This window comes from Micromys minutus (genome assembly GCF_963924665.1).
Source record: "Micromys minutus genome assembly, chromosome: X".
Classification (NCBI taxonomy): domain Eukaryota; kingdom Metazoa; phylum Chordata; class Mammalia; order Rodentia; family Muridae; genus Micromys; species Micromys minutus.
Window position 1 is genome coordinate 19,368,823 of NC_137970.1, and position 72,089 is coordinate 19,440,911.

Here is a 72,089-nt window from a genome sequence, read left to right on the forward strand (position 1 = left end):
TCAGTCTCTGCCCCTCAGCTTGGTTCACAGTTGTGAAGGTTAATACTAACAACATGGTCTGGTAAGATGGTTCTGTGGGTAAAGTTCAGGCCTGACAACCTAGTTGGATACATGGTGGAAGGAAGTTATCTTTTCACCTCTATAGTCATATATGCATGCATGGTGGTCCCACATGCCCCTCCCAAATAAAAAAAAGATACATAAATAAAATATTGTCGGCTTGACAGCATCCAGAATCGTTTAGGAGATAAACCTCTGGGCATGTCTGTTTTAAGTGGGAAAACCTGCCCTAACTGGGCAGTACCATACATACCATAGACTAGTGTCCGAGACTAAATAAAAGCCAGAAAGTGAGCTGAACTCTGCTTGCTAACTGGGTGCAAACTGACCAGCCACCTCCTGCTATTTTACTCCAATAATGGACTATATGTTCAAACTGAGCCAAACAAACCTTCCCTTTTTTTGTGTGTGTTTGTCAGGTATTTTATCATAGTAATAAGAAAAGCAACTAATATAACAATGTCACATTTAGCCTTGCAGAAATACCCTAGGTTTATGTAGTATCAAATTTTCTTTACACCTTCTTATGGCTCCACATTGTTTCTCAAGAACAATGTCAAAGAGCTGACCAGAGGAGAGCCAGCTGTCACCCCATCATCTCTGTCTCTTTGAAATCCTGCCTCTCTTCCTAAGCCCTGTTCAGGCACATGAAGTTGGTTCCACAGCTCCTGCCTTTCCAGTCCCAGGGCATGCTTGAGTCCAGAAGGGTTAAAATGCACTGCTACATTCCTCTCTAGGCACAAGGGGCAAATAATCCCAGTCTTGTAAAGTCACCATTACCCACTCACCCCCATGACTCGGTTCCGCACATTGAAGAATCGGTATTGTCGTTCCTTTTCACGATTTCTTCTAGCCTCAATGGCTGCTAGCTCCTTGGGATCTGGTGAAAGGTCTAACTTATACATCTGGAACAACGAGAGGTAGAGTGGCCTATTAATGCTGACTGAACTATACCTTGACTGAACTATACCTTCATTACTTTCTCACTATCACTATCCTAGTTTTTACTTTCTGATGTTTTGTATCTTGATTTTACTTTATGATGTTTCACTATCTGTGCCTTCAATCTCTACTGTCATCACACTAAGTCAGGCTTCAGTCTAATATCAAGACAATATTCCCAGAATCCTTGATGGCCTGTTAATCCATTTTACAATTCTCTCTGCCCTGGCTACTCTGGGGATCTTTCTAAAAGCAAGTGAAAATTGCACTTCTTAAGTTAAAATGTGTGTAAGCAGCCCAGATGCAGAGAATAATAGACTGCAGACTGCTCACCCCTAATGGGACCTCTACATTATATCCACTCTTCGAGTCTTAGTAATCATTGCAGAAGAGGTGGAAAGACTCAGGGGTGGTGGATGAATACAAGAAAGTAGTGTCCTCGGCACATAGCTGGGGCAGCTGCATGTATGAACTCAGATTTTGTCAGCATGCATAAATCTTGTATAAGCTCGAGCCAGACCATATCCCAGCATGCAAAGAGGAAGGGGGTATGACCCTACCCCTAGTGAAAGAGCTGTTGGCAATGGACAGCTGCTGGAAGGGGAGAGTCCCCTCTTTTTGTTTGATTTTTAAAGACAAGGGTTCTCTGTGTAGTCCTTCTGCCCTGGAACTTGTTCTGTAGACCAGGCAGACTGGTCTTGAATTCAGAGACTGCCCGCCTCTGCCTCCTTTGCTGGGATTAAAGGTGTGTACCACACTCTACAAGCCCACTCTTGAGTTGACCATATTCCAGTAGAAGGCCACAAATCAAATAATATATTGTCAGCACAAATTAGACTTGATAGGTGAAAAAAATTAAGAGCACATAAAGTTGGTTGAGCAGGGAAAGGGAGCTGGGTCTGAGAAGAGTTGGAAACAGGGTGACTGTGATCAAAACATACTGTGCAAAATTCCCAAAGAACTAATAAAACCAGTATCAAATTCTTTGTAAGCAGCTTTAAAGTAAATGTCTTCCAAGTGTTTAAAAAAACAGAAAAATGTTATTCGTGAATTCTTATGTATAGATAAATATTACAGAGAGAACAATAATAGATCTTGCATTGCGCAGTGTAGTTTGAAAAGAGACAAGACACTTCAGTGGGACCGATAATTTCTATACATTGAGGTTTTTGTTCTAACAGGATTTCACTGTGTCACCGAGGTTTGTTTGAAGTTGTAATACTTTACCAGTCTGTAAGTACTAAGATGACAACTACACCTATCTTAACTTGGGGAGTTGGTTAGTTTATCTCTATCTTATCAGGCTTCCAAACTTAGATATGGGCTAGATATTTTTCCTTGTTTATGTCAACCATTTCAGTTATAAAATGACTATTGGAAATTATAGCTATAGAAAGAAGTGGAGTATGTGAAGGCCAGTATGCCTGGAGTACTAAACCAAGAGATAGCAGCATGAGACAAATTGAAAAGGTATGTAGGGACTGGCTCTCAAAAGCCTATAGTAATGGGTCCGGAATGTGGCAAAGTGCTTGTCTAGCACACACGAAGCCCTGAGTGTAATCCACAGTACCATGTAACCTTGGACTGAGTAGTGCATGCCTATAATCTCAGCACTTGGGGGAGGTGAAGACAGGAAGATCAGAAGTTCAAGTACTCTTCAACTACAGAGTAAGAACCAGTGTCAAGAAAATTGTATCAAGGGCCAGTGAAATGGGTCAGTGGGTAAAGATACTTGTTAAACATCCTGATGATCTGAGTTTGATCACATGGTAGAAAGAGAACCAATTCCTATCAAGTTGTCCTCTGACCACCATATGTGCATACCCATGTTCCCCTCGCCCCACCCCCAGTAAATAAAATAAAATGTAATAAAAAGTTTGCCTTTAAACCATTTCCAAAAAAGAGTTTGGATTTCAATGTAATGAGAGGTTAGTGGAGGATTTCAAGGAGGTAAGATGAGAGAAATATAAGATTTATGTTTGTGACCTGTCCCTCTACTCACATGTTAAAACTGGGCTTCCCAAAATATGGATACTGGCAGATTGTCCTACTAGAGAATAATGAAATAAAGGGGAAATGGCATTTCAGATAAGAAAGCTACTTGTTTGTGTGATAAACGGGCAACAGGAAACAATATGGAGGAAGCTAGAAGGCCAATGTGGAGACTAAATTAACCAAAAAGATAAGGATAGTGTCTTTGAGTAGGGCTCTTTTAAGAAGAGAGAGGGCTGGAGAATTGGCTCATCATTAAAGGTTAGACTCATGCCAAAAGAAAAAAAAAAAAAATGAGTTAAAGGCCAGGTTAAAGTGTGTCCAGAACTGGGAGTGATGGTTTGTTATGTAAGCATGAGTTCAGATCCCAGTGAGACCCATTTTTGGTCTTCTGCTTTCCATAACTGCATGAAAGTAAATTTTTATTATTTTATTAAGCTTGGGAGCATTTATTATAGCACTAATATAAAACTCATATAGCTTCTCAGCCAGTGTTTATTGGAAGATGGACTTAGCTTATTTATAGCCACCAGCCCTCTGTAACTATTGAATATTCAAGTGAAATACAATAGGGTGAAATAAAATACAACACTAAAATCACAAAGGGGCCAGGGAGATGGCTCAACGGGGAAAGGTGCTTGCCACCAGGTGAGTTCCATCCCTTGGATGCACATGATGGAGAGAACCTTTGCTCCACATGGTGAAAGAGAACACACCCTTGTAAGTTGTTCTATGACTTCTACACACACTCTCTCTCACATAGTAAAAAAAACAAAAAAAAAAAAACCAGTAGTGGTTACCTGTGTGTGTGTGCATGTGCACCTATACCACAGTGTACTTGTGGAAGTTTTAGGACAACTTTCAGGAGTCACTATCTTCTTCCACCACGTGGAATCCAGAGAGCAAACTCAGGTCAGGCTTGGCTGAAAAATGCCTTTATCTGATAAGCCATCTTACCAGTCTGTAACTACTGACTTTAATAGAATTTTTCTTTATTGTTAATAAGGTCTCACACCTTTTCATGTGCTCAACCATTTTGTTTATTGCTTTGTGTAGTGTTCACTCATCTTGTGTTCATTTTAGGGATGTTTTGCATTCAGAATGTTTACTTTTCAGATATATTTTAAAAAATTATACATATTTGTTGGGTACTTTGTTTCAATACATACATATTTTATGTACATATTAGGGTAAATCTATGTCCTTAAACTTTTTTTTCCAAAACAGAGTTTCTGTCTGTAGTCTAGAACCCTCTCTTTCTCTGTAAACCCAGATGGCCTTAAACTCAGAGATTTGTCTGCCTCTGCCTCCAGTGCTGGGATTAAATGTGTACTCCACCATAAGTGTTCCTATCCACTGAGCACTTTTCTAGCCCTCATTTCATATCCTAATGGTGAATTTTGGTAAACTTAAATTTAGTCACATTTGCCCATTTTTTTTCTTTGAAAGAAGCATTTCTAGTCATTGAAGAAATTTCTTATAAGTTATGATGGCTCAAACACATAATCCCAGCAGTTGGGAGGCTGAGGTAGGAATGTTAAAAATTGGAGGCAAATTTGAACTAAATAGTAAGTTAGAGGCCATCATGGACTATGGGGGCCATTTTTTTTAAATGGGTGTTCCCAGAAAAAAATGAGTTATTAAATAAAAATCTCAATGCCAAGTTATTGGTTAGAGAAGTTCTCAGAGGCACCTACGACATAGGCAACTGCTATGTTTTCTCTCAGTTGTTCATTGTAACTAGATGGTAAGAGCATAAGTGCAAAAGACATCACAGACTTAGCTGCAGGGAATAGTGAAATCTGGAACTGCCAAGGCAATTTCCTTCATGGTGACTAGCTTTCAAAATCCCAGAAGGTGCTACCCAAGTCACTAGGGTAGAAAAGACTTCTTACCAGCAGTAGATCCTGCATGCTATAATGTCAACCTTCTAGGTAAGATGTACCCTCTGGTGTAATAATGGCACGACTATTATAAGATGTAACTAACCACTCTCTGATTAGATTTGAGACCTGGTCCACAAAAGGGAATTCATGCCTGGTACTGTAAATCTGGTCAAAAGTACGTCTGGGGAGGTTATAGGCCCTAGGGGAGGACCTATTAGTACTGTTTTTCTAAATGGTCATTTTTGTCAAACTGCCTTCTAAGTATCTGTATTTATTATAATCAGTTTAGTAGAACTCTCAACTGTGGTCCAATGAGCTTCTTTTTGCCATGGGCAAGTTTATGCAGAACCCCATAACTGCTCAAAACTGTTGAGAATAAGTAATTATTGAGCGTTAGCCTTAAGTGAGATGTGTATCACCACTACTCCAAAGTTCAGGAGCCGTTGTGTTAGGAGAAAGGGACGGAATGAAGAGCTGGAGGACGGAGATGGGTACCATGGGTACCAAAAATGCTTCCTTTTAGGCATGGCAGCCATGCACTCATGAATTCACAGCAGCTTGTGGTTACCTGCAAGAGACCTGTAAAAGAGCAAGCCAGTGAAGCTTCCAGCATGGATGGGTGAGGAACTCATGAGGCTCCATCCCAGTTGAAGAGCTATTAGAAGTTGATACCTGCTGAGGAAGAGCCAATTTTTTTTGCAGGTGCATACTATGCACATGTGGGTAGTACTAATTGGACTCTGAATCACAAAAATAGTGTGGGATAGGATGGGGGTTTAGAGGACAAAGATGTTGGTATGAGGGTGGATGTGATCCATATTTGTTGGTGCATATATGAAAGTACAGAAGAATTATAAAGAAACAGGCCAGGTGTGGTGGCACACACCTTTAATCCCAGCACTCAGGTGGCAGAGGCAGATGAATCTGAGTTCAAGACCAGTCTGGTCTACTTAGTGAGTTTCAGAGCAGTTAGAACAATGTAGAGACCCTGTTTCCCCCTCAAAACAAGAAAATATTAAAACCCAACCAACCAAACTACAACAAAAAAATCTCTCCATATTCTAAGATACTCTCCTATATACTCTACAATTCCTAAAGTTTTGCCTTTATCGTTTGTTTTGAATCCATTTGAAACTGGATTTTTGTCTATATTTGAGATAGGGCTCCAGTTTAATTTTCTCCCAAGCTCCATCTAATCTTTGAAAATTAAATAGTAATTTAAAACAATTATATGGGACTTTGGTTATTTTATTCCCTTATGTTGACTGTGACTGTTTCCCAAAAAGAGTTTCATTCTGGCTTCCATATCAGATTCTATCAACTGAGTTTTCTCACTTTCCCAGATTCTTTAGGATTCTTCTCAGCTTTTAGACTTTATTTGAAAATAGTTACAGGAATAGGATTAGAGAGATGGCATAGTGGTTTAAGAATACTTCCAGTTCTTTCAGAGTACCAGAGTTCTCTCAGTACTCATGTTAGGTGGTTCTACCTGTAACTCCAGCTCCAAGGGATCTGATGCCTTGTGTCTCTGGCATGTGTGCACATTTGATCAGGTGCGTGCTCACACAAGCCAGTTACAAAGCCAGGCAGTGGTGGTGCATACTTTTGATCCAAGCTTTTTGGGAGGCGGAGGCATGTGGCCTCCCAACTTCAAGGCCAGCCTGGTCTACAGAGTTCCAGGACAGTCAGAACTCTTTGGGGGGAAAAAGATAGTTACAGGAATAGCTGTGGAAACCATCAGATTCCTTCTGTATTTAACTCTGAAAATGGCATTAACCCAGGTCTATAAAGACAATCTGTTGTTACAATGTACGGTTGCCCTGGGCTGCTAGGATCATGACTTATTAATAAGGTGATAGAAGGGGCAGAATGGAAGAACGAAGAAAAGGGGCTGAAAAAGAAACGGAGAAGGGCAAGGTATAAAGGTGAGAGATAGAGAGGGAAATGAGGGAGGTAAACAAAGGAAAAGAGTCAAGAGGAAGATGGGGGATAATGGGGAAGGTGTCATAGAGGTAAGAAGCAGTGGGAATAGGAATTGGGGAGAAAGTGAAGTAGTAAGGAGGGAAAAGGACCCGGGCCCCTGTTGTTCACACAAGTATGATACCTTTCTCAGTACAGGATTCCAATTTTGAAGCTCTTAAGTGGATTGGGCTCAAGTTGGCTCTTGGATTTACAATGGCAGTCTTATTCTGCTTGGAGAAAGAAGAGAGAAGCAGACGATAGGGGCCGTATTTCAAAACACGGCTTTTCCCAACTCCTATCTCTGTTGTCTAGGGGTACCCTCATAAGTCCTTCACACTCCAATCTCACCTCACCTAAGCCCTCCCTTTGATCCCTCTTCCAGTCCAAATTGCCCATCCTTCCGAGGGCGCCTTCCCATTCCTGATGGAATCCTTGGCTGGCGTTTCCTCCCCTCCCCTCCCCTGGCTAGACTACAAACCACAGCCGAGCGTCTGTCTCCCACTCGCTCTGGCGGAACCTTGTAGTGACTTCTGCCTTTTTTCAGCAAGCGTGGGCTCAGGCCCCGTCTGCTTTCTCTAATTTCCCCCAAAATGATCAGTGTCCTAAGAACTAACGCTTTCCCCAACGTAGTTGGCGGCCGCCTCAACAGTTGTGGCGTAACTACAAAGGGGGGCGGGGCCTAAATGCCCAGCACGTGCTCCAGCTAGGCAACAAATCAACAAAAGCTGTATTTCAGGCGGAAGTGACCGCTTTTGGCCCCGGAAACAGGAAATCATGATTGGCTTGGACTTATTATCGCGAGGCTTACTGTACACCCGGCTTGCACTGCGCTATTTCCCGCGCGGGCTAACCTCGGTTGCCTGGAGTAAGGCGCGACCTCTTCTACGCTAGCGCCGCTGCCATGGGGTTTCTGAAACTGATTGAGATCGAGAACTTTAAATCGTACAAGGGTCGACAGATTATCGGACCATTTCAGAGATTCACCGCCATCATTGGACCCAATGGTTCTGGTGAGATTAAAACCGGCTGTGACTCCTACGTGCGTCCCGGTCCGGTCCCCCGGTACCCCTGTCGGTCCCCAGAATAGAACAACCTACCCCCCATGCAACCTGAGACATTGTGAACCCTAAAATGTTCCTTTATCCTCTTGGTGGGGCTTCGAGTCGAACTTGCTTTCCCTTTTGGCATACACTTAACTCGAGTCTCTTCCCAAATGTCAGTTGGCCGAGTTACGTGCAGGCCCCCGTCTGGCTGAATGGTATGTGCCAAACTGCGTTGCCCCGCCCATTACCCCTCCCGCCAAAAGAGGCGTTCCTGGAACTTGCTGCCAGTTGTTTGGCCCGCGGCTTTCTTCCGGTCTGTATTGTTCCACCTTCCTAATCTTGTTTGACACATTGGGGAGAATTTGGGAACCGTAACTCTGCATAGGTGTCTGGTCCCAAGTAGTATAAGTATACTGTGCGCTTTTCTCAGCCCTCCCCGCCCCCGCGCCTCGCATTGGAATGCTCCGATCCCCCCCCCCCTTCGGCTGGGGCACTTTTGAATTTTAGACCCAGCGTTCTGTTCAACAGCGTGGAATTGCGATACCCCCCTCCCGCATGGCCCCTACACGCTTAAAAGAGTGTTGCCTTGATTTGCCTTTTCCTACCAGGAAACCGTAAATAACCCCGAACTTGTTCGCTTGCCAAATTGGTGGAATGTTTTGGGTTGTATCCGTTAAATTTGTGCGGGAGGGGTTGCGGGGGGAGCAAATCCGAGATCGCGGGAAACTTCCTCTAGAGAAGGAAGATAACGTATAAAATAAGACAGTACTTAGGCCGTTATAAATGTTTTGCAGAAAAGGGGTTAGGTTGGTACGTTAGATTGACCGTGGTAGTAAGACTACTTTTTCATACTTAATATTTCATATCGTGATTTTGCCGTATAGCTCATGAGTTCCTCTCACCGATATCTAAAAATGTTTATTATGAACCTTTGCTGTGTTCCTCCACTCCAGATATTCTAGTTTACTCATTTTCTAGTCTGCTAGGCCACCTTGAAGTAGCTCAATAGTGAAGGCCTTCACCGGACTCTTGCTTGCATTTTGTTCTCTGCCTAGAGCATTGTTTCCTAACACTGGCGCATCAACCACACACTTTTCCTGTGGGGTTGGTTCTGTGCATTGTAGAATGTTTAGCTGTATTCTTGGCTTCTACCCACTAAATGACAGAACCTCTGCTCTCCAGAAATGCCCATCAAAAGTGTGTTAAGTGCCAGAGTCCTTGAATGCGGGTTCGGGTGGTAATGACAGGTTACTTCCTTTCCCAAATGGTTTATAAGAACCACTGTCCTAGAAGGTTGATGCTTTGAGTTCCACTAAATTTCTTAGGATTTTGGTGGTGTGACTCTTGTAGAAAATGCTTGGTTGTACCACCTGTTGAAATTCAGTCCCCTCAGCATTGTTAGAATTAAAATCCAGCTGTTTAGAAAAGGTCCTTAGCCTGGATTCTTAGCCTCTCTATTCTTTTGTTTGGTTTGGCTTTTCCAGACAGGGTTTCTCTGTCTTGACTGTCCTGGAACTTCCTCTGTAGACCAAGGTGGCCTTGATCCCACAAAGATCCACTTGCCTCTGCCTCCCTAGTACTGGGATTAAAGGTCTGTGCCACCACAGTACCACCTTTTGTTTTTTGTTTTTGAGACAATATTTTATGGCCTCAATCTCTTAATCCTTTTGCCTTTACCTCCCAAGTGCTGGATTTACAACTGTGTTCTACCATACCTGCCTTCCGCCTGTGCATGCCCTTCAAAGCTTGGCGCTATGAAGCATTTCTTGACCTCTGATTCCCACTTTGTAAATTTATTTTCAGTCACACATTTATGGTGCATTTTTTCCATCTTCATCACTAGTGCATGAGTGTTCTCAAGATGCCATTCCTTGAGATGTTTTATTGGTACATAGTTCACACTTACATTTTCACATTGGATGATTGTTTTCAACACTGAATGACTGTATAAAAAGAGGCTTGCAGTTGTGAGGTATGATCCTTGAAAATCAAGGGAGAAGTCCCAAGGTTGGAAATTGGTGCTTGCAAGGATTTACTAGTTCTGCAGCAACTGGAGAGACAGTTAACTCTAGATTGAATAATGATGGATATGTCATTTATTGAGCACCAAGTAGATCTTGGTTTTTGTTGTTGTTCATTTGTTTGTTTTTAAGAGAGAATTTCATATCCCAGACTAGTTTCAAACTCTAGTTCAAGGATGACCTCCTGGTCTTCCTGCCACCATCTTCAGGGTGCTGGAATTACAATGTGTACTTTCGTACCTGGTTTACTTGAGAGTTCTTGTTTGAGCTAAAGGCCTGTGCGTGCCAGGCAAGCATACTCTCAGCTGGGTCAAGTCCCCAGCCCCACAAGGTTGTAGAAGAGTGAAGGACAGTGGGCAAGGATCTTGAAACCTGATGATACAGGGAGACTGTTTTGTTATTCTGTCAGTTGAAGTAAAGAACACGCTGACAAATTTAACTTAAGGAATGACTAGGTTTCTTCCTCTTTAAAGCAGAGGAAATACCTATTTCCTAAGGCTTTTAGATAAGCTAAATTGGGTAATTAATGTGAACTTGACTCACAAACTTGGCATGAATCATCTGAGGCAGTATTCTTAAGAAGGTAGCTGATTATGCATTGGTAATTTAGCAAGTATTAAAAAGTCCAGGGTGCTGTCAGACAAAAGACAAGGCTGAGGATATGGCTTTGTTTGTAAGGTGCGTTGCCACATGAGCATGAAGACCTGAGTTCGGATTCTTAGAACCCATTAGAAAAGCTGGGTGTGGTAGTATATACCCATAACCCAGCACTGGGGAGGTAGAGACAGGAGGATGCCTGGGACTTGCTGATTAGTCAATATAGCAGTTGGTGAGCTTCTAGGCCAACAGATCCTATCTCAAAAAATAAAGTGGGCAGTTATTTAAAAAGGTATTCAGCATCAACCTCTGGCCTGCACATACACACAAATTGGATATTTGAAAGACGCTGCATATGTTTAGTGTACCAATGGTATAATTTTGGTAACAGATTTTAAAAGTTGGAGAACCTGTACTTGCTAGTAGTGATGGCATACACCTATAATCTCAGTACTTGTGTGGCTGATGGAAGATTGCTGAGTTCCAGGCCAACCTGGACAGCATAGTGAGGAGCAAGGCTGCACAGCAGAACGCTCTATCACAAACTCAAAAACTTTAGTACTGCTTTTGTTATTCAAGTTTGTTTGCTTGGTAAATTTCTTTTCCTTTCATGTTTAATCAAGAGACTGGACAGTGTAACTTCAAAAAGTACAAAAAAGTTTTCCAAGAATGTGACTATACCAAATTTCCACTTTTTAATTATTTTAAAAATGACTCTGTCTGTGTGTGTCTGTATCAGAAGTTGGTGTTAGGTGTCTTTTTCTTTTTAAATAACTTTACCTTATTTGTTTATTTTGAGACAGTGTTTTTCTGTGTAGCCCTGGTTGTCTTAGAACTTACTCTGTAGACCAAGCTGGCCTCGAACTCAGAGTTCTGCCTGCCTCAGCCTCTTACGTGCTGGGACCAAAGGTGTGCACCATCAGTTTGGCAGTTCCAGTTTATTTTTTGAGACCAGCAATCCCAGGTGTACTCCTGTCTCCACTTCCCCAATGAACCACCACACCTCGATTTAAGTGGGTACTAGAGTCCAAACTCAGGTCCTCAAACTTGGTGCATGTATTGAGGTCAGAGAACAACTTTGCAGGAGCAAGTTCTCTCCCTCTTCTATGTGGATCCTAGGGATCAAACTTAGGTTATCAGGCTTGGTAGCAAGTGCCTTAATCTGCAGAGCTGTCTTACCAGTCTGTTCATAGGTTTTCTTATTCTTTTGTTTCTCCCCAAGTTTTTGTATTATCTGAGCTCTAGTATAGCCAGAACTATGTAGACTGTCTCTCTGTCTGTATGCCTCTCTTTTTCTTTCTCTCTCCTGTGTGTGTGTGTTTAACCATTTGAAAATAAATCAAAAACAACATTTTACTTTTAAGTGCTTCAGCATTCATATAAAATTATCTTTCTGTCTTACCACTATTAATTTTCTCTTGTCATCATTTAGCTAGTTTTTTTCAAGTGTCTATGCTTGCTCAGTTTATCTAATATATATTCAAGTTTCCTTAATTGCTTTGCAAAATATTCATGTTTTCTTGGGGAGGGGCATGGACCAGAGTCTAATCAGTTATGTTTTCAAGTTGCATGGGGTGCCATACACTTGTAATCTAGCAGTTGGAAGCAAGATGCTTGTGAATATGAAGCCAGTATGGGCTTTGTAGATATTTTTTCCTCCAAAAATAAATAACCTATAATAATATTTATGCTCTATTTGCATATATCTCTGTAATGTTTTATATTCATTTTAAACATTGCCTTTATTTAGCAATGGTATTGGAACCTAGGGTCTTGTGTGTGCTACTGAAGTTCTGCCTCTTAGCTAAACTCCTGGTACAGATAGTGAGGGTTTGTTTGTTTGTTTGTTTGTTTGTTTGTTTGTTTGTTTGTTTAAAGAGTAGGCCATTGGTATTGTAGAACATTTCGTAGTCTTGTTTTTAGCACATTGTAAAGCTCATTGTTAAGGGCAGCCTTGAGCTCTTTAAAGAAAAATTTAATGTGTTTGTGTCTTTTGCCTGCATGTATGTATGTCTGTGCACCATGTGCTTGCCTGGTAGTGATGGAGGCCTGAAGAGGATATCTTATACCTTGGAGTTTCAGACAGGTGTCTGTTACCATGTAGGTGCTAAGAACCCAACCTGGTACTCTGGAAGAGCAGCCAGTACTCTTACCCAGTTCCAATCTTGAACTCTTAATCCTTAATCCTCCTGTTTAGTCCCCGAGTGCAGGGTTAAGGTTAGGAGCATGCTGTCACACCGGTTTCCATAAAGTCTTTCCAGTCTTTTGAAGGGTTTTACCACTACACTCAGTCTCACAGTTTATTTTAAATCTTATATTGTATTGTTTACCAGGTTGGTTTATTTGCTGTATTTCCTGGGTTCTAATGGCTTACTTAGATTCAGGCTAAATATTTTTTGCAAGATAATTTCATAGTCAATTCTGTATGCTTCGTATTGTATTATAAGGAACATGCCCTTTTTTAAAAATGCATTGTGTTTACCAACTTAACTGTTTTAAGTGTACAGTTTTAATAGTGTTAAAGATATTCACATTTTTATGCAACAAATTTTTAGGCTCTTCTGTCTTGGAACACTGAAATTTTACAGTTACTTAAAAAGCAACGAATTTCCTTCTCTGTCTAGCTTGTTTTTTTTTTTTTTTTTTTTTTTTTTGAGTTTACAGAGTAAAACTATTTGTCAGTGTTGTAGAATAATCCATTCTATGAATACCTGTTTCTTTATATGGGGTTTTAGTTTCTGGCTACTATAAGGAATAACTGCAAAGAAACTATTTTTCTTAAGTCATTCACCCAGTTTTCTGACAATAGAGATTTTTTATTTTCTCTCTTCTGTTAGTCTGAGCTCTAAGTGATTGGAACTCTCCATATGTGTTCTTTATTTCTTTTCCCCTTCCCTTCTTCCTAATGTTCTCTCTTCTACTTTGTCTCCTTCTCCCTTAGGTAAGTCAAATCTCATGGATGCCATCAGCTTTGTGCTTGGTGAAAAAACCAGCAACCTGAGGGTAAAGACCCTTCGGGACCTGATACATGGAGCTCCTGTGGGCAAGCCAGCTGCCAACCGAGCCTTTGTCAGCATGGTCTACTCCGAGGAGGGTGCTGAGGACCGCACCTTTGCCCGAGTCATTGTAGGTGGGTGAGGCTGATCAGAAGGCTTCTTGGGTCCAAGGAAGCAGATAAACTAGATGTCAGGATAGGAGGAATACCTGTTTCTTGTTGACTCATTCATTGTCTTGTAGGGGGCTCTTCTGAGTACAAGATCAACAACAAAGTTGTCCAGCTACATGAATACAGTGAAGAGTTAGAGAAGTTGGGCATTCTCATCAAAGCTCGTAACTTCCTCGTCTTCCAGGTGAGATTATATTTATTCTTGCTCTGTAGTCCCTGGCTGCTCTGGAATTCACTATGTAGCTTAGGCTAGCCTTGAAGTCAGAAAAATCTGCCTGCCCCTGCTTCCTAAGTGATGGGGTTAAAGGTGTGCATTATCATCATGTTCAAATTACTTTTCTTTTTTCTTTTTAGAAAATTTAAAGGTTTTATTTACTGTTTGCATCATTTCCACAGTCCCTCTCCCCACTTCAAGTCCTGTATCTCCCTAACCACCTCCTCAGGAATTCATGACCTCTTCTCTCTATATTTTTTAAGATTTTTATTTTATATATCTGAGTTTTTTGCTTCTATGTATGTAATGGGCACCACATGAGTACCTGATACCAGGCCAGAAGGCAGTGTCAGACCCCCCAGAACTGGAGTTACAGATGGTTGTCAGCCACCATTTAAGTGATGGGAACTAAGTCAGAGACCTCTGAAAGCAGCCAGTGTTCTTAACCATTGAGCCATCTCTCCAGGCCCCATATTTGTTTTGTTTATTTACACGCACACCTCTGTTGAGTCTGGTTTAGAATTTGTCCTTATTATTTGTATGTGTTTAGGGCTGAGGTCTTTATGAGGGGTGGGGAGCAAATAGTTCAACCTCTCTTAGTAATCATCAGGGACCTTTTGAAAGTTTTCTCCATTCATATTGGTGTGTCCATTGGTGTAATCTTTACAAGTCTTGTGCTGGCAGCCATATTATTGAGAATTCTTGGGAACACCATCTTTGTACAGGCCAGAAGAAACTATTCTACAGCAGTTATCCTGGGCCTCGGGCTCCAATAATCTTTCTGTCCCTTCTCCTGAGAATATTCACTGAATATATTCACTGAATCATAGAAGTAGGGCTGTGTTACAGATGATGCATTTGGGGCTGGGCATTCTCATGTATCTTCCCTATTTTGACCAGTTGTGGATCTTTCTGCTGGAAAACAAAAAGAAGCTTCTTTGATGAGATATGAAACTTGTATTTATCTGTGGGTATGTGGAGGAATATTTAGAAGGGCGTTGGAAACTATGTTACTTCAGTAATATGATAGTAGTAGGTTATCTTCTGTGGACTTTTTTTTAAAGATAGGATATCATTGTGTAGCCCTGGCTGGCCAAATGTTCCTGATTCTGCCTCCTGAGTCCAGGAATTAAAGGCATGTGCCACCATGCCCAGACTGTGGGCATTTTGAAAATTGATTTTATGGGTATGAGTGTTTTAATTGTTTGTATGTATGTATGTATGTATGGGTACCAGTGCATGCAATATCCACTGAAGCCAGAAAAGGGTATAACATTCTCTAGGACTAGAGTTATGAGCTACCATGTAGGTGGTGGGAATTGAACCTTGATCCTCTGGAAAGAAGAGCTGCTAGTGCTCTTAACTGTTGAGGCCACCTATTTACCCCCCTTTGGGTGTTTGAAAATCATTATTGGCTATTTGCTGTTTGTTGCCTTTGCCTGTCCCAACTAGAACTGCTTTATCTCCAAGTTCGTGTGTCTCCTTAGACTAATGTTGCATATCCTTTAGTGGGCTTCCTAATTCCATTCTGGTCCCTTCCCATTTCTCCCCTTAGCTGGGTTAGTCTAATAGAGACACAAGTCTTTTTTTCCCTGTCTTTCCATAAAGCAGTTCAGTGATTCCTTCTTGTCTAAGGATGATTGTCCTTAAATTGTCAATCCTAGACCAGCAGTATTAACACCATTTGGGGATATGTTGCAAATGTGCATTCTTAGACCCCATTCCAGATTATGAGCTGAGGAGAGACTGAGGTGTGGAACAGTTTGTGTTATAATAAGCTCTTAACGCTATTGTGATGCTACTTGAGGTATTGTGATGCTACTTGAGGTTTGAAAACAGTTGACTTAGAATGAACAAGCAAATTTGCAAGCCTATTGTTCATAAAACACCGTCCAATTCAGTTCTTTCCTGCGTAGTAGCTTTGTCTGCTAGTAGTCTTTTTCTCAGTTTTGTACTCTAGCCCAATTAAACTGTGTGTAGTTCTCTTTGGCATGCAGGACTTTGCTTTTTAATTCCCTATATGTGGAATAACCTTTTCTGTCATTCTCTCTCTCTCTCTCTCTCTCTCTCTCTCTCTCTCTCTCTCTCACACACACACACACACACACACACACACACACACACTCTCTTACTCACTCACTCTTGAGGTGGTAAGGATTGAACCCAGTGTCTCTCATATGCTGTCCCCAGTCTGTTGTCCTCTTTTCTTGGTTAGTTTTTCCATATATCCCAAAATCAGCTGTTAACTGTGTAAAGCCTTTCTAAATAGAACTCCCTACCTAAGTTTCTTGCATCTCAAGCTTGAATTTTCTGGGCTGTTTTAGTGATTGCACACAATATGCCATTGTTACCTTTGTGTTTGTCTCTTTGTGCTCAGAGGCAGAGAATGTGCCATTAAAGCCCAGTATGGCTGACCTGATAGCAGAGGCCCATATTCCAACTAAAGCAAGAAGATTTTAAGTTCAAAATTTCCTTGGGCTACAGAGGAAGTTCAAGCCCGCATAGACAACTTAGTGAGATTCTCTCAAAATAAAAAAGCATGCCAAGGGGAGAGAATATAGCTCAGTGGCAGAGTACATACTGACTTTCAAGCCTCAGTATTTTGTCCCCACCCATAAAAAAGCCTTGAAGTGAGGGAAGGAGGATGTGTAAACTTTTGATGTGGGCAGGGTGAATTCAGCTAGTAGAAGTCTAAATGAGACAGTGTTTTGACCTTTATCAGGGTGCAGTGGAGTCTATTGCCATGAAGAACCCCAAGGAGAGGACCGCTCTATTTGAAGAAATTAGTCGTTCTGGGGAACTTGCACAGGAGTATGACAAGCGAAAGAAAGAAATGGTGAAGGCTGAAGAAGACACACAGTTTAATTATCATCGCAAGAAAAATATTGCAGCTGAACGCAAGGAGGCCAAACAAGAAAAGGAAGAGGTTGGTGGCCTGGCTGCCTCTTAGATCTGAGGGACGGAGATAAAGTCAGTGCCTTAATGATGTACCCTGTCCTGCTCTTGTTTGCTTAGGCGGACCGCTACCAGCGCCTGAAGGATGAGGTAGTGCGAGCACAAGTCCAGTTGCAGCTCTTTAAGCTCTACCACAATGAAGTGGAGATTGAGAAGCTCAACAAGGAACTGGCCTCGAAGAACAAGGAAATTGAGAAGGACAAGAAGCGGATGGACAAGGTAGAGGATGAGCTGAAGGAGAAGAAGAAAGAACTGGGCAAAATGATGCGGGAACAGCAGCAGATTGAAAAGGAGATCAAGTAAGAGGCATGCCCGGACCTGTAACTTGTAGAAAACTAAGCATCTGTTGCTGTTCTCTTGGGAATCCTCTGAGCCTACATCTACTAATTTGTTTATCAAGCTTGGGGCAGTAAGGTTGCTCAGCCTTGACATAGCTCATCTGGTAAAGCTGCTTGAAACCAAGCCTAGTGACTTGAGTTAAATTACTGGAACCCAATATGGATGAAAGAGAGATCTGAGTCCTACAAGTTGTCCTTCAATCTGCATACGCTAATTAGTATGTGTGTATGAACACACACACACTTGTGAGGGCAGGCATGTGCGAGCGTGTGCTCATGCATATGTAATACAAATAAAAAAACAACAACAAAAACCAGGCACTGAGTTGACAAGTTAGCAAGTTCAGCTATTGAATGACCAAGAGGGCTATCCTAGAAGAGAAGCTCTGTTTTTTTTAAGCTTAAAGGACAGGGATTTTAAGTGATTAGATCAGATGAGGGCAACTCAGTAAACATAGGGTATTTGAGGAGAGTTTTTAATGAATGACCTGTTTTGGGGTTTGCTTCAACGTTATGGGGCAGTGTTCAAACCTTTATTGGGGGTGCGATGGAGTCTCTTGCCATAAAGAACCCCAAAGAATTGGAGGGGTTGAAGAGGGTGATTATTTTGTCTTTTAGAGTGACTAGAATGCCAGGCTGTATATTCCAAGAAGTACTTGAACTGCGCCCCTCACTGTTTTTTGGGTTTTTGTTGTTGTTGTTGTTGTTGTTTGGGATCTTTTGTTTGTTTTTGAGAAACTATAGGGCATCAAGGTCCTTGTTCTTTAAAGTGTTTCCATGAGGTTGGCTAAAAATACATAGGTCTCTCTTTTAGGGTAAAAAGCCCAGGGCCCCTACCTTCTGCAGGGCTAACTGGTTGTCTTTCTTCTCTCGGGCAAAAGGGAAAAGGACTCAGAATTGAATCAGAAGAGGCCTCAGTACATCAAAGCAAAAGAGAATACATCCCACAAAATCAAGAAGCTTGAAGCAGCCAAGAAGTCTCTGCAAAATGCTCAGAAACATTATAAGAAACGTAAAGGTGACATGGATGAGCTGGAGAAGGAGATGCTGTCAGTGGAGAAGGCCCGACAAGAGTTTGAAGAACGGATGGAGGAAGAGAGTCAGAGTCAGGGCAGAGACTTGACCCTGGAGGAGAACCAAGTAAGTCTTGAAAGGGTACTGGCAAAGAGATCAGTGATTTAACATCAGCTCACTTAATAACTTGTCCTCTTTCTGTCTTAATAGGTAAAGAAATACCACCGATTGAAAGAAGAAGCAAGCAAGAGAGCAGCCACATTGGCTCAGGAGCTAGAGAAATTTAATCGAGACCAGAAAGCTGATCAGGACCGTCTAGATCTAGAAGAGCGGAAGAAAGTAGAGACAGAGGTAGGCAAAAATTAAAGGATGAGGTGTGGGAGTGTAGCTCAGCAGCAGCGTGTGCTTAGCATATTTACCCTGAATTCAATTCCCAGCATCAACCACAAGCAAAACGATCAGGGGTGATAATCCCTAAATAAGGACATAATGATAGTCTTAATAACAACAGAGATTTACGTGTATCAGGCAGCTACTATGTGCTAAACACCATGCTTTACATATATATTCACTTATTTATTTATGATTACTTTTAAGGGATGGTTACTATTATTCTCACTTTCAAAACGAGGAAACTGTATCACAGTGGTGAGGTAATCTGGGGTTTAATAGTAATCCCATAATTACTCAGCTGCCGGTTTAGGATGAACCTGGGCAGTCTGTCTCTAAAGCTCACACACTATTAGCAAATATACTTCACTTACCACCATTCTAATATTAGTATTAATGTGTACCCTGTATTAAGTATTTACTACATCTTACAGATGAGACAGCAAGGCCAGAGAAGTCTGTGAAGCATTACTTTGCTTGGGTTTGAACCTTAGATTACTGAGGAACCCTGACCTGGGTACAGTACCTTTTGGAGTCCTTAGAAGCCCTCATCTAGCAGTGGACTGGACTTTGTATTTCTGCTCTTTGGTAGGCCTCCTGCATTAGATCATGACAGATTATGTTGGACTGTTGGAATTTTGGATGTGTGGGGTCAATAGGGGTGTAAGCCAAGACCACATGGGCTTGGGTTAACTGGTTCAGTCTCTAATAGTGGGATGCATTTATTATCTAGGCCAAGATCAAGCAAAAACTGCGGGAGATTGAAGAGAATCAGAAACGGATCGAGAAGCTAGAGGAATATATTACCACTAGCAAGTATGTGGCTCTGCAACCCTTTCTTCACACTCTACATTCTTTCCTGCTTATCCTGCCCTTCTTCAGGCAGGTCTACCAGAGTCCTTTAGTCACAAGTATTATCTTACCAGCCAGGTTAACGCCTCTGTTTCTTTATTTTGTAGGCAGTCTCTAGAGGAGCAGAAGAAGCTAGAGGGAGAATTGACAGAAGAAGTAGAGATGGCCAAGCGTCGTATTGATGAGATCAATAAAGAGCTGAACCAGGTGATGGAGCAATTGGGGGATGCGCGAATTGACCGGCAAGAGAGTAGCCGCCAGCAGCGAAAGGCAGAAATCATGGAAAGCATCAAGCGTCTCTACCCTGGTTCTGTGGTAAGACTCAGGGGGAGGGATTCTTTCTGAGTATGTATTCAGACTTACTATTGACCTTCTGTGTTCTGTGAAAGATTTTCTATGGGGACACATGAGACACACATACTCAACTCAGAAAGGGAACCCACAACAGAGCAAAGTAATGGTTGCCACAAAGTCCAGTATAATGAACCAATGAGTTTTTACTAGCATTACTAACAAGAGTATGAGTGAGAGATTATTTAAAAGAGCAGGAATGACCTAAAAAAAAAGGTAGTTGTATCACCAAAAAGCCCACTCCAATAGCAGGTGACAGCTCACAGAAGCAACATCGCTGAAGCTCTTGGCACAGTTTTCAGTCAGCTCAGCAGTTAAGAATCTCCTATTTCTGTAGCTGTCTGTCAGAGACTCCGCCCCCTGTAGATGTTTCCTTCTGTAAAGCCGAGGCACACCTTCTAGAAACTTTAAATTTCCACTTTCCCAGACAGAAACTAAAGTGCCTACATCCTGAGTCTTATGAGCCTCCTCCTCCCTTCTGGAGGGAATGCCAGTTGGGAGGAGACTGCTATAGAACACTCTGTAAAGACAGAATAGCTATCCCTACTTTTATATCAGGGAAAATGGAAACTCAGACAGACATAGCTTGGGCTGAAGAGATGGCTCAGAGTTAAGAGCACTGTCTACTCTTCACTAGGACCTGAGTTTGGTTCCCAACGCCCACATGTTGACTCACGGTGTCTTGAGTTCAGTTTTAGGGAATTTGGTACCCTCTTCTGGCCTGTGTGGAGACAAATCACATATAGGTATACATGTAGACAAAGCACACATACATATAAAATAAAAATAAATTATAAAAAGAAAAGAAGCTTGTGAGAGAACTGCTGTTCATGCTCAGTTTGTCCTGATTTTGTTTTCAGATTACAGTTTTATTTATTGGGAGCTATAGAGATGGCTCAGTGATTAAGAACACCCATAACAGTTGGCTTACAACTGCCTGTAACTACAGCTCCAGGGGATCTGACACCCCCAGTCTATGAGGGCATGTGCACGTATACACAGGCAGACATACACTTAGACATAATTTTAAAAATGTGTATGTGTGTATTTGTGAGTACATGTAGCACAGTAAGAATGGAGCTTGGAGAATAACCCAAGGGTTCAGTTTTTGTTATCAAGCTTATTTGAAACAAGAGTCCCATGTTGGTTTTTTACTTTTTTTCTTCATGTATGTGCACCACATGCATGCCTGGTACCTGTGGAGTTCAGAAGTCATCAGATCTTAGAGTTATGGATGATTGTAAGCCACCACGTGGGTAGTGGAAGTGCTCTTAACAACTGAGAAATCTCTCCAGACCCTCATGTTTTTTTTTTTTCCTGCTATGTATGCTAGGGTAGGTGGCCCACAAACTTCCTGGGATTTTCTTGCCTCCACTTACCATCTCCCCAAAGGAACCAGTTGGATTACAAACAATGTATGCTACCCTGTTCATGGATTATATCAGTTCTAGGGATTTACACCCGAGCCCTAACTCCCACATGGCTCAGTCATGTGTTCTTTTAATTGCAATTGCATCTTCCTGATGGGTTTGTCATGTTATATCCATTCCTCTTTGGGGAATGGGAAGGACAAAGAAGGTTTTGGAGGGGGAATTGATAGGCTAGGAATTGTTCTTTAAAAAGGTAGCTTTCTGAATTGGCTATTAGGGGACCCCTGGACTTTCAGAACTTTAGATTTTTTTCACTTAGTTCTGAGTTGTCAGGTGCCCTGAATTGTTATCCTTCTGTTTCTGAGTTCAACTTAGTTTGGTTCTATAAATACACACTAATCACTCCTGTAAGTACCTTTGAAGAGATTACTCTTTTTCCCCTAAGGGTTTCTCTGTGTAGCTTTGGAACTGTGTTGTCTTGGAACTTGATCTGTAGACCAGGCTGGCCTGGAACTCATAGAAATCCACCTGCCTCTGCATCCTGAGTGCTAGGATGAAAGGCGTGTGCCATCACTGCCTCACTGAAGTGATTACTCTTTTCCTCAGTTCTTGAGGAACCATGCTTGATTTTAAGGGTGGAATAAGGGATCTAGTAAAAGTGCCTACTTTATTGGGTGCTTGTCAGAATTTGAGGTAATGCATATAAGATATCTTTCAGTGCTTGCTAGGTAATGGTCTAGGAAGTGATTAAAGACATTTTGAAAAAATGATTATAGATTCAGATGGGACTGCCTGAAACTGTCACTGGCTCTGGAGCAAGAGTAGGCTTTTTATATATAGTATGAGGTCTGCTCTGTGAGATGGAATAAAACCAAAGTGTTCTTTCTACTCTCACACACAGCCAATAAATACATTTCATTTCTAATACCAGATGTGTGTGTATGTATGTACATGCGTGTGTACAAGAGTTCCCCATGCACCAAAAGTTCTTTCTCTAATAGATACCAGCTGTGTGTCCTATAATATAATTCTGACACTGTCCAAAAATAGCATCAAAAAAAATATCTCAGTCTCATAAGACTACCTTTCACTTCAGATTACAATTGGAAACCTAGGCTGTGAACTGTGGTTTTGACCATCCTCCTGAATGATTGGTTAATTTGTTAGTTTCTCATGGAAATCAGGGAACACATTTATCATGTGTGTCTATGTGTCTGTATCTGTCTATGTCTGTCTATGTCTGTCTGTCCCTAACAGCACATATGTAAAGATCAGAGGAAAACTTGCAGAAGTCAGTTCTCTCCTTCCACAATGTGTGTTCTAGGAATATAAGTTTCCTTACTTACCAAGCCTCCTCCTGAGTTATATCTAAAAGCTCCTTCAACACAGAATACTTTTTCGTACCTTCATACCTTCTTCCTTCCCTCCCTTCCCTTCCCTTTCTTCCCTTTTCCTTTTCTTTCCAGACAAGGTCCTTAGACTATATAATCCTGGCTGGCCTAGAACTCACTGTGTAGACCAAACTGTCCTTGAACTCAAAAAGATCTGCCTGCCTGAGTCCCAGGAATAAAGGTTTGGATGACCATACCCTGCACAAACATAGAACTTTGAACATTTTTGATTGGTTTTGTTATCTTTGTAGATTTATTTTAATTTTAGAGGTGGGGGTGATTGCGTCTGTTTTTGTTTGTGGGTATATATTTGTGAGTGACGGACGGTACCCGAAGAGGTAAAAAGGAGGTGGGTATCAGATCCTTTGGAGCAGGAGTTATATGTGGTTATGAGCCACTTGACAAGAATGCTTAGAACTGAACTCAGGTCCTCTGCAAGAGCAGTAAGTGCTCTTTAACAGCTGAGTCACTTATACATGTTGTAGTAAATATTAAAAGGATCTTTTAACCTTTTATTGGCCCCTGCGGTCTCACTCCACGGACGCCGCTCTAGTGTAGAGCCAAGTGCATGGACTCTGCCATTTGGTCCGCAAGCCGCCCTCTCACGTGGTTTCCTTCCCAGGCGGTTCACTCTGCCTGCCCTGTTGCTTCTGTCTTCGGTGGATATGACTGCCCTGGCATTTTCCTTTTCTCCACCGCCTGGCACAAACATGACTCCAAAGCCCAGTAGCTTATCAAGCAGGTTTATGTATTAAATTCTCAATCCACAAACACTCTACACAATAAGCTTACATCCAATGGACAAAGATACAAACTACCCTTCTATATGAGATAAAATGACCTACATCAACCCTTCAAAATACTCATATCTACCTATCGTTAATTAAGACCACTTGGGTCTAGATCATCCTTCTCCAGCTTCATCTTGATTCCTCTGGGAATCTCTTTCTCCTCCTCTTTGTTTTCCTAGCCTCCCCCCCCCCCCTGCCTACCTCTCCACTGTCCAATCATGTTTTACCTTAAACATCAACCCATATATACAGCCCTGAGCTTTTGAGTTTTTATGGAGTGTTTGCTTTATAGGCATGATAGGTTAAATCAGGATAGATTAAATAATTGCCTATTGCTGATCAACTCAGCTTTTAGTTGTCTTTTCTTTTTAGGTATGGGGCAGGTGACTAGAATGCCCAATCTTCTAATCCTGCCTTGGTCTCTATAATGACTAGCTCTCATGAAAGTTACCTAGGAGTAGTCAGGGATCAGTTAACTCATTATGACTTTAGTTTATGCAACTATATATCAGGAATCATAGTCTAAGCTAAATGTATATTTTATAATTCCATAGCCCTCCCTTGGTCTTTGAATACAGAACTTACATCAAAACAACCATAAGTCAGAAAATACTGGCATATTACTATAATCTCATTTAGTTATGTTAATGAGTAACCATTCTAAAGCTAGGTACTTTGGTATATGCCTTTAATATCAGCAGTTAGAAGGTAGAGGCAGGAAGATCATGAATTTGAAGTTAACCTGAGTTACATAGAGAGATCTAGGTTAGTCTCACATAAATAATGAGACCATGCTTCAAAAACAGAAAAATTGAAATCCAGAAGTACTTTTTGGGGGAGGCTGTTATGGCTTTTAGCTTTTCAGTCAATCTTGCCTAATTCCAAAAGCAGTAGTCATCTTAGAAAGCTTTTATAAGCTTCTGATGTAATTGAACACAGAAACAATGTGATTTCTTTCTTTGACCTTCTTCTGAGGTGCTAGTTGGGTCTTCCATCTTGTAACATGTTTATTCAGTCTTTAATCTTCCTCTTAACCAAACTTCTGGCTTTCGAAGGAATATTAGGATTGACTACTTTACTAGCCTAAATTGCTTGTAGCCATACAAGTCTAACAAGTGCCTCCCCTCAGTCCGTTCCCATTCCCATCTTAGTGGTTGGGTGCATTCATTGTTCCTTATACGGATTTTTATTTTGCCCTTCTTTGTGAACTAGTAATTTGGATTCCTAAACCTTATGCTTCAGTTTCCCTTCTTCCTTTATATTCAGTATGGCCGCCTCATTGACCTCTGCCAGCCTACACAAAAGAAGTATCAGATTGCTGTGACCAAGGTTTTAGGAAAGAACATGGATGCTATTATTGTAGATTCAGAGAAGACAGGTCGGGATTGTATTCAATATATCAAGGAACAACGTGGAGAACCTGAGACCTTCTTGCCTCTTGACTACCTGGAGGTAAGGTTTGTCAAGGGGTTTGGGGTCAAGGCAGTGTTGTGGGCCCCTCACCTTGGCTTTATGTATTCTGTTGCTTCATGACATTCTTCTCTTCACACAGGTGAAACCTACTGATGAGAAACTCCGGGAGCTGAAGGGGGCCAAGCTAGTGATTGATGTGATTCGCTATGAACCACCTCACATCAAAAAAGCTCTGCAGTATGCTTGTGGCAATGCCCTTGTTTGTGACAATGTGGAGGATGCAAGACGAATTGCCTTTGGAGGTCACCAACGCCACAAGGTTTGTCCCCCCAACCCCGTTCTCAGGTTGGAGCTGGATAGGCTCAGTATTGGAATTTTCTATGTTCACCTCTACTTTTTCCCTGATGTGCATAGACAGTGGCATTGGATGGCACCCTGTTCCAGAAGTCAGGAGTTATCTCTGGTGGAGCCAGTGATCTCAAGGCAAAGGCACGGCGCTGGGATGAGAAAGCAGTAGACAAACTGAAAGAAAAAAAAGAACGTTTGACAGAGGAGCTGAAAGTAAGGCACAAGTAACACTGATCCTTAGAAGTAGGGTTCCTGAGCTCAGGTTGGTCACTTAGCACATGGTCCCTTTTTTCTTTTTCTCTTTAGGAGCAGATGAAGGCAAAACGGAAAGAGGCAGAACTGCGTCAGGTGCAGTCTCAGGCTCATGGGCTACAAATGCGGCTGAAGTACTCACAGAGTGACCTAGAACAGACTAAGACAAGGCATCTTGCCCTGAATCTCCAGGTAGGGCCTGGCCTTGTCCTCCCAGGCCATCCTAGGTTGCAGTGGGACTGGGGAAGTATCCACTTTCCTTCCATTCTGTTCAGGATAGCATAGCATAGAGTCAGGCACTAAGATGGGATGGTGGTGTCCAAATCTGTCGTCTATATTGATTCCACTGAACAACTTACTTAACTTTCTATTGTCAGTTTTCTCCTCTTGACCTACCAAATGGAAATCATTATCTGTTTTGTGTGGTTATTGCAAAGATGGAATGAGTTAATACCTGTGAAGTTCTTAGAACAGTTGACATTAAGTAAATGTTATAGGTACTGTTATAACACAGTTATAGTTAATAAAATAAATATTGGGACTTCTAAAAGTCAATTGAGAGTGAACAACAGGACCAGTGTAGTGGCATATGCCTATGTTTCCAGTGCATTGGAGAAAATTGGAGAATTCAAGGCCATCCTGAGCTATATAGTGGATTACGTCTCATGGGAAACACACACACACATACACAAAACGAACTATAGGCATTTCACTGTCTGAACTGGAATACTGTTACCAAACAGTATAGCTTACTCAAACAAGAATTGTTACATAATACCTAGACTTACCTTCTGAAAAACAGTCCAACTTCTAAAACATATTTGGCCCAGGGGTTATCAAGGGATTAATGGACCTATAACTCTTTATGTTTACCATACACCCATCCTTATAGATTAAAGGTGACACAGCTGGAAAAGGGGGAAAACATGATAGTTCTAACAAGAGATTTTGGAGATGTGACTGGGCATTGGTACATTAGGCTTTCTCAGTGTTTGCTGACAGTGGGGCTGGTATTGGAAAGGGAATTCTTTTTCTCCACAAAGCTTAGTCTCTTGCTTTTCAACCTATTGACTGTAGGAAAAGTCTAAGCTGGAGAGTGAACTAGCCAACTTCGGGCCTCGAATTAATGATATCAAGAGAATCATACAGAGCCGAGAGAGAGAAATGAAAGACTTGAAGGAGAAGATGAACCAGGTTGGTAGGTGGTGGGCATGCCAGCATGTGTACTAGGACAAGACTAGATTTGGGAGTAGGACTTTAGCCAGGAATGCCTCTGCCCTCCCCGACTTCCCTCAGGTAGAAGATGAGGTGTTTGAAGAGTTTTGTCGGGAGATTGGCGTGCGTAACATCCGAGAATTTGAGGAAGAGAAAGTGAAGCGTCAGAATGAAATTGCCAAGAAACGGTGAGTGAAAATGTTTTTATAAGATAATGGAATATATGCGTGCTCTCTGCTATCCTTGGTGGTCATGTGTGTCCTAGGGCAGCAACCAGTTCTTAGGACCATACAAACTTATTGTAGGGGGCCTGAAAGAATACAGAGATCTTGAATAATAGTTTTTATATGATGAGACACTGGTGCCTATCTTGTGGCATTATGGAGAGAATTACATGAAATAATCTTTGTGGGTTATTCAGCATAATGAATAGCACCTACCAAGAACAATAAACATTACCTTTTGTTTTCCTATTGTCCTTATGTGTTGGGGTTAGGAATGAAAAGAAGTTCTAGACTGGAGAAGTGACCAGAAAAGAAACAAGTGTCTCCTTTGTTGTATTATATATTATACTGTACTAGATTTAACTTTCATTTTTTAATGTGGAGTCTCCCCTTGCAGCACAGGCCTCCTCATTTTAGCTCATTCATGACATATGTGCACTTATCCTTTTATTAAATATATCTTTTTTGGTTTTTGTATTTTCAGATAGTCTTGCTATGGAACCCTGGTTGGTCTGGTACTTACTGTGTATGTAGCCTAGGCTGGCTTAGAACTCAGCAGTCCTCCTGCCTCAGCCTTTCAAATGCTGGGATCATAGACATGTGCTACCATGCTGCACTTTAGTGGGTTTTTTTATTATCTACTTTGTACTGTTTTTTTTTTTTTTTTTTTTTTTTTTTTTGCATATTGGAGGAGATAAGAGAGATGGAGGTAAGGCATAGGAACACAATATAGTCACCATTGAAGGAGGTCACCCTCTCAGCCCTGGGTCTCAGTTAAGAGGCAGACAAATAGTGACATATACCTGTAATCCCAATTACTAAGGATTTCAAGTTCAAGGTTAGCCTTGCAACTTAATAAGACCCTGCCTCAGAATACAGTAAAAGAGAAAGAGTGTTTGAAGTGTTGTTTGATGGGAGAACACTTGTCTTTAGATTAGCATATTTGAGGCCCTGAGCTTCGGCCCTTAGTACTACCCTGAGTTTGTAAATACCCATTGCTTTCCTACTGCAAGCTAGGCTCAAAGGGTATAAAATCAATCTGGTGCTGTGCGTTTCCCCAGGGAACTTACAGAGTTCTTGAGGAAAAAGTAGATGAATAATTTCAGGACAATATGATTGGCAAATTAAAAAAGAAATAGAGGAAAATTTCAAGAAGACCAATAAGAAACCTAGCAAAAAAATGGTCAAAGAAGAGTTTAAATCTCTATGAACTATAGAAATTGTTTGATTTCTTCATTAGAGAAGTATAATAATGTTGCAGTATTTGCTGAAAATAAAACATCTTTAGTATATGAAGTTAAATATGATAGAGACTATGAAGTACTGTGGAACAGTTCATACCACAGATCTATAGGCAGTAAGAGTAACATGATTACTTACACAACTGTTATGGATTGGAAAGATTAATGAGATAGACAACATGGTGCATTGTATAAATTTTAAACCAGTAACATTTCATTGTTTTTATTTTTCTTCAATCTTTTCTCATATATTATGTCCCGACTGCTGTTTTCCCTTCAGAAAGAGTAGGCCTCCCAAGGGTATCAGCCATGCATGGCATAGCAAGTTACAGCAAGACTAGTTACATCCCCTTATATCAAGGCTGGACAAGGCAACCCAGCAAGAGTAAAAGGTCCCAATATCAGGCAGAAGAGTCAGAGACAACCCCTACTAGCACTGTCAGGAGTTCCACAAGAACACCAAACGCACACAGACCATCACAAGCTTATTGGTTGTCTCTTTAGTCTCTGAGTACTTACCATCCTCACTCAGTCAACCCTTGTGGGCCATGTACTCGTGATGTCCTTGAGCCCTCTCGCTCCTACAGTTCTTCCTTCTTTTCTTCCTCAGGGTTCCCTGAGCTCTACCTAATGTTTGTCTGTGGGTCTCTGCATATGCTTCCTTCAATTGCTGGATGAAACTTCTCTGATAATGATTGGTCCAGGCTCAGGTCTCTGTGTATAGCAGAATATCATATCATTAGGAATCATCTTTTTTTTTTCTTTGCCAGTTGTGTTTGGTTTTGTCCTAGGTCTCTGAGTTATTCAGCCTGTGGTTCCTGGCCTTCCAAGTAGTGTCAGCAATGGGGCTCCATCTAGTATCATGGGCCTCAAATTGGACCAGTCATTGGTTGGCCATTCCCAAGTTCTCCAACATTACTCCTGGATATGTTGCAGGCAGAATGAGTTGTAGCTCAAAGGATTTTTGGCTGGGTTAATGTCCCAGTCCCACCCCTGGAAGTCTGGCCTGGTTCAAGTTTTGTATTTCCCATTACTAGGAATCTTACTAGGGTCACCCTCATGGATTCCAGGGAGTTTTGCATTGCATTAAGTTTCCTCATTACCCCGAACTGCCCCCACTCTCCCAATTCCAGTTGCTTCTTCCAGTACTCTCTCTATCCCCACACACCTTGAGTCCACCTGCAAAATCTATTCTATTTCCTCTTCCCTGGGAGATCCATGCATATCTGTCCCCCACCCCCTTGAGCTCTTGCTACTTAGCTTCTCTGGGTCTGTGGATTGTACTATGATTATCATTTACTTAACAGCTAATGCCCAGTTATCAGTAAGTACATACTATGTTTGTCTTTCTGGGTTTGGGTTACCCCATTAAGGATGTTTTTTTTTTCCTAGTTCCATTCATTTTCCTGCAAATTTCATGATTTTTTTTAAATAGCCAAGCAGTATTTCATTATGTAAATGTACCACATTTTCTTTATCCATTCTTTGGTTGAGGAGCATCTAATGTTTCCAGTTTCTGGCTATTATGAATAAAGCTGCTATGAACATAGATGAACAAGTGTCCTTGTGGTAAAATGGAGTATCATTTGGTGGGTATATACATAAGAGTAGAATAGCTGGGTCTTGAGGTAGAGCAAGTCTATTTTCTGAGAATCCGCAAAATTGATTTTCAAAGTGGTTGTACAAGTTTGCACTCCCACCAACAATGGAGGAGTGTTCTTGCTCTACATCGCTGCAGCATAAGCTGTCACTTGAAAAACAGTGACATTTTAAAGACTACTTTTTATTTCTGTTTGTGTGTGTGTGTGTGTGTGTGTAGGAGAATAGTGCCGTATGTGTGCTAGTGTCCACAAAAGCCAGAATATTGTCAGAACTGGCGTTAAAGGTGGTTGTAGAATACCTGGTTTGTGTTCTGAGAACCAAACTCAGATCTTCTGGAAGAGCAAAGTGCTTTTAACCACCGAGCCATCTCTCTAGCCCAGGATATGTATATTTACAAAGGAGATAATGGGGGTAGAGATCTAAGGTTGAATAAAGATAAGGAAAGGGTTTTGCCTAGAGATCAGTGACATTATCTGTTATCAACTGTAATATTGACTATTGCAACTCGTCTGAAATTGAAAAAGGAAGGAAACTCAACTATCAAAAAAGGCATTAAAAGAACAAGAAGTAATGAATAAGAGATCTAAAGAATGAGTAGGATTTAACCAGCCAAGCAGGGACAGAAAGAGTTCCAGCCAGTAAGAACAGCATGCTTAGAGGTGTGACAGAGTATGCCTTGTTCTGAATACTAAGTAGTTTTGAATGCCTGGAACATAAAAACAGGGTCAGGAGGAAAGCAGGGGAGGTGGAAAGGTCAGCAGGGGCTGGATCATGGAGGGAGGGCTTTATGAGTCATACTTAGGTTGGCCTAAACATTACATACTTCAGAATTGTAGAGTTAATTACATTCCATTTGGATTATAGTGACTAATAGGTTTAAGCTGCTAGCGTGACATCTGGCAGCATCTATCACAGTATATTGAGCATTGGTGGAACAGTTGGAAGCTAGCCCTGCTTGGCTGCTAGTGCCTATATGCTGTAATATACTTTGAGTTTCTGAAGAGGTAAGGGAAAGGGTAATAGCAGAACAGCAGAAATTCATTGTTTTCTTTATGTTCTTATACCACCAAATCTCTGCTTCTAAAGTATTGGGGCAGAACTTTAAGATGCTAGAAAGAACTGAAGCCCTTGGGTAAAAATGAGGTGGCCACAGCCAATATCCATCACATTGATGATGAAAGCTAAAATGTACCAAATGTTTTCTCTATACATATTATTAACTCAATAAGAAAAGCTACAGATGAGGAATCAGCAATACAGAGAATATAACTGAGATTACACTACTTCCAAGTTGAAGAATTGGGATATTAGCTATATTAGCCTATACTACAGTAATGACATAAGAAAGAGGCTAGGTTCTGGTGTTAGATTTTGATTCCAGTCTCAAGTGATATTTGCTAGCATTAGCTGTGTGGCCTCCAGCAAGGTTTTTTTTTTTTTAAAAAAAACCTCTTAGCATGTGTTTCCTGTGTAAAATATGGGTATTAATGTCTAGTTGTAGGATTGTTGAGTTGAAATCTGCAGAAAGTATACAGAAGCTTGATAAATGAGGCTGCTAACTGATGGTATCAGATAAACTTTTTTTTAAAATGTCCTCCTGGAAAATTGGGTAGGTACTGGAGTTTCCAGTATTTAGAGGTGGATAAACGGAACTTGGCTTAGAGTCCTCCATCTTATACTAGAGCTTCAGCTTCTGGGCACAATTTGGTGTCCATGTGAGTGGATGAGGCCATGTAACTTAGACTCAGCAGTAACCAGGAGGTCCTGAGTGCTAACTCTACTTCCCCTTCCTTTCCACAGCTTAGAATTTGAAAATCAGAAGACTCGATTGGGCATCCAGTTGGATTTTGAGAAGAATCAGTTGAAGGAGGACCAGGATAAAGTACACATGTGGGAACAGACAGTAAAAAAGGATGAAAATGAGATAGAAAAGCTTAAGAAGGTAAGGAAGGATAAAGGTAAAAGACAAAAAAACAGGAATAGATATTATGCACACAAATATAATACCCATCATTTATACACTTTTTATTTAAGGAAAACCACCAAGACCCTAATAGGGGAGGAGTGGTTAAGTGGCACAAACATTCCAAAAGATGGAAATAGCTCACAAGCATAAATATTTCCCAGGAATCAAAGAAATACAGATGAAAGCCACAACTGAGTATGCTTTATTTTCTGTCACTTAAAGATTTGTGGAATTTTGTTTGGGGATGGGTGTTGGTGAGTTCTGATTAGTAGTCTGGGTTGGGTATATATGCATATGAATGCAAGTGCCCATGAAGGCCAGAGGCCTTAGATACCCTGGAGCTGGAATTACAAGCAGGTGAGTTCTGGGAATCAAACTTGAGTACTCTGCAAGAGCAGTATGCCCTCTTAACTGCTGAGCCATCTCTCTTGCCCTACATTATCTAAAAGCTTATTTTATTTTACATGTGCATTTATGTTTCTCTGTGGCTTTATGTGCATGTATATTGGGGTATACTCGTGTGTGCTGGAATCCTCAGAAGACAAAGACATTGGATCCCCTTGGAACTAGAGTTACAGAAAGTTTTTGTTTTTTGTTTTGTTTTTGTTTTTGTTTGCCACCTGATATGGATGCTGAGAATTGAACTCTGGGTCTTCTTGAAGAGCAGTACATCCCCTTAACCACTGAGTCATCTTTCCAGCATCTCATTATCTAAAAATTAAAACAAAAACAAAATACTTCTTGGTACCTTATATGGTGCAGGAGACCAGTTATTCTTACATAACATTCCAACATCCATCAAAATGCTTCAGAATGTGTTTATGCCCTCTAGCTCAGTAATACCCGTGGAGGTAATCCAGAGTGCTGGCAAAGCCTTGTGCAAACACATTGATGTTTATTACCAACATTATTTATTGTTCCAAGTTGGAGACTATGCAGTGCCCCTTGCAAAGTAGGAATTTAGAAAATTATGCTGCATTCAGTACTTATATAATTTAGTGGTCTTTACACTTTAGTAACATACAGATCTCATTTAAAGCAAAGAAGTATTTTATTTTCTAAGATAGCCAGACCTGCTTATAATATGTTATTACTTTAATATAAAAATGAGTGTGCTGGGTATGTGGAACATGACTTTGACCCTAGGCAGAGGCAGGAGGATATCTGTGAGTTCAAAACCAACCTGGTGTATAGAGGGAGTTCCTAGACAGCTGGGGCTATATAGAGAGATCTGTCTCTAAAAATAAAAGGAAAAAATGTCTTTAACGCCTAGCCAAAAGCCAAGACAAACTTAATAATGAAATACTAACAGAATGAATAGAATTTGGACCTTTAAAAAAGGTAACTTGTATTTTTAATAGATGCTAGAGAAAAGTGATGTAGAGAACGTCAGTAACTGTTTCAGCCTTTAATCTGTTAGAAGCCTGTCCTGAAAACCTTGAGAAACTGAGGTGACTGATTATTTTTGTATTTTTGATCAACATATGTTCTCATCAACTGACTGAGTAAGCCATAGGATATTTTTGTTATATCATTATGTAGTATTTGATAAAAACAAGAGATTAGATCAGTATAGTTTAAATGTCTGGCTGGCAACCAGATCTCATCTCTTAATATTCATTTTTTTCTTAGCTCATCTACTTTTAAGCTTTTATAGCATTTTCCTTAAGTTCTTTTGATTCTCACTTAGCTGTTGTGATCTAATGACCTGAGTTTTTCCTATTGATATTGCCCACAGCCAACCTCTTTAGTGGCTGTGAGTGAACAGTATTTCATCATTTGCTCCATTCTCTTGAAGCACCATCTTTCTCAGACTTAGCCTGAAACATGTTGGTGGGATTTGAAGGATTTCTGGGAGCCTACAAAGAAGGTGAGGAACAGGAAGCAGCAGTGAAAGAACAGGCTGGCAAGTACTATTAGAGGCATCGCTCCAAGTGTCCTGACCCTAAATTCAGATTAGCCACATAAAATCAGTGCAACAGATGATGTTTTACTGACACACAGCCATTTCATGGTATGACTATGCTCGTGTCTCCTACAATCAGGCTGTTAAGCTTGCCTGTGTCACTGTGTTTTGCGTGTTGAATTTCCTTATATTCTTTCTCTTGAAATTACAGTGAAACCTTTATTGCTTATAGCATCCTTTCTGAGGTGTTTTGGTTCTCTTGGTTTGAACATATCCCTTGGCTTTTGTATCAGCTTGTATTTGCTGCTTGTGTACTTCCTTCATTAACCCTTAGTGATCTCGTATAGTGTTACTGGAATCTTATATACACTTGCAAAATAGGTAGTAAAATAGTGGAACAGGACTTATATTTCCTTTAGGATGTTCTAAGATAGCATATTTATATGACTATTTATTTATTTAATTTTATACTCCAGATTTCATTCCCTTCCTGGTCCACCCTCTGACTGTTCCACATCCCATAACTTTCCCCCACTCCCCCCTGCTCCACACAGATGTACCCACCCCACCAGACCTTTAAACTCCCTGGAGTCTCCAGTCTCTTGAGGGTTAGGTACATCTTCTCTGACTGAACTCAGACCTGAGAGTCCTCTGCTCTGTATGTGTTGGGGGCCTCATATCAACTGGTGTCTGCTGCCTGGTTAGTGATCCTGTGTCTGGGAGATCTCTGGGGTCCAGGTTAATTGAGACTGCTGGTCCTCCTAGAGGGTCACCCTTCTTCTCAGCTTCTTCCCTTCTTAATTTCATTTTGAATAATTATTGATTAGCAGAAACATGTCAGAATAGTACAGCCTTCTTTGATACTCCCAGGAGAATGTTTCTAGGAACTGCCCCCCTAGCACCAAAATATCAGGCCCGTGTCTAAATTGGATGTTCTTTGTAAAATATGCATATCCTCTTTCATACTTTAAACTGTGTCTTTATTATATCTAATGCAATGCAAATACTTGTTATACTTTATGATTTAGAAAATGACAAAAATATATAAATATTTAGTACATTTAAAAAAAAAAAACAAAAAAGAGTCTCACTGTTGCCTTGGATGTTGGGACTGGGTAGACCAGGCTATTCTCAAACTTTCAGAAATCCAGTTGCCTCTGCCTCTTAAATGCTGGGACTAAAGGTGTGAGCCACCATATCTAGCAGAATACAGGATTTTTGCCAAATTCTGATGTTCTTTTGAACCCATATATACAAAATCTATGTATACAGGAGAAGGCTGACTGTCAAAGAACTCTGATCCATGAAAGATTATCAGTTATCATTGTATTGCCATAATTTCCTTAAGCATTCTATGTGTTTATTATTTTTATGATTTATTTGAGAATTGTATTCAGATGTCTTTTCTTCCTTTTATTCTTTTCGTTTTTGTGACAAGGTCTCATGTAGCCTATAGATGGCCTCAAACTCAGTATGTGTGGTCCACATGGTGGGATTATAAGCATGTAGAATCACTTGATTTTATGCAGGGCTAGGGATCAAATTAATGGCTTTGTGCATATGAGACAAGCACTCTTGCCAGCCGACTCACATCACCAGTCTGACAGGTTTCTCTTTAATAAGATTTTTAAAAATATAATAAAATAAAATGGAAGAACAAATCCAATTTTTCTTGAAAAAGTTAAAATGTGGGCTGGGGAGATAGCTCAGCATTTAAGAATGTATACTGCACTTCCATTTGACTCCAGTTTAAATTTTAGCACCCACATCAGGTGGCTCACATCCATCTAACTCCAGCTCTAGGGGGCTTTGACACCCTCTTCTGCCCTCTAAGGCTACCCACACACATGTAACATGCAGTCACACAAACAAGTAAAAAAAATTTTAAATGTTAAATTAGAACATCATAAGTAAGACTATCATTATTGTTTTGTTTTGTTTTTTTTCTAGCGATAATCCCAGATTAATGTCTATTCACAAAATATACTGTGTTGCTTATATAAGTTTAAATACAGAAATGTTACAGACTAGGGAGGCAATCATTTGGTAAAGAGCTTGTTACACAAGCATGAGTTCAGATCTCCAGCTCTTACATAAAAAGCTGAGTATGATGATACATATACTCTTGTAATCCCAGTGCTTGGGAGGCAGAAACAGGAGGATTCCTGGCCGTGTTAAGAATTGGTGAGTACCAGGTTCAGTGAGAGACCTTGTTTTAAATAATAGGGTAGAAAGGCTTGAGAGATGTGTTGGTGGTCAAGACTGCATACTGCTTTTCGAGGTCTTGAATTTGGTTCTCTGCACTCAGGTTAGTGGCTCCAGCTGCCTGTAATTCTAGCTTCAAGACATTTAATGCCTCTGGCCTCCTCGCATTCACATGTACACACTCACACACATACACATAATTAAAAATAAATCTTAAAAAATAGATTGTGGAAGACACTTGTTATATACTTATAGTATATGCATGCATATGATTGAGCATGTACACCTACTACATACACAAACGGAAAATAAATATAAATGTTAAACTGTATATGAGAAACATTTTGATTTGGAAAAGTACTTACAACTAAAACATTGATTATGATACAAAATTAAAAATCTAATTTCAACCCTAAATGTTGAAATGTAAATGGCACAAGGAGGAAATATGCTAGAATGTTAGTTGTTTATTTCTGGCTGATGGAATTGCAAGTGAGCCCTTCCTTATTTTTTCATAGTTTGAACACTTCTTTAACAGACAATTTACAAAATTATAGTTGGGGAAAGCAACCAGATGATTTAGGAAAGGATAAAAGAAGTCTAAGGGGTTGTATGAAAGCAGAAATCATTGACACATACTCTAGCAAACTGCCAATTGGGAAGGGTAGTGCAAAAGAAGAAAATCCCTAGGGGAATGTTCATTCTTGCCCTGTTCCCTTGCTGAGACCAGGAGGAGCAAAGACACATGAAGATAATAGATGAAACCATGGCTCAGCTCCAAGACCTTAAGAATCAGCATCTGGCCAAAAAGTCAGAAGTAAATGACAAGAATCATGAGATGGAAGAGATTCGCAAGAAGCTTGGGGGTGCCAACAAGTGAGTGGATTCCTGTCTGGGATGGGTGGAAGTAGGTAAAACAGGCAGCCTTCCGGATTTGGGTCTTACCTAAGCTACTTGGACCTTTTTAGGGAAATGACTCATTTACAGAAGGAAGTTACAGCCATTGAGACCAAGCTTGAACAGAAGCGCAGTGACCGCCACAACCTGCTACAGGCCTGTAAGATGCAGGACATCAAATTGCCACTGTCAAAGGGCACCATGGATGATATTAGTCAGGAAGAAGTAAGTATTATGGTGGGTGGTAGGAGTGATCTATGGATATCTAACCAGTAATGGGAGATTAAAGATGGCCACGAAGGGCAGGCAACAGGTAGGACTGCAGACAGAAAGTTGTGAGGGGAATAAAGACGGATGCAGAAAAGATGTGGCAAGGGTGGAGGTAGTGAAGTCAGGCTTTGGTATGAGAGGGACATTGGACTTGAGAGGAGAGCTGCAAGCCAGTGAGAGGTCAGAAAAACAATGAAGTGGTTCATTAATCATAAGGATGGCTCAGTGGTTAAGAGCAATGACTGCTGTTTCAGAGGTCCTGAGTTCAAATCCCAGCAACCACATGGTGGCTCACAGCCATCTGTAGTGGGATGCAGTGCCGTCTTCTGGTGTGTCTGAAGACAGCTACAGTACACTCACATATATAAATCTTTTTTTAAAAATCTTAAGAATTTTAGCTCTTAGCTGCAGCAGATACTGGACATGGGTAGGAGTAAAAATTGCAGGACATTAATTAGTCAAGAGCAGGGGAAGATGGGAAATTGGAGGGCCTGAGGAGACTGTTTGATACCTTAGCTGCACTGAGGGAACTTGAGCTGAAGAGGGTTGGGTAGGGGGTTCTATGATGCACAAGTAAGGAAGTTTAGATAGAGGAAAAGGAGTAGCATCATGGAAATTAAGGCAAGCACTCTATCAATTGGAAGTGAAAGATGGTAGTGAGGGGTGGAGAATTGTAACTGAGGAACTATTCCTAGGTAGCCTTTTGGTTTAATTCAGTAAAATATTTTGAACACTAGTGTTCCAGATACTGGTAGGCCATGAATTAACCATTCCTAATCTTAACCTCAGCTGTGCTAGCTGAGCATTGTCCTCACATAGAAATGAAGAAACTTAGTGAAAGGTAGAGCCCAGTTTTCAACTAGGACCTTCCTTTTAGTCTCTGCCTCAGTGCCATCAAGCAAGGTGCTTCTTCAAAGACAACAAACGGTTCAAAGGAGTCCCTAATCTCTAGAGGGGTACAAATGACTACTCTGCTCCATCTGCCTCTTCTAACATTGTAGGGTAGCTCCCAGGGAGAAGAGTCAGTGAGTGGCTCCCAGAGAACATCCAGTATCTATGCCCGAGAGGCCCTCATTGAGATCGACTACGGTGAACTGAGTGAAGACCTAAAGGTAAGAAATGTGGGTGGGACGCCTATCTTCTCAGCTGACCCAAGAAAAGTTAAGTCCAGGTGCACACAGACAGATGAAAGTCATACTCCTGTGCCATAAACAGATAGGCCTTAGGTACTTGTCAGAGCTCTGTCACAGGTCCTGTCCTCCTCCCTTGACATTCTAAGTATCTCCTTCACCATCCTCACCTCAGCTGCCATCTCTACAATTGGTCCCACAGGTTACCTGAAACTCTAGCTCTCCTTCCCCTCCAGGGCTTCTCACATGTTCAAAAACCAAAATTGAAGCTTTGTTCTTGACACTTTTCCCCTCTTACTCTGTAGAATTACTAATTACCAAGTTGTGTCAATTCTGCCTCCTACACGTCAGGCATTTTCTCATGCTTGTTTGCTTGCTGTTGCTACATCATGTGTCTAGTGCAGGCTTTCACTTCATACAAGTTCCTATAGAAACTAATCTCCAAAATATTTTCTACTTTGTAGTCTGATTCTTTTATCATTATATCCAGGGAGATCTGATTTTTTTAAATTTATAAATAATTTCAAATATACATGGAAGTAAGGAAAATGATATAATGAATGTCAGGCACCCACCACCCATCTTCAGCAGTTTGTAACATATGGCCAATCTTATATTTTATAATCCTCATCATGGGACTATCGTAAAGCAAATTTGAAGCATTGTTCTGTTCATAATTGCCTCAGTATATATCTACAGAATATGGGGGCTCTTAAGAAAATATCATATACAATTTAAAAAGCATTACTTGTTCTATCTAATATGCAGTAAACATTTTTGCGTTGTCTTCAGTACATGTTTTCACATTGTCTATATCAAAATCAGGATTCAAGTGTGTTTTTGTTTGTTTTTCTATTGCTCTAATAAAGTACTGACCAAAAAAAAAAAAAAAAAAAAAAATCCCTTGAAAAGGAAAGGGTTTTTGGCTGTGTCCTAGTACCAGTCCATCATTGAGAGAAGCCCAGGAAGGAGCTCAAAGAAGAGCAGGAACCTGGAGGCAGGAGCTGATGCAGAGACCATGGAGGGATGCTGTTTACTGGCTTGTTCTCATGGCTTGCTTAGCCTGCTTTCGTATGGAACCTAGCACCACCTGACCAGGTGTGGCACTGCTTGAAGTGTGCTGGACCCTCCCGCATCAGATACCTACAGGCAATGTAATGGAGAAATTTTCTCAATTGAGGTTCTTCTTCCAAAATAACTCTAGCTTGTGTCAAGTTGACAAAAGACTAACCAGGACAAAGTATGGTCCACATGTTAAGGTTGGTCTCTGCTATAACTTTTCTACTCTTTCTGTCTCTCCTTTTTTTGGTTTTTTGTTTTCTTCTATTTATTTGTGGAAGAAACCATAGCATTGGTCCTATAGGATTTTCTGCATTCTAGATTTGGCTGATTACATCTCTGTGATATTATTTAATTACTTTCTTTATTCCCCTTATTTCCTATAAATGGTAAATATAGAGAGACTTTGAATTTGAGTTCTTGGTTTTAGCAGTGAGAATGTAGCAGTGTGTGGTAGATATTTGCTGTCATGCTATAGTTCCTTGCACATGCTCACTTCTCTCAGACTAGTTCTAGGAACCCCTCCTCTAGATTCAAGTCCTTTATATAAAAATGCTCTGGCATTCTTATGTAACTTAAGCAGATTCTTCCTCATAGTTTATTTTGCTTCCTACAGACAGTATACGTTCAGAAAATCTATAGGGTCTCTTTATGGGTTTTTTTTTTTTTTTTTTTTTTTATGAGATCCACACCTAGGAATATCATTTCATTGATCCCCATTGTAAAATGCCCATCTTATTCTTTAATTTCTTTTTTTCTTATTAGCCAAAATGGAGAGGTTTCATCTCGTTACTTGGTAACCCTAAGGTCCAGTTACATAGGAAAGACAGCTTAATTCTCCTTTCGTCATCAGTTCTGGGTTGCTTCCTTGGTGTTCTCAGCACTGGTCCACCAAGTTGTTTTCTATCATAAACATGGGTTTAAGTACATATACTATGTTCAGTCTGTTGTGGTTATTCTTGGCTCTGTCTTTAGCCAGGGGGAATGTATTCAGGTTTGCTACTTCATCACCTTGATAAAACCCTTTGTAGTCTTTGCTCATCTCCCATAGTTCCTGATATGTCTAGGCTTATCCTCTGGATTTCTCACTCCAGACAAGGAATGAGCCATATTCCTCAGAGGCTCTTGACTCTTTTGTTCGGTGGAAAACATTACTATTTAATAGCTACCATCTAAACACTGGAGTGCTCAAGACAGCTAACTAGTTAGTGTTTCTAGAACTCTATAGATTTGGGCCACCTAATGCATTTTTTTTTATTTTGAGGGAAAAATAAAATTCTTACAGAGTTCATATTGATACATCTGATTAAAATTGAAATTTTCGGTGTAACATCATTATGCTTATGCTTGAGATTCTTATTTTCACCAAAAAAAAACCCTCTTTCCTAACTTGTTTTTTTTTAATTAGGTTTATATGTGTATATAATGTGTGTGAATACAACAGTATGAGTGTGTAAGTCATATATGGAGCCAATTCTCTCCTGTGTGAATCCTGAGGATCAAACTTAGGTTGTCAGTCTGAGCCAACTTGCTAACCCAATTTTACCATCTTTGCTTTCTCTCATCTCTCTTCTCTCCCTCTCTTTCTCTCTCTGTGTATTCTTTCTTTTCCTGAGCCTTGTGAAAAAAAAAAACACAGTGAGGGTGCACACCTGTAGTTACAGCACATGGGGTGCAGAAGCAGTATGTTTATGTGACATTTCACCCTATCAGGATCTGTCCATTATTAGCTAATGATGCTGCGTTTAATCCCATGCACAAAGTGTCAATTGCCAGGTTTCTCATTGCTAAGCACACACTTGTTTTTGTCATTAATTAGCAAGGAATTTTCAGAGTGGTGCTTTGTCATCTTGAGAACATCTTGTTCCCCAATAATTTTTTTAACCTAACCTTTCTTGTATGTCTGTTTAGTTTTGTTTTATAACCATGTATCATCATGTGGTTCTAAAATCCAAAGTATAAAACAGGGTACATGAAGAGAGTTTTAGCTTCTATTTCCGTTTTCTTCTCTTCATCAGTAGGTCACTCTTTAATTAGTTTTCACATTGCCCTTTTGTTACAGTTTTAAAATACAATTATGTTTGCATGCAATAACATTCATATTCTCCTTTCAGATAATAGTAAACTATTCTCATTTTTTATTTTCACTTGAAAACCTATTCTACAGACTATTTCATAGCAATTTGTAGTGATCTTCAGACAGAAGATCACTTTCTTCTTTCCTTACTTTCTTTGTTTTGCACATAAACTGTGCTAGTCAGGCGCTTGGAAGGTCCCTCTGTTTGTTATCTTTAAGTGCTTTAATGTTTTCATTGCATAGGACTTCACATCCTTATTCCAGGATTTTATTTTAGGGGCAGCTATTGTGCATGATTGTTTTTCCCAATTTCAGTCACAGAAAGCTTGTTGTTGGTATGTGTATATGAAAGCTACTAATTTCTGAATGTTGATTTTGTGTCTTGCAACATTATTAAAAGTTTATTGAATGTAAGAGTTTTCTGGTAGAATATATGCAGTCAAGTACAGAATCATGTTCTCTGAAAATATGGGTAATTTCACTTCTTTGTTTGCCTTTTTATACTTTTTAAGCTTTCTCTTACCTTACTGTTCTAGCAAGACTTTCAACACAATATTGGATAAGAATGTAGAGAGCTGATTTCCATGTCTCATTGCAAAATACAGAGGAAATACTTTAGTTTTTCATTATTATATAATGTGGGTTTGCTGTATATATAGTATTTATTGTTTTGAGGCATGTTCCATTTATTTCTTATTTCTCCAGTACTTTTATCTTGAGGGCATGTTGAACTATGGTCAATACCTTTTCTGTATCTGTATAATATATAGAGATGGCCATATTTCTCTGTCCTTAAGATTATTTATATGGATGGCTAGAAGGACAGTTCAGCAGTTAAGAGTACTGTTCTGGCAAAGGACCAAGGTATGGCTTCCAGCACCTACGTCAGGTGGCTCACAAGCCTATAATTTTAGGGAGATGTGACACTTGGCTTTTCTGGGTACCTGCATTCACATACACATGTTTACAAGGCACACACAGTAGCTGTGGTTCTATTGTATAAGAGCAAACTGGTCAATTTTCTAACATGCTCAAAAGCTTGCACCGCTCATGCTGAAGACGTGAGTTTTGATTCCCAGCACCCATTTCAGGGAGCTTATAGCCACAGGGGATCTGACATCCATGTCCTCACTGGGCACCAGCATTTATGTGTACAAATTCATACACAGGTGCATACACATAATTTTCTAAAAGGCAAAAAAATAACCTAGCATGAAAGGGGTGGGCTCACTCAGGAGCCCTCACACCTAGCTTGAAGAGCTGATGTAGTTGATAAATTCTGAGAAAGTTAGTTTTCTTAAACCATAAATTTGAAAGGTAGACCATCACTCACACTCATTAGTGTATGAGAGTTGGGTGAGTAGGAAGAAGTTGGGGAGGGTAAAGAATATGAATGAAATACAGTGTATGAAAGAATTTAAATAATTTTATAAAAGAGGACAGGAAGTTGAGGGATGAAAGAATGGAAGTGGACCTAGGACAGAGGTTCTCAACTCTCTTAAGGCTACAACCCTTTAATGTTGTTCCTCATGTTGTGACCCCTGACTATAAAATTATTCTTGTTGCTATTTTGCAACTTTAATTTTGCTACTGACATGAGATTGTAATATAAATATGTGTTTTCCAGTGGCCTTAAGTGACAATCTCTGAAAGTGTTGTTCAACCCTCAAAAAGGATGTGACTTTGGTAGATTACTTCTATTGGTTTGCATATGTTTAGTTATTCGTGTGTCTTATTAATTAAATGTTATCTGACAATTTCACGCATGTACATAATGTATGTATACTTATCACTCACCCCTCTCCCATATCTACTGCCTCTGTTCTACCCACCCTACTTCAGTATAAATCTCTTTCTTGTGTTCATGTCCACTTGATTTGTTCCTGGGTGTGTTTAACTGGGGTTGTCCAAATGAAGGCATATTTAGAGCTACTTGTTGGAACTTGGTGATCTCAGCCCTGGAAACATACTGGAGAAGGTGATTTCACCTCTGGCAGAAGTTAAGTAAGCAGTAAATGGGATGACCTCATGAGCACCAAGCACCTTTTTCTTCCATTACTTATTGAAAGGGACTGTCTTACGTGGCTCTGTACAGGTGATCATAGTTGTGAGTTCATGATTACATATGTTAAACTAGCGTTGCATCCTTAGGATAAAACCTAGTTGGTCATGATACGTGATCATGATATATTCTTAAATTCAGTTTGTATTTTCCTGAAACTTCCTGCTTGTGTATTCATTGGGGACATTGGGCCTATAGTGTTGTTGTTGTTGTTGTTGTTGTTGTGTCATTGTTTCTTTACCTAATTTGGACATTAGGGTAATGCTAGCTTCAAAGAGTAAAATTGGTTATGTTCCTTCCCCCTTTTATTTCATGGAACAGTTTAACAAACGTTGATGTTAGGTTTTCTTTTAAAGTTTGCCAGGCATGGTGGTGCTTTAATCCCAGCATTTGTGAGGCAACAGCAGATGGATCTCTGTGAGTTCGAGGACAGCCAGGGCTATTAGACAGAAATATCTTGTCTCAGGATGGATGGATGGGGATGGGTGGGTAGATAGATGAAGTTTGATAGAACTCAGTGTTGAGTTCATCTGGTCCTGGACTTTTCTCGGTAGACTTTGTTATTGTGTTAGTCTCATTGGTCATTGTAGATCATGTGCATTTAGAAATGAACTACGCCATTTAGATTTTATAGTGTATTAGAATATAAGTTCTGGGATTAGAGACATGGCTCAGAAGTCACGAGCACTTTACTGTACTTGCAGTAGACCCAGGTTTAGTTGCTAACACCCACATGATGGCTCACAGCTATCTGTAATCTTTGGTTCTAAGACAGTTACTGCTGTCTTCTAGCCTCCAGGGATAGCAGGGTCTTCTCTGTTTCCGAAAGGGTTTTCTAAAATGTAAATATATCTATGTACTTCTTACTCTTTAAATCACATTGGTCTTCATTAAATTAAAAATTTATGTTTGTAAGGCCTTTTATAATCTATCTTTTGCTTGTCTATCTAGTTTCTTCTCTTTGTGCTCCCCCACCATATTTCTATGAATTCATGAACATAATCATGTATGCACATAAATTGTTAATAGTACCCAAAATTGATTTTTTTAAAGAAGTTTTTTTTATTTCTAAAGTTGATTATTCCTGTATTGCTTCTAATTACGTGACTAACTTATGAGGAACCTCCACCCCAGCTTTTGCCTGTGATGTTATGTCATACATAAAATTACATCTATTCTTTCCTCTTCTACTGTTCTTCCTATAGGCTTTAACTGCCACACACCCAGAAGCTTTCCCTCACCACAGGATTCCCTTCTCATGTGCTGATTCAACACTGCTTGTCACTGTCTTCACATTGATCACGCACTATTCAGATTATTTACTTAGCTGTGTTTCTATGTTAGCTCCTTGAATTCTGTGAATACAGGAGCCACTCTTGATGGATATTCAGTTAAGTAGTTATTAACTAGAAGTGGCAGTGAGACACAAGATCAAGCATGCATCTACAGTAGCTATAAGGGGCCCCAAAACTAAGTGGAATTTTCTCAAATACAGTGATTTAAGAGGAAAGCATGTGTTGCCTTAGTTATCATGGATCTGTAAATGGAGGCCAGAGCATTCTGTGTGACTTTAGGTCACCATGGGGTGGTGCTGGCTCATGGCTTGGACTAAAAGCCAGAGGGGGCCACTAGCAGCTGTTCCTTCAGAGATAAATAGGTTGGCAGGATCTAGAGGAAGAACTATAGTTCACAAAGCCACATTCACCTAGAATTTCCAGTGACAGTTGGAACAGTCAAATTAAGCTAGACTTTGTAAAAGATGCCAAGCTGGAGAAAAACTTGCCTTCTGCATAGGAGCAGATCCCCAAGCACCATTCATCTCTCAGGTGGTCTGGACTCTGGGTCAGGTACTCCTTACTATTGCTGGGTGTGGGGTTACAGGATGCACAGGCGGAGGAAGAAATCAAGCAAGAAATGAACACACTCCAGCAAAAGCTGAATGAGCAGCAGAGTGTGCTTCAGCGGATTGCTGCCCCTAACATGAAGGCCATGGAAAAGCTGGAAAGTGTCCGAGACAAGTTCCAGGAGACCTCAGATGGTAAGCCTGGCATTTCTTTCTGAGCCTCAGATGATAACAGAAGACTGAAGGTATGATAAGGGTGTACTGCTATATCATAGCAGCTCCTGTTTTTACATAATTTTAGACTTTAGATTGTTAGGTGCTCTAAACCGTGGGGGTTATCTACTTGCTTGCTACAGAGCAAATGATGGTGTCAAGAAAGCTGGTAGCTGGTAGTGCCCATGGATGAATCTGTGTGTGCATGGACTATGTGGTAGCCAACTCAACGAATACTGATCCTTATAAGGCCCTCTTCAGGCATTTCTCTCCCTTTGTAGGTTATCACTAGAATTTTCATTTACAGGATTTACAGGTCATTCTTGGCAGGTGTGGTTCTCAACCCTGGCAGAACTCAGGTCACTGAAAGATCATCATCTGCTCTTTTTTTCTGGCAGAGTTTGAGGCAGCACGAAAGCGAGCAAAGAAGGCCAAGCAGGCATTTGAACAGATAAAGAAGGAGCGCTTTGACCGATTCAATGCTTGTTTTGAATCTGTGGCTACCAACATTGATGAGATCTATAAGGCTCTGTCCCGTAACAGCAGTGCCCAGGTAGACTGTAAACCCTTATGCAACCAGCTCCCATCCTTAGTTGCTCTTCCCATCACCATGCTCATCCATGCTTCCTGGTCCTCACCCCACTTTATCTTCCCCTAGGCATTCTTGGGCCCTGAGAATCCTGAAGAACCCTATTTGGATGGCATCAACTACAACTGTGTAGCTCCTGGCAAACGTTTCCGGCCTATGGACAATTTGTCAGGCGGGGAGAAGACAGTTGCAGCTCTGGCCTTGCTTTTTGCCATCCACAGGTAAGCCTTTGCCTCACAAGGCAGTTGGTGGAGAGACGAGGTAACCAGAAGCTGGGGCGGGGGGGGGGGGCAGTGATGTGCAGAGATCTGCATATGTGCAGGTATTTTAGTATCTAGATTATACCCATTTCCCCATTACTGCAGCACAGCACAATTGGCCTTGGTGTTCATTTGCTTTTGGGCCTGTCTTCCCCATCTACCCACATCTACTCTGCCCATCCTTCCTCTGGGAAGCCCTCTTTGACCTCTGGCACACACCTTGACAACTCTTGCCCTGGGCTAGTAGTGCTTAGATATGGTTCCCTACAACTTAATGTTTGCTTATAAAACATTAGTTCATGAGCATTTCTTGAGTCTGGGGACAGGAGAGGTGGCTCAGTGGTTCAAAAGAGTACTTGTTGCTCTTGTAAAGAACGTAGGTTTGGTTTCCAGCACCTAGATGCTGGCTCAGAAACACCTATATCTTTTCAGAGATTCCAATGTCCTCTTCTGACTTCTGTAGGATTAGACATGCACATGGTGCACATATATATATATGAATATATATATATATATTCAAGAAAAGTACTCATACACATAAAATATTTTTTAAGAAAAGTTTGTCAAGGAACCCAGCAAGCATTCTAGCCTGAACCTGCAACATTTATGAAGTCAAGGAGGCATGTCATCCTAATATATGTTGGGACATAATAGACCATCAGATCGCTTGCTTATTAAGGACAGTTCCTTTAAAAAAACAAAACAAAAAAAAAAAAAAAAAAAACAAAAACTATTTTTCATGGTCCTAGAGGATAGTGGCATCCGGAACCAGATGCAAAGGAGGGAATTCAGAGACTGTTATTTAGTCTCCGAATGAATGTAGTTGGCCTATTCCAACTGTGGGTCTGGCCTACTCTTCTTGCTGCCTTCTCAACGTTATTAGCTCACTTGTTTACTCCCTTCCAGCTACAAGCCAGCCCCCTTCTTTGTCCTGGATGAGATTGACGCTGCCTTGGATAACACCAACATTGGCAAGGTGGGTTCAAGAAAGGTGACGCCTGAGAGGGAAGGCCCCAAGTTGGGGCTGGGTTTCAAGGAGCCATTTCTGATTGTGCCCTAGCTATTCCTGCTGCCTGTTCTATGTACCAAGAGGTCACCTTCATTTGATGCTCAGTAGCTTTTTCTTAGTCTCTCTTACCCCCACCCCCACCTACTTACTTTGATTAGAAAAATGGGAGTGTTGAGTCTTGAACCCTGCTAAATGCCTCTCCCACAGGTTGCAAATTACATCAAGGAGCAATCAACTTGCAACTTCCAGGCCATTGTTATCTCTCTCAAGGAGGAATTCTACACCAAGGCCGAGAGCCTCATTGGAGTCTATCCTGAGGTAAGGTGGGCTGGGCTGCATTGGAGGGGCAAAGGGTAAAGGGGTGTAGGGAATCAGGTTCTGAGCAGTCATTTAGGTTTGTTGGAGCTTGCCCTGAATGTTTAGGCAGCCCATCCTGGCAGAGACAGCCAGACAGTGAAGACAGCAAAAAGGGGCAGAGTTTGGCAAAGAAAGAAGGCACCTGATATTAAATGCTTTCTTTCATCCAGAAAGAACCATTGTCTGACCTTTGAGCAGATATGTAGGGAAGTAGCTTTTCAGCTCCTGGTCCTGGGCTGTAAATATACCATCTTAATTCTCTCCTGACTGTTTCTTTTTCCTCCTTCAGCAAGGAGACTGTGTGATCAGCAAAGTCCTGACCTTCGACCTCACCAAGTACCCAGATGCTAACCCGAACCCCAATGAACAATAGCAAGAATTCTGTCTTCTTGTCTGGATCCCTGAACTGGTACCCTTCTGTCCATCTTCTCTCCTGGATCTCATCACCCACTATCATGGATCGCCCGGCACCGTGCCCCTTATGTTTGTGTACATGTGTGGTTGTTTGTGTGCATGTTAATTTGTTGGCAAAATAAATATTGGAGACTGGTTTTAAAGGAGCCTCATCTGAATTTGATTCCAGGGGAATACAGGATAACAGTACACCAGATGGGCAAAAGTACCCAAGACCTCATAGGAAATGGCAGTCACTAACCTTCCCTCATTTCCTCTTTCATCTGACACATAATGGACACCTTTTACTTGTCTGGCTTTATGTTGGAAATGCTGAGTTGAGTCAGGGACCATATCTTTCTGGTAAGGAAATGAGCTCAGTTTGTAAATTACTCTGATTAGCCAAATATCACAAATGCCTTGATAAGAGGATTATCATTTTCATGCTTTGTGGAAAAACTCATATTTGAGCCAGACCTTGACAAATTGGTAAGATTTAGTCACGGACTAAGAGTAGAGGATGCTCTGGGGAGAGACAGTTACAGATCTGGTTCTACTTAACACTTAACTATTTGTTGCTGAACAAATCATTTGACCTTTCTTTGTCTTGTTTCCTCATTTATATCATGGGGCTAATATTTACCTTCCTCATAGGATTTAATGATATCATACTCTCATTAAACCTTATCTACGTATGGAGCACTATTCAATGCCAGTCTGTCTTAAATACAAGTCTTGTTCCTGGGTCTGGAAGGGCTTCTGAGCCTAGTAAGGGACACAAGGACTCTGGGAGGTGCTGGATGCTTTGGTTACTGGGAAAGAGCCAGGGCACAGATAGGGTTTATCTAATAAATAGAGAGCCTGAGGAACATAGCAGCTTCAATCGTATATAACTATGTGCTTGGGCCCCAGTCTGGGCTGTCAGGAACTAAGCCTAGGCCACTTGTCAGCCTAGCATGTTAAGGTGTGGTTCAGAACTAAGCTCATGGCTGTAGTGACTGTGCTGAAGAATGAAAGCCTGGTGTGATGGCTTTAGCCTCTGCTTTTGTTTGTTTGCTTTTAGAAATTAAGTCAGACTGGATATTGTGGCACACACCTTTTTTCAGATTTATGTTGTCTTATTTTTATTTGTGTGTATAATATATGTGTACATCAGTTCCCCTGGAGCTAGAGTTACAGGCAGTTAATGAGCTGCCCAACATGGTTGCTGGGATTTGAACTCAGGACCTCTGGAAGAGCAGTAAGTGCTCTTAACCACTGACCCATCTCTCCAGCCCCAATGACACATGACTTGAGATCCCAGAACTTGGGAATATGAGCCTAGGGGGCAAAGTTTAATGAAGACTGCTTGTTCAGTGGTATTTAGTGTGTTAGACACTGGCTCCTCCGTACTTCACACCAGCACCACAAGAAGTAAGTGGGTCCATTCTCTTTTTAAGAAATTATATTGTGGGCTGATGAGTATATAGATGGTTTGGTGAGTACCTGCTGCCAAACATGACATCTTAGGTTGGATTCACTGGAACCCACATATGTGCCCTTACACACATATAAGCATATTACAAACACAAAAACCTAAAGTGTAGTTTAATATAACACTGCTTAAAGAATACATTATTATAAAGTCTCATTCTATTACCATCTACTCCCCCCTCTTCATTTAGTTTCTCAGTTTGTTGTCTGTTCATCTAGCCTTTGTTTTTAATGTTTTACAGTATCTAATGAAAATGGTACTTTGAAATGTACCAATTCGCTTTCTTTGCCTAATAATATTTATGCGAGTTGTACAGTATAGATCAGTGTCTCTAAAATGATCTGCAGATTGCCATCCTATGACAGCTACATCTGACCTACTCATTCCTCCTCTGATATAGTGACTTCAGTTTTTGCTGTACCATGTGTAAGTTTTCCCGTGTGTATCCTTGCTTTAATTCCCAGAAAGGGAATTATGGACACATAGGCTATTTCTATATTTGTTTCTAGTAGCCTTTTCTAAACTACCCTCCAGCACTGTTTGCTCAATATTTTTTCTTGAAGTGATCTGAGGTTTAACTATCTACATATTTCATCTCAAGTACCAGTATCCATGAAATCACGGGCTTACTGTGATAATTATATTTTCTAATACATGTTAAAGGTCATGACTAAGCAGGCTTTTATATTCACCCAAAGACACACACCGCCCTTGGCCCCTGTGCCATCATTTGGCAAATGCTTCTAGAGTTTAAGGATCAGACTGAGTTCTAATCCTAGCCGTAGAAACTTGGACAAGTTTCTTAGGAGCCTGTTTGTTCATTTTAAAAAAGATGATAAAATGCCTACTTGCAACCCTGAGAGGAAGATAATGTAGAGTGTCTTTGAAGCAGTTTGGCTGCAGTATCTATTACTATTAACAGCTTTAAAATATCTTTTATTTTCATTTAATGTGTATGAGTGGTTTTGCCTGCATGTATGTTGTGTTCTATGTGTATGCACAGAGAGCATCAGATCCCTTGGAACTGGAGTTACAGACCATATGATTGTAAGCCACTCTGGATGCTGAGACCAGAACCCGGGTGCTTTGTTTGTAAGAGCTGCAAGTGCTCTCACTATGAGCCATACTTTCTATGCATCCCAGATTTGTTTTGTTTTCTGAGATAGGGTCTCTCTGTGTAGCTGTTGTGGAACTCACTAGACCAGGCTGACCTCAAGATCCATCTGCCTCTGGAATGCGGGGATGAAGAGCATATGCTAGTACCACTTGCTCCATCCCAGACTCCGTTTTCATTGGTTATTTTATTTACATTTCAAATGTTATCCCCCTTCCCAGTTTCCCTTCCACAACCCCTTATCCCCTCCTCTCCACATCCCACCGCCTCTGTAAGGGTGCTCCCCGACTGGCCCACCTGCTTCTGCCTCAGCGGCCTAGCATTCCCTACACTGCAGCATCATGCCTCCACAGGACCAAAGGCCTCCCCTCCCAGTGATGCCAGATAAGGCCATCCTCTGCTACATATGCGACTGAAGCCATGGGTACCCCCTGTGTACTCTTTGGTTGGTGGTTTATTCTCTTGGAGCGCTTAGAGATAGTAATCACTATGCGCCTTAAAGATGAGAAAACTGACCCTCCTCCACAAAGGGTTAAATGCCCCAGATAACACTGAGCTTGAACCCAGGTTTGTTTTTCTTTAATCCCCTCCAGTGCTTTTCCATTACAGAGGTGATTAGAAAGCAGCCTTGGCTATATACATAAGAGTCACTTGTGAAGTCCACCCCCCCCCCTTAAAGATAAAAGCAATATATACACAGGTAAAATTAAAATAGTACAGAAAGGCTTATAATGAAAATCAGCAGTTACCTTCTACACCCCCACATTTCAGAGGATGTGGAGCTTTTCAAAAATAAATTGCTCTGGTCCCACCTCTGGAAATATGATTCAGTAGGTGTGGATAATAACCCAGATAACTAACCCTCTATGTTATGGGATAGAAGATTACATGAGATGCCTTCAACCTTGGCCCTGGCACACTGGAACACAAGTACTTCAAAAACGCTTCAAAGTCAGGGTCAGGGAGGTGAGATTCAAATGGATTAGTGATAGAACCTAGACTTACACTTAGCTCTCCCTACTTCTTGCTCACTGCCTTCTGATGGACACCATGGTATATTTCTAAGCAAGCTGAGCCCAAGGAGAATCTCCATTCCTTAGGAGGAGCTAGGTTGACCCTGTTAACTTAAGGTGAGTACTTTTCACATTAGTATCTTCCTTTAATTGGACACTTCATTCTGGAAATCTTAGCTATGCACACCTAGAGTATAGAGATGAGTCAAATATTTATCCTGCCTTTGAGTAGTTAAGTCACGTCTAGTTAGAAACCTCCCTGGTAATCAGCTTTGTCAGAAGCATAGGAAGGATGTTAACAGATTCAAGAAATCTGTTACTTTCTCATCCTGGGGGAGGCAGGGGGTGATAGCTGAGCTGAGAATTGATAGGAATTCACTTGTTCCAGTAGGAGACTCCAGGTGGTGGCAATAGAATGTATGAAGCTCTAGAGGCCAGAAACAGCAATTAATACTAAAGCATAAGGATTGCAGGGGGAAAGCAACAACAACAAAAAAAAAAAAGTACAAGTAATCAGCAACCACATGATTCTTTTAAAATTTATATTAATTTTTATCTTATGTGTATGAGCGTTTTACCTGCCTATACACATGTACATGCCTGGTGCCCACAGAAGTCATGAGAGGGCATTTAGGTACCCCTAGGACTGGAGTTATAAGCCATCGGGCAGGTGCTGGGCATCAAACCATCCTCTAGAAGAGCAGACGGTGATCTTAACTGCTTTGCTATCTCTCCAGCCCATCAAAGAGTTTTAAATGTTTGGCTAGAGTTTGGGCTTAGGGGACATTGTAGTTCCCATACTGTACCCAAGAAACAGGCCATCTATGAGTTCCAATTTCCAAATCTTCCATTTCCACAAGTGGGCTAAGGCCTCAGCCTCAAGTGCTTACTCACCAAATGACTAGTGTCCTAGAGATTTGGGGATCACAGCTTGAAGACTGGTGGGGCGGGGGAGGGGGGGAGAACTATGAAATCAGTTTTAAATAGAGAATAATCTAGAGTCAAAGAGCCAAGTCAGCCTGGATGGGAATGAATTGGGTTTTTTATGTTCTATACCCCTGTGGCTGCAGTTTCCTGTTCAGCCAGCTAAGGCTTCTTACTCTGTCTCAAGCAGATACACCAAACCACAAGGGCGGGCCAGCTAGAAGCAGCTTGTTTATTGTCGTGGTCCCAGGAGAAAGCACAGCATGTAATATAAAAGTCGCCTGGTAAGATTTCAAGGGGAGAAATGTATGGATGAGTGCATCTGTGAAGAGGATGGAGATGGAGACTAGGAACTGTGAAAAGACCAGACTGTCTATACACAAGGACAGTCAAAATGGATTGAATATGTTGAGATGAACTGTTAAGATGGTGAACCCTCGGCAGCCCTTCCAGTACCCACGTAGCCCCTAAAACCATCTGTAATTCTGGTTTCATGAGATCCAATGCCCTTTTCTGGCCTCTGTAAGCACCACACATGCATGTGGTGCATAGACATACATGCAGGCAAAACACCCAGATACATCAAATTAAGTTTTAAAAAAGATGTAGTTTGATGATATTGGATGTGGTTAGGGACTGAGGATAGCCATGAATTGTCATATTCCTACTCTACCTCACTTGTCCTTTTCTTCATCTATCTCTGAATCAGAACCCTCCTTTAGCCTCCTCAGGACCTGGAGCTCACCCCTCAAGTTAAGCACTCTGTGTACTGTACCTCCCCAGTCACTGATTCATCCATCCAGTTCAATAAATTCTGGCTGAGCACTTCCTGTGTGCATTGAAACTCTTCTAAGCCAGGGCTCTGACTCCCTCTTTCCTCCCTTAGAATATTTTTTGAGGTTTTTTTTTCCCCAGATAAAATGTATCCTCTATTCAATAACGTATAAAGAGATGCCCAGTAGGTCAAACCTATAAAGGAACTCAGAAACTGTTCATTTCCTAAGGTCCTTGGAGTGAAATTAACTTCCCAATGGTCCTACTGCTGGGTATTGGAGCCATAAATGGAACTCGGGTTCTAATCAAGACAGGAAGAAATGGCTAGGGAGGTAGGAAGCTATAGTGAGGGAATGGGGAGCAAGACAGTCATTAGGCATCAGAGCAAGACTTCCACAGAGCTGGCCCCGGAAGATAAGGTGAGGGCTCAGAAGAAGTGGGTAAGAGGGAAACAGGAGTCAGAACCTGGTGGCCTGCCATCACCTAGGGAAGCCACTCAGGAGGAGACTCATTCAAGTGAGGAGAAGCACCTTGGGGTGGAGATTGAAAAGACTTCGGGGGAGATGTCAGGTGTGAGAAGTGTAAGAGAGTTGATGGATAAACAGGGAAAACAAAATGCTTGCCAGTTATGCTACCCCCTTTTGAAAATGATCAAAAACTTTGCCTTGCCCTTCCAAGGGCTTTCTCTAATATAAGGTGCTATACTCTGCCACATTACTTCACAGGTCTACTACAGATGACTACATTGGCATAGCATCTAGACCAAGGTAGCAGATGTCTAGGCTGGTTAACATCCTCTTAGGTGGACTGGAGTAGGGATTCCATCTTATGCAGGTGGCATATCTAATGGCAAATATATAAAACAGGGATTTCAGAAAAGTTGAACCTATGGTATTCAAAATAAAGGAACATTCGGTGAGGACAGATATTACCCGGCAACAGCAAAACTATAGAAATCATAAATCATAGGACTGGAGAGATGCCTCGATACTTAAGAGCCCTTACTGCTCTTTCAAGGACCCAGATTTGCTTCTCAGTATCCATATAGCATCCTGTAACTTCAGTTTCAAAGGATCTGATGCCCTCTTTAGGCCTCTGTGGGCACCAGAAACACATATTGTGCACATATTTACATACAGACACTAACACACATATATGAAACATAAAAAACATAAGTTGTGAGATATTTGTATCATGAGTTTATAGGGCTGGCCACAAGGTAGCTGAAGCTGTCAAGCAGCAAGGCACTGAAAGTCAAACACATGCTGAAGGCACAAAGCAATAGTAGTCATGATGTAGCAGGAGCCATAAGACAAACTGATTATGTAAAATCCAAGAAACAGCAGAAGGCTTGGATACATATGCAAGCTCCACGAGACAGCAGAAGTGATGAGCCGGCAAGAGGAGCTACCAGGTACCTTGAACCATGCAGTACAAAGCAATGGGAATAGGAGGGGTGGTGGGGGTCACCAGACCAATAGAAACTACAAGAGAACACATGGTTTAATAGAAGCCAAAGCCCCCAGAGCCGCAAAGCAGCAGACGTTCAAAGTCCTAGAAGCAGGAGGCAGTGAAAGTCATGGACTAGAGACAAGGGAAACGAAAGAAGTTAGTCAGGAACAGTAGGAGGAGTATAAATACAGCCAGAAAGTAGTTGAGTCACCATTTTGGGAGGCACTAGAGAAAGGAGCAACAGATGCCTGCAGCTGAGGGGGTGACGAGATAAGGCAGGCTCTAGAGCTGCTTCGGATCATAAGCCATTTTCAAGTTTGCCTATGAAGCCCTTCCTGTCTCATTTCCCTGTGGGTGTTTTAAATGCCCATCACTGATCTGAGTATGTCTGTGTTTTGTTTAAAAGAGTTTAACACATGCACAATTTAGATGTGTGAAGAGTGGGGAATTCTTCCTGGTGAATTTGATGCAAGACACAGAGGTGAGAATTCATTCCTTCCCTCATGCCTTCATTCTCTCATGTACTTTGATTTGTTTTTCTCAATCGCCTGATCCATTTTTAGTGTATTAGTCTCTGCATCTAGATGGACGTTTATTTTTTCGTTCTTTCCTGCATCCACTCACACTAGCTTTCCATTCATCGGCTCTACAGGCACATATTGAATTCCTTTCTGCATATCAGGCCCTCAACTAAACTGAGTTCTCCTCTCTCCAGAAATGCACATTTTAAGTTGTGACTCAGGGAAGTGCACTAAATGTAGCAGATGATATAACATCTAAATGGGGCAAAGTGAGCATATAGACGGCACTGAGCAGTTCTCCCTGGAGTATGATGGGTTGGAGGAATTGCTCAGTAACATCTTTATAGAAGAGGGTGTGCTTTAACTGAGTCTTGAAAGAGGAGTTGCTGTTTGCTATTGGGAAAGGGACAAAGGAATGTTTTGAGGAGCACAATGAGTCGCATAAGCAAAGAATGTGAAAGTCTATGAGTTTCAGGGAGGAGTCGTTACCATTGGTTCATAAGGTGGTAAAACTGATGGAAACCATGCAATCAAGCTTAGCTTTGATCTTGGGAAGAATGGGGAGCTACTATATAAGGGTCTGAAACAGTAAAATGACAAACTGATAAATTAGGAATCTCACTATCTACCACACCTAGTGTTAAAGAAGACTGGGGCATATAATGTTATGTAAGTAAGTGTACTTGAATGCTATTAGACTCATGAATGAAGACTCATTCGAGAAAGTTGTTTGGCTTAGAGGCCAAGATTCTTTTCTTCCCCAGAAGGTAGAATTCAGTTAAGTTTAAGAATAGAGAGGATTCTGACTGTTGACAATGAGAAAGGGCTTTGTGAGCTCAAGAGTATCAAGTAAGAAGATAGCAGTAAAAATGGAACTTTTGAGCTAAAAAAATTGTAAAAACCAAATTTCTCTCAAGTAGAGTCTGTTTTTAAGACACACACACACACACACACACACACACACACGCACACAGTGAGAGAGAGAGAGAGAGAGAGAGAGAGAGAGAGAGAGAGAGAGAGAGAGAGAGACTTCAGTGTTTTCTAAACTATTACATGAAGAAGTCCAGAGGAATAAGGAAATCTGGAGGGAAGGGTGTAGCTGACCTTTCTACTTTATGGGTTCCCCAACCTTTATGCCCCCAGTTTCACCTCCTGTCACTGTATAGTAGAAAAGAAGGATAGAGGGGAGAGAGAGATCCCTGAATCCAATTTCTTCTTGGTTTTTTTTTTTTTTTTTTTTTTGAGCAATCCCCATGAATGACCAACAACCACTGATTCAGCCTATTGGGGGCTCTAACATTTATATGCTCTCTGAACTGTTCCCAGAATTCCAAACATCACACAATCACAGAAACTATTTGCTGGCCAGACCACACCTCGACCAGAGCATGAAGCAAATCATAGTCACCTACTGTGGACAGCCCAAAGCAGTTTCATATCCCACACCTGGGATTAAAACAAAACAAAATAAAACATATTCTTATATTTCTGTGTTTTTTAAAGTAGCCACAATTTCAGAATTCTCACTATAGAAGGTATGTTCATGAGCAGGAGTATTCTTTGTGCTTTCAAAATGTTTGTTTTCTTTTTTAAAAATCAAATGTTCATTTCAAATGCAGTAATGCACCTGGTAGTGGCACTTGCACATGCCATTAATCCCAGCACTCAGAAAGCAGAGGCAGGTAGATCTCTATGGGTTTGAGGCCAGCCTGGTCTACAGAGTGAGTTTCAGGATGGCCAGGGCTATACAGAGAAACTCTGTCTCAAAAGAAGAAGAAGAAAAGAAGAAGAAGAGGAGGAGGAGGAGGAAGAAGAAGAAGATGAAGAAGAAGAAGAAGAAGAAGAAGAAGAAGAAGAAGAAGAAGAAGAAGAAGAAGAAGAAGAAGAAGAAGAAGAAGAAGAAGAAGAAATTCAGGCACATTATTTTTAAAAACTTCATAAGAAGAAGAAGAAGAAGAAGAAGAAGAAGAAGAAGAAGAAGAAGAAGAAGAAGAAGAAGAAGAAGAAATTCAGGCACATTATTTTTAAAAACTTCATATAAAAGGTCTATGGAGAGCAAGAGTCCACTGCCATGCCAACTCTCACTTTTGCTACCTAATTTCAGTTGTTTTCGTTTTTCCTGATTATTAATGCACACCTAAGTAATATACTATGAGGAAAAATTTAAAGCAAAACTTTTTTTATGTGTACATGTGTGTCTCTCTGTGTGTGTATGGGTACTCATGGAGGCCAGAAGGAGACATTGGATCCCCTGGAGCTACAGTTATAGGTCATTTTGAGCCACCTGATACAGGTTTTAGGAATTGAACTCAGGTCCTTTGCAAGAGTAGCAAGCTCTCTTAACCACTGAGCCACCTCTTCAGAACCTTATGTGGACATTTTTAAACACAATTACAGAGAATACAAATTGGTGTTTTTTTGACCATCTGTATTCTTTGAACATCTAGTTAAACTGTTATTATTATTTATAATATAATTTTATTTCACTGTTGGATAACATTCTGAATTGAAGTAACATTTTGGTTTTCTATGAACTAGAGAATTTTCCTCCTTGTTATTGGTGTGTTTGTGGTTTGGTGTTTTTGAGACAGGATCTCTTATAACCTAAGCGGGCTTTGAGCTCAGTATGTAGCTGACACTAGCCTTGAACCACTGTTCCTCTTGCCTCCACCTCTCAAGTGCTGGGATTGCAAACATGTGCCATCATACCTGGATTTTGACAATATTTCTTGATCAAGGTTTGTTAAATAAGAAAATATTTTTTTTCTTTCGGCAACCCCCACTGACCTTCCAACATCTGGAATATAGCTATTTATCTACTCTGAAACCTAAATATTTAAAAATTATTCATTATGTGTGGGCAGAGGACAATTTTCAGGTCTCAGTTCTGTACTTCTGTGTGGATTTCAGGGATTTTACTCAAGTCATTGGGCTGCATGTCAGGAGCCTTTACCTGCTCAGGCATCTTAAAGGCATTCTGATTTGTTGGTGATAATTTTTATTTTTGTTATTTATTTGTTTGTTTAGTTATTTATTTGTGTTGTGTGTTGAGATAGTGTCTCATGTAGCCCATGCTGGCCTCAAACTTACTGTGTGACTAAGAATGACCAGGGACATATTCTCTTTCTACTGTATGGCATGGCTGCTGTCTCCACATCTTATCTTCTCATCCGTACTTGTCAAAACTGGTCTAGCAAAGTGATGGCAGTAGATCAAATTCTGCTCTATAATCATGATTGCTATTTGTGCTTTTTGGTGTTTTGTCTGTAGTATGAGTCTAGAATTTGAAGAGCAATAAACACCTATTGATATGATTAAACAATCGTCTTTTACAGCCAAGTGATACACTTTACCAATTTTGTGCTTTATAGCAAGTTTTCTTTTTCCTGGTTTCTGATTTTTCTTCTTTCACCTCATTGCTTCATGGTGTATTTCTTTTTCTTTTCAAAATCTCCACTGCATTAAAAATTCTGAGGGGAAGGGGGAAGGACTGTGGGAGGGGGTGACCAAGAGGAAGGCAGTGAGCAGGATGGAAAGTGAAAAAGTAAAAGATAAAATTAAAAAAAAATTCTACACTTAAAAAAATACTCTACTAAGTCTGCTTTTTTGCTCCTACCCACCCCAGAAGACAATTCTTTCTAGAGCCCTTCAGCCCTTTTTCAAATATCGATTGTCATTTTAGAATTTCTCTTTATTGTTTCTATGGTTATACCCACTGTTTATTAGAGCTTTGGGTTTTGGTTTTGGCTTGTTTTTTTTCTCCCATTGTTTTGATGGAGTACATCTTCAAGTAGCTTTCTCAGAAAGGTTATATAAAAAGTAGATTTCTTTTCTTCTTATTGTAATTACTATGTTTTTAACTGAACTAGAGTCACATTACTTTTCCTCCTCCCTTTAGTCTCTCCCAGCTCCTCTCTCTTGAACACTTCCCATGCCACCTCTCAAGCTGATGGCCTCTTTCTCTTTGATTATCATTATTATATACATACATGTATGTATATATATGCATAAATATAGACATGCAACTTACTGGGTTATTTTTGTTGTGTGTACAAGGTCCGAAGGCTCACCACTCTACACTAGACAAATAATAAGAGGCAGGGGGCTCATCTGTGAGAGTGGTTAATTCCTTTTCACCAAGTGATCAATAGTTGCCTGTAGTTTTCTGTGTAGGAGTGAGAAATTTTACCCAGTCTACACTAACATGTTCATTGATCTTGCCATTTTTTCCAGTCTGTTTTATCAGCCATTTCTAAGAAAGCCTGTTCCACAGCAGACTTCCTGGTGTTCTGGTTCTTACAATCTTTCCACCCCCACTCCATGTTGTTCCCTGAACCGCAGATACCAGGGCTGTGATGATGGTGTGTTTGGTGGGGTTGGACTCCCCATTATTTCTGCATTATATCCCGTTGTAGTTTTCTTCGAAGGTCTCCATGGGTTGTAAAGAGAGGCTTCTTTGTTGAGGGGTAGTAGCTACACTTATCTGCGGTTAGAAGGATAACATTTAGAACGGAGTAAGGAATTACACTGGTCTAACAAAGTTGTTATAGGAGATTCTTTTCTAAGGTCCACGACCTCATTATCCCGGAGGAGCTGGCTAGGCTTCATATACTGGCTACAGTTTCCCTCCTGTAGTGTGGGCCTTAAGTCCCATTAGACAGTTATTGGTTGCTATTGACATGTGAGTGCTGTTTTTTATTGACTTCACTGATTGAAAGCAAAGTTTCACTTTACACATCTGAAAATATCTTTATCATGGTACTTGGCTATAAAGTTTGAGAGTTCATATCATTTTCACACTCAACATTGAAGGCGCTGCTGTATTATGTAGAGAGTGGGTGATGGGGCCATCTCTCACTATGTAGTCTAAGCTGCTTTTGAGTTTCTGAGCTTAGGTGACTCTCCTTCCTTAGCCTCCCAAACATTAGGACTACTTGGCACTCTCTCCACTCTTCTAAGACCCAGTTTTGATGGTGTTTAATTAGTAGTGTGTCTGCCTGCTTTAGACATATTTTATAACATTTGTTCTCTTGTTTCTTTTTATTGTTTTATTGTTTCTTTTAGAGCCCTAAGGACATAGTGTCATGTATTTTGTGATGGTCTCATAGGTCCCTAAGACTGGTCTCATTTTCCCCCAGTCTATTTTTGTTAGTTTTCCAAATTGTAAAACATCTGTGTTTCTGTCTTTAATTTTTGTTCTGCCCCTCCATTTTTATATAACCATATCTTATCAGTTGAGAAATTTACATCTTTGCTAGCCTAGCAAAGATATTTTTAAAAAATTATTACATTGGTGTGTTTGTGTGTGTGTGTGTGTGTGTGTGTGTGTGTGTGTGTGTTCTACAATGTACATGTGGAGGTCAGAGGACAACTTGTAGAAATCAGTGCTCTTCCACCATGTGGACCTTTGTGATCAGACTTGGGTCATCAGGCTTGGCAGCACATGTCTTTACCTGCTGAGCTGTCTCATTCTCTCTTTTTCCAATCTGTGATTTGTTTTGGAGCACATTCCTAATTGTTAAAGGTATTTTGATGGTGACTCTTTGTCCTTGAACACTTTACAGCTAATTTTAACATCTCTGTCATCTTGGTACTCATGTCTATTGTTTCATTTTGTTTTGCTCATTCAAGTTGAGGTTTTCCTGGTTCTTGGCATGATGAGTAATTGTCATTTGAGACCTGGGTATTTGGCTATTGTGTTCTGAGATGCTGGATCTTATTTCAATATTCTGTTTTAGCTTCCATTGTCAGGTGCTATTATTACAGTGGAAGAAGAGACCCTGCCCCCATTAAAGCAATAGCTATAGAAATAATCAAAGTCTCTGTTGAGTCTCCATTGGATACCCTCACCAGGGGTTCCTCATTGGTAGGTGAGAATGGGTGCTCTAGCTGTCCCACCCCCAGTGAAAAGAGGAGGGTAACCCATTATCCAGTGAAAGTGGAGTCCGAACTTCCTGTTGGCCTTTGTTAGTGTAGTAGGAGTAGGACCACGATTTTCTTTTGTGCTGTTTGGCTAAAGTAGAACAATTATTATCTGAGAGATGGTGCTCTGCCCTTCAGCTTGAAAAATATCTGATGTAAAAAAACAAAACAAAACAAAACAAAACAAAACAAAAAAAAAAAAAAAAAAAAAAAAAAAAACAGATTTAGACCTCTCCCATTGTGCTGCTAGTTTTGCTAACAAGTTCTTTACAGAGCTGCTCTGCTTATTTTGGAAATTTTCTTTCATTTGTGGTCTTTTCTCAAAGAAAACCTTGTGATCCATGCTGGTTTGCTAATATGCCTTTAGTCTTAATCAGAGAAGCCACTGTTACAGTCAACCCTGGTGGATGAAGAGAGTCATGGCCACACTAGGTACTTTCCTAAACAAGTGATTCATACCATCCTTTCTAAGGCTCCGGGAGCCTTGTGGAAGATGGGGTAGAAAGAATGTTAAGAGCCAGAAAATAAAGAGAAACTCTGGAAAGTGTCCTTGTTTTCTAGGCATACTTTTCTAGACATGACCATCGCACTTAGACTCTCCCAGCTGCTACAGATGCCTTCACTGATTCTGCACGTGGGTGGAGGGGAACTCACGAGAGCCCTACCCTGTACTGCTGGACTGTTTCCTACTGACAGATTCAGGAGAAGTCATTGCCTTCAGTTGTATATCCACTGATAACCTCATCAGACTCCGATGGATAGTTGTGATGCACTGGCCACATAGATGGCCCTGGCTAAAATGAGTCAGCAAACGGAACCAAAAGTCACGAATCTGGGAAAGGAACTCAAATGAGTGGAGGTGGGAGGTGTTGACAGGGATGAAAGGGAGATAAGAGAGAGTGGCAGGGGTAAGGGACAGTGATCAGAATATATTCTATGAATGCATGAAATTGCCAAATAACAAAATGAACCAGTAATTTAAAAAAAAAACATGCCAGTGAAAACCTGATTGGGAGTTCAGTACAGGCCCAGGGCTAGGCAAACTGACAAATTCCCCGTAGGATGATAAGAAGAGTTCTGAGTTTTATGTTACAGTACCCAATCCCCAGAATACTGAGGTCCTGTCTCTGAGATGGCACTGTTCCTTAAAGGGGAGGCCCATGTCTTTGCCTAAGGAGTAGGCACCCATCTACTGTGAATTGTGCATTGAGGGTGGATAGTTTGACATAGAGACTTCTTACTAAACTCCTTGTTTTCAGCCACATGTCTCCCACCTTTGACATTGTCAAACCCCAAAGTTCTCCAATTATTTTTGCAAAGAGAGGCCAACTTCTTTCTCAGAGGCACCACCTCCATGCATGGTCCAGCTGTGACTTTATCCAGCATGCTTCATCAGTAACCAATTCTCCATTTACTCCTATCTTCCAGAAATTTAGAAATTTGTTGAAATATGTTTTCTTGACAGATGAGCTCCCACACTCTTTCTCATAGTAGTATAGTGCAAAGGTGTTTTTATATCTTTATAATTCCTTAACTATCATTTAGAAGGCTCTCAGAAGACAGGAGAGATGAACACATGATAAATTTGTCATCTTGACCTGGAAATCTATTCTGTTTTCCTTTTGTTCTGGTAATTATCTTCACAGCTCCAAATAATGCACAGGTTTTCTATTTGCCAACTTGTTTATCAATTTCAGTCATTACTGACTTCTTTGCTGTATTAGTTGGGGGTTTCTATTACTGTGAACAGACACCATGACCAAGGCAACTCTTATAAAGGGAAGCATTTAATTGAAACTGGCTTATAGTGTTGAGGTTTAGTCTGTTATTTGTCATGGCAGGATACAGAAGTGTGTAGGCAGACAAGGTGCTGGAGAAAGAGCTGAACGTTCTGCATCTTGATTCACAGGCAATGGGGAGAAATTGTGTACCACACTGTCATAGCTTAAGTATAGGACATATCATAGCTCACCTCCACAATGACATACTTTCTTCAACAAGGCCACACCTCTTAATAGCGCTACTCCCTGTGGCCAAGCATTCAAACACCTATGGGGGCCATTTCTGTGCTATGTATACGACCAACTGCCCTCCTCCTAAGCCTCCAATATAGTAATACCCCTCGTATACTGTATATGTATAAGTATATGATAAGTATATTATACTTATAATCTCTATGCCTCTTCTATCATCTGTATTTTGTTGTTTAACACAGTTGCCACTTGACTGGTCCAGAGCTCCCTCTGTAGACAAGGCTAGCCTTACACTCATAGAGATCGACCTGCCTCTGCCTCGCAAGTATTAGAATTAAATTATTAACAAGATGGATAAAATTTACCTTTTATTTGTGATCATAAATAATTCATCTATATTTTGCTGATTGATCATTCTCAAGGCTTGAGTCAATAAATTGTTCCTATTTATATAATCTTGTGTGTGCATGTTTGTGTATGGGCATATATGTACATGTACTTGTGTGTAGAGGTCATAAGATAACCTTGTGTGGTGTTCCTCAGATACCATCCACCTTTTTTTAAAGACAGGGTCTCACCAAATAGGCTAGGCCTACTAGCTACTAGCCCAGAGATACACCTGATTCTACCTCCCAGACACTGTGATTAAAAATGAGCATGCCACCAAGCCTAGCTTTTTATAAAAAATGTTGTCTCTAGTGATTAAACTCAGGTCTGTATGCTTACAAGGCAAGTCCTTTACTGATTGAGCCATCCTCTTCATCCCACATTACTTTTCTTATAGAGTCCCTGATGCTTAGAGTTTCTAATTGCTTTCTTTCCTTTGCATTGCCTGACATTAGTACCTTAGTAAGATATTTAAAAATCCCAAAGAAAGCATAAAAATCACTTGAAGCCCCCCTCCTTCCCCTAGAGATGATCCTCCTGGAATCCTTCTTTCTGCTCCCACCTTGATGGCTGCTCTATAGGGCTGTTGTGCACCTATCATCCTGGGATGTGCCTTCATTGCTCTTTTAGATTGGACTCTTTCTTGGACCCCATACTTCTGCTTTCTTAGTTTACGCCCTTATAGTAGATATTGTGGTTATTCTCCAGCAATGAATCATCTGTCCCACTTTATAACAATTATAGAATTTGGACTGACCCCAGTACCAGCTCGAGCTACAGGGAGGTCTTCATAGGTATACTAATCTGAGTCATTTCACTCCCCTCTGACAGTGATGATTAGTTCAGAGATGATCCACTCACAATGAGGCTCAGGACTATGCTCAGCTTTGGAGGGACAGATGACTCATCTTCCCTGTATAGGAACAAAAGGGCATGTGATCCCTTTGCTACTACTAACCATCTTCTGAATGCATGAATGCTTACCCGAGGGTGGTACTGGTGAGCAGAGAAAGCCAAAGCAAAAGAACCTCAGAGAATCATCCCGAAGTCTCCCTCTCTGTGGTCTATCGAGTCAGTAATTTGTGTTTCTGTTGCTTATACCTGAATGAATCCTATCTTGGTTTTTTTGGTTGTTGGCCTCTGGAAGGAATAAAAGGTACTATATTAAGAGTGAGTGTGTTCTTTACAGGATATAAATACAGGGAAAAGACAGTATGTGGATGATGAAGAACTGAAGGAATAAACTCTGATGGCTGTGTAATGTCTAAATTGGGGCACTCTTTAATGGATTTGGTGGGTGGTAGGGCCCTTACTTACTGCTCTGTAATCCAAGATGGCCAATACTTGTTCTCCTTGCTCATCAGTCAACAGACCCCGAATATCCTGTTCATAACTTTGATTCGGGTGCCAGCAACTCAGAGGAGCCAGAAATGTATGAAGCAGCTGGATGATAAGGGACTGGAGAATGTGTGTGTCGTGTATAAAACAGACAGGATGAATCAGCAATCAGTAAAGGCAGACAGGATGGTAAAGCCTGTAATTCTAGTACTTCACAGGCTGAAGTAGGGAGATCGTTATGAGTTCAAGGCCAGCATGGGCCACAAAGTGAGCGTTTGTGTCAAAACAAATAAAATAATAAATTAAATAAAAGAAAATATAATAAAGGTGGATATAAGATTCCATTTACACAACAGAAAATTTGAACATATTGAGATTTTTTTTTCTTATTCTTTTTTTTTTTTTTTACAATCCAGTCTTTATCCCCCTCCTGTTCTGCCTTCTGACCTTTCCTCATCCCATATCTTCTCCACTCCAGTCTCCAAAAGAATGTCCCCTCTTTCCCACCTCCACTCCACCAGACCTTCCCACTCCCTGGGGCCTCCAGTCTCTTGGAAGTTAGGTGCATCTTCTCTGACTGAGTCCAGACCCAGAAGTCCTCTGCTGTATATGTGTTGGGGCCTCATATCACCTGGTGTGTGCTGCCTGGTTGGTGATCCCATGTTTGAGAGATCTCAGGGGTCCAGGTTAGTTAAGACTGATGGTTTTCCTATGAGGTCACCCTCCTCAGCTTCTTCCAGCCATATTGAGATTTAAACTCTGATAATAATTAGATAAATAAAAATTAAGATGCCAGTGAGAAATATTACTACAGTGGTGGTAAAATGTAAATCAAATAATCCTATTAAAAATGGGGGACAGAGCTAAACAAAGAATTCTCAACTGAGGAATATTGATTGCCTGAGAAACACTTAAATAAATGCTCAACATCCTTAATCATCAGGGAAATGCAAATCAAAACAACCCTGAGATTCCAGCTCACACCAGCTAGAATGGCTAAGATAAAAAAAGTCAGGTGACAGCAGATGCTGGTGAGGATGTGGAGAAAGAGGAACACTCCTCTACTATTGGTGGGGTTGTAAGCTGGTACAACCACTCTGGAAATCAGTCTGGCAGTTCTTCAGAAAATTGGACATAGCTCTGCCTGAAAACCCAGCTATTCCACTCCAGGGCACATACCCCAAAGATATTCCAACATGTAAGAAGGACATATGTTCCACCATGTTTATAGCAGCCTTATTTGAAATAACTTCTTAAGGAAGGTGAATTTGGAGATCTTGGCATGTCTGAAAATGTAGTTAATACATTTGTGTTCACATTACATTTATACCTTGGCTGTAGAATTCCGTGGTAGAAATAATTTTCTCTGACTTTTGGAAAGTAGTACTCTTAACACAGTGGCTGATTAAGTCATATGCTAATATTATTCTCATACCTTTGATTCTGGCCTGTTTTCCTCACTTGTAGGAGCTTAAAAGCTTTAAAAAAATTCTGTTGTTTTTTTTAAATGTCACAATAATATGTCCAGATGCATACTTTTCATCTATTTTTCTGGCTACCTGCTGTGCCGATGGACTGACTCTTCCTATCTGAAGACTCATATTCCTCTACTCAGAGAAATCAATTTTATTTCGTAAGTAATTTTCTTCCTCCCTGTTCTTTGTAAAACTTCTACCATTTAGATCATGGATCTCCTAGATGTTTGACTCTGTTCTCTCTCCTTTGCATTTCTAGCCCCTGAATTAATTGATACATAATAACTGTACACATTTATGTCTAGAAATTCATGGGATGTCATTGCTGTATGCTATGTGCATATTTATCATTTCTTTGTATTAGGAACATTGGAGGTCTCTTACTAGCATTTTTTTTTTATTTTATTTAAGCATTATTTGTTTTTTTACAGTCCTGATTTTATCCTCCTCCTCCTGGTCCGCCCTCTGACTGTTGCATATCCACACCTCCTCCCCATTTTCCTCAAGGATGTCCCCACTCTACCAGACATCTCCACTCCCTGGGGCCTCCAGTCTCTTGAGAGTTAGGTGCATCTTTTCTGACTGAACCCAGACCAGGCAGTCCTCTGCTGTATATGTGTTGGGGGCCACATATCAGCTGATGGATGCTGTCTGGTTGGTGGTTTAGTGTCTGGGAGGTTCCCCGGGGGTCCAGGTTAGTTGAGACTGCTGGTACTCCTACAGGGCTGCCCTCCTCCTCAGCTTCCTCCAGCTTTTCCCTAATTCAACCACAGGGGTCAGCAGCTTCTGTCCATTGGTTGGGTGCAAATATCTGCATCTGACTCTTTCACCTGCTGTTGGGCCTCTCAGAGGGCAGCCATGCTAGGCTCCTGACTGTAAGCACATTATAACCTCAGTAGTAGTGTCAGGCCTTGGAGCCTTCCCTTGAGCTAGATCCCAATTTGGGCCTATTACTGGACCTCCTTTTCCTCAGTCTCTTCTCCATTTTTGTCCCTGCAGTTCTTTCTGACAGGAACAATTCTGGGCCAGAGTTTTGACTGTGGAATAGTAACCCCATCCCTCACTTGATGCCCTGTCTTCCTGCTGGAGGTGAGCTCTATTAAGTTCCGTCTCCCCAATGTAGGGCGTTTCATCTAGGGTCCCTCCCTTTGAGTCCTGAGATTCTCTCACCTCCCATGTCTCTGGTACATTCTAGAGAGTCCCCCCAGCCTCCTACTTCCAGAGTTTGCCTGTTTCCATTCTTTCTGACTAGCAATTTTTAAACATACAACTGAAGGCTATGATTCATACTTCCCCTGCGGTGTGGGGACAGTGAGATTATTCCCCTGCGGTGTGGGGACAGTGAGGTTATTCCTGCTGCTCTCCCGAAACCTTGAGTATGTTCACTCATCTTTTCCACATGCCCCTGTCACTTTCTACCCTCTGTTAACCCAAAGGTGCTTTTTATAAAGGACACTTTTATTCTTTTTGTAAATAAGTACATCTGCTGTGTTTGTATGTGTGTCTGATAGAACTTTGTTAGAGTCTTGGTGATAACAGAAGAAAGAAAAGAAAAGGGAAAAAAAAATCCAAGACTGGATTTTTCTGTGTAGTCCTGGCTGTCCCAGAACTTACTATGTAGATCAGGTTGGCCTCAAACTCATAGAGATCTACCTGTCTCTCCCTCCTGAGTGCTGAGATTAAAGGTGTGTACCACTATGCCTGGTAGAGGAAAAATAATTTATGCCAGATAATTATCACTCTCTAGAATTCCACTCGTGCCTGCATTTCCAGCTCCAGCATGACACTCCACGCATGCATTTTCTTCCTGAAATATTTTCATGCCTGCCTCACAGTCCATGGTCCACACAGAGTGATCACAGTATTCACTGGGACATTTCACGGAGTGAGTTGTTCTTAAAATTAATCACCTCACTAGTATTTGTAATGGAATCAACAGTCAGGTCTCATTCCTCTCTCCAGTGTTTCTTCCAGCAAGAATTGACAGCAATGTTTCAGCCAGTGGGGCCTTCTGACATGGCCCTCCTATGAGCATCTCCTTTGAGTAAAGCTCTGGGCAAAAATATGAACATGCTCCCCTCTCAGAGAATAGGACACTTTGGAATGATCAGCCCTAAATGGAGCATCTGTGTCACACCCTATCCTCCCAAGGATCAGGGACCATTGTGGAAGAGGTGGTGGATAGACTGTAAGAGCAAGAAACAGGATGAATACAAACAAACAGTGTTCTCCAGGGTGTATAAGCTCACAATAGTTGTGACGATGCACACAAGCCCCATGCAATTTCAGGCCAAATCAAATCTCAACATAGAGAAGCAAGATGAATGTGAAGCAATGTGTTATTGGCAACTGACAGCTGCTGAGGGAAAAAGGGTCAGTTTTCTGTAGGAATGTTGCCCCTGGTAAGTTGACCAAACTCCAGGACGGCCACTTATCTAACAGTATATGTGCATCGAAACTGGACTTGATGTATGGAAACAAAAAGAGAGGACACAAAGTTGGGTAGGTAGGGAAAAGGTGGATCTGTGAGAACTTTGGAAAGGAGAGTGAATATAATCAAAACACATTGCATTAAATGCCAAGAGACTAAGAAAAGAACAGTGAAAGTATTCAAAGGTAATGTAAAAGAAAAAATGCTTTACCATATGACCCAGTCACTGTTCTCTTGCTGTGAAGAGACACCAGGACCATAGCAACTCTTATAAAGAAAAGCATTTAACTGGGGCTTGCTTGCAGTTTCAGAAGTTTAGTCCATTATCTTAATGCCAGAGGTGGGAGTATGGGCGGGGAGGTGGGGAAGATGGTACGCCTTCAGTCAGACATGGTGCTGGAGAAGGAGCTGAGAGTTCTACATCCTGATCTGCTGGCAGAGTGAGAAAGAGAGAGGGAGAGAGGGAGGGAGGGAGGGAGGGAGAGAGAGAGAGAGATATGAAAGATAGACTGAGAGACAGAGAGATGAGAGACTAGGTCTAGAGTGGGGTTTTGAAACCTCAAAGCCCACACCCAGTGGGCTTAAGTCAGCAGAAACATAAGACCGTTGAACTACACTCAGACTACACCACTACACAGAACAGTCAGATTTTACTCATTTTTAAGACAGGGTCTCATGATGTAGCTGAGAGTAGCCTTGAACTTGTGATCTTTCTTCTGAGATTCTGTCCTCCACAGGCACCAAGCATACAAGTATGCATATAAACATTCTGGCAAAACACTCATATGCCTAAAAATATAAAAAAAAAAATGTGTCCAGGTGATACAATGTCCTCTCCTGGTTGTCTTAGTGATTCCATGCATATGGTGCACAGACACACATGCTGGCAAAAAACCCCATGCCTGGTTTTATGCAGTGCTATATGGATCTCAGAGATTCATTCATGCTAAGCAGCTCTTGGCCAACTGAACTATGTCCCCAGTCCACAAGCCAGATAGCATTTTAAATTGGTGGATAATGTTTGCCACAGGTTTAAATTCACTTCTTCACTTTATAGAGAAGGAAAGAGAGCTGCCAGGAGTCACGGAGCTAATATGACCTTGTATGGGGAGTGTCTAACCACAGTCAGACCTTGGAACTGCTATAGTGAGCCACACTTATTTGCATTGACCACATTCACACTAGTAGCTACAGCACACTTTTCTCTATGACCCTTGGGTGAACCCCTAAGACAGCTCAGTCTAGATGAAGGACCTATTCTGCTAAGTTTCCTTTCTTGATGAATTGGTATTCATTGTTTGGCAACAAAGAAATGGTCCAGTTTTTCAGACTTTTTTCTTCATTGAAAACACTATACTATACATCAAAGTAATTCGGTTCCTGTAGCTTTTGCTGTTGTTGAGGTAATTTTTGTTTTGGAGTGTTTTGCTTTTGCTTGTTTTAAAGACTTATTAGTTTCCTTTTACATGTATGGGTGTTTTGCCTGCATGTGTGACTGTGCACCACATGTATACAATGCCTGTTGTGGTCTAAAGAGGTCATTGGGTCCATTGGACACATAGTATTTTAACTTAATTTAATTTTTATTATTTTATGGGGATTTTTTTGAGACAAGGTCACACTGGCTGCCCTTCAACTCACTCTGCAGATCAGCCTCAAATTCACAGAGATCCACCTGCCTCTGCCTTCCAAGTGCAGGAATTAAATGGATGCTCCACCATAGCCGGCTGCCTGGATTTTGGTTTGTTTGTTTTTAAAACTTTATTTTTATTTTATGAGCCTTTACATGTGTGGGGGGGGGTTGGGGGGTGTGTGTGGGTGGGTGGGGGTGGGGGTGGGTGTATGCACTATTTGTGAATCTGGTGCCTGCAGAAGCCAGAAGATGGTGTTGGAATCCATGGAGCTGGAGTTCCAGTGAATTATGAGCTGCCATGATGGTGCTGGGAACTGAACCCAGGCCCTCAGCAAGAATAGCAAGAATAACTGCTGAGCCATCTCTCCAGATAATACATGTGGTTTTAGAAAAGCAAAGTAGTGCTGAAACATACCAAATAAAACCTAATACTACCCTGTCCCACTCATTCCCGGGGCTGGTATTGTTTCCTAGCAGTAACTACTTTCAACCATGCTACCTGGTTCAGCCATTTTTCTGTCATTTACAACTCCAAATTCCATCTTCACCAGCAGCTGCCACCCAGAGACGGAGGGGCCATTTACTTTGTTAGACTTCTTTGCAACTAAGAATGGCTATGACTTGCGTATAGTCAATAAGTTATTTTCTGGGGGCTTTCTGCAAAATCCCTTTATTTTCTGAGCAAAGAAACACAGATGATTGATTTGTCTCCTCTCTGATTCAAATATAGTCATGTGGCTGAGACCCATGACAGCCATCTTGGGACCATGAAGAAATGAGCCCAAGCATGCAGACATTATAAAAATATTAGAAGGAATTCATTTCCTGGTCATGAAACTGAATCCGTAATACACTTACAGTTAATTGGGAAAATAAATAAAGCTGCAATGTGTTTAAGCCGCTGCCAGTCAGGATCATTGTTACTTGAAGCTGAAAGGACTTTTTGGATTTAGTTTTATTATTTTTAATTATGTGTGTATGTGTGTGGGGGTGTGGTATGTGCATCTGCAGAGGCCAGAGGGATGGATCCCCTGGAGCTGGAGTTACAGGTGGTTGTGGAGTGGCTGATGTGGATGCTGGGAATTGAACTTGAGAACCCAGTCTCCTGGAAAAGCAGTATGTGCTCTGACCTGAGCCATCTCTCCAGCCCTAATGAAAACCTTTTAACTAATGTCCCACTGTGATTCTTCATCATAGCAATTTGAAGCATCAATTAATATATATAAATGAGGTAGCAGATTTCACACACACACACACACACACACACACACACACACACACACACAGACATCTGGCTCCCACAGTCAGAGAACTTCTCTGTCCTTTTGAGCATGGCACAGTTCATCAGCTCTCTCCTTGTAAATTCTTACCCAGGTATAGATGAAGCCTTTCCCTGCCCTGCTTCTCAGTTACCACTCCTTCCACCCACCTTCTGCTTGCCAGTAAATTGTTGAAATTCCTTTCCCCCTGATGGAAACTTTGGAGTTGTGGCTTCTGTCCTTGATCTATACTTGTTCTTAGCCAAAGTCCGAGGCATGATCATTGATTCCTTCATTCCTTGAAGGAATTCCTCTACTTTTTAGATAAGATAAGCATTTGCATATTTAATTTTTTAATTTATTTTTATGTGTATAAGTGTTCTTGTATCCACATATGTAAGTGTACTAGATGCATGTTTGATGCATAAAGGCTAGACTGGGGTGTCCAATTCCCTGGAACTGGAGTTCGAGACTGTTGTGAATCACCATATGTGTGCTGGAAGCTGAGCATGGGTCAGTCTGCTGGATTAATG

General features: G+C 40.9%; 2 protein-coding genes across 2 annotated transcripts in view; one reads left to right on the forward strand and one right to left on the reverse strand.

Annotated features, from left to right (window-relative positions):
• The window catches only part of RIBC1 (RIB43A domain with coiled-coils 1), a gene marked incomplete at its 5' end in the record, with an annotated part of 4,731 nt that extends 3,766 nt beyond the window's left edge, over positions 1-965 (reverse strand). Inside the window, one exon of the mRNA XM_080909616.1 lies at positions 849-965. Coding sequence (XP_080765742.1) covers positions 849-965 — 117 coding nt within the window. The remainder of the gene's footprint in view (positions 1-848) is intronic.
• A 6,733-nt stretch (positions 966-7,698) lies between these two features.
• SMC1A (structural maintenance of chromosomes 1A) lies at positions 7,699-48,004 on the forward strand. The gene is made up of 25 exons (XM_080910356.1): positions 7,699-7,852; positions 13,445-13,633; positions 13,741-13,853; positions 16,606-16,809; positions 16,899-17,137; positions 18,058-18,316; positions 18,401-18,541; positions 19,314-19,396; positions 19,540-19,747; positions 24,602-24,787; positions 24,888-25,067; positions 25,163-25,309; positions 25,403-25,540; positions 26,426-26,542; positions 26,645-26,751; positions 31,431-31,572; positions 36,438-36,583; positions 36,676-36,829; positions 37,876-37,986; positions 45,084-45,240; positions 45,657-45,811; positions 45,917-46,068; positions 47,014-47,083; positions 47,324-47,434; positions 47,763-48,004. The coding sequence occupies exons 1-25, from the start codon at positions 7,744-7,746 to the stop codon at positions 47,844-47,846; spliced, it is 3,702 nt and encodes a 1,233-aa protein (XP_080766482.1). The 5' UTR covers positions 7,699-7,743; the 3' UTR covers positions 47,847-48,004.
• Positions 48,005-72,089: the final 24,085 nt, after the last annotated feature.

Excerpts from the sequence above, each read along its gene's own strand:
- SMC1A (XM_080910356.1), top strand. The coding sequence starts at position 7,744 with ATGGGGTTTCTGAAACTGATTGAGATCGAGAACTTTAAATCGTACAAG. Across the intron at positions 25,310-25,402 it reads GTTTGACAGAGGAGCTGAAA|GAGCAGATGAAGGCAAAACG; the intron begins GTAAGGCACAAG and ends TTTTCTCTTTAG. Across the intron at positions 45,241-45,656 it reads GTTCCAGGAGACCTCAGATG|AGTTTGAGGCAGCACGAAAG; the intron begins GTAAGCCTGGCA and ends TTTTTCTGGCAG.